At 46.0% G+C, this 61,287-nt stretch overlaps 12 protein-coding genes across 20 annotated transcripts; 4 read left to right on the top strand and 8 right to left on the bottom strand.

Annotated features, from left to right (window-relative positions):
* The first annotated feature begins 7,190 nt into the window (after window positions 1-7,190).
* Window positions 7,191-9,099, top strand: LOC108157561 (insulin-like growth factor-binding protein complex acid labile subunit). Its single transcript, XM_017289677.2, has 2 exons — window positions 7,191-8,900; window positions 8,983-9,099. Exons 1-2 carry the CDS (start codon window positions 7,206-7,208, stop codon window positions 8,998-9,000), a joined length of 1,713 nt encoding a protein of 570 aa, XP_017145166.1. The 5' UTR covers window positions 7,191-7,205; the 3' UTR covers window positions 9,001-9,099.
* A 9,549-nt stretch (window positions 9,100-18,648) lies between these two features.
* LOC108153945 lies at window positions 18,649-23,135 on the top strand. Its single transcript, XM_033388172.1, has 4 exons — window positions 18,649-18,723; window positions 22,092-22,301; window positions 22,359-22,552; window positions 22,604-23,135. Exons 1-4 carry the CDS (start codon window positions 18,649-18,651, stop codon window positions 22,608-22,610), a joined length of 486 nt encoding a protein of 161 aa, XP_033244063.1. The 3' UTR covers window positions 22,611-23,135.
* Window positions 23,136-23,148: 13 nt separating this feature from the next.
* LOC108156204 lies at window positions 23,149-24,951 on the bottom strand. The gene is made up of 3 exons (XM_017287539.2): window positions 24,767-24,951; window positions 24,075-24,711; window positions 23,149-24,021 (listed from the first exon to the last, which is right to left on the bottom strand). The coding sequence occupies exons 1-3, from the start codon at window positions 24,940-24,942 to the stop codon at window positions 23,338-23,340; spliced, it is 1,497 nt and encodes a 498-aa protein (XP_017143028.1). The 5' UTR covers window positions 24,943-24,951; the 3' UTR covers window positions 23,149-23,337.
* A 92-nt stretch (window positions 24,952-25,043) lies between these two features.
* On the top strand, window positions 25,044-28,427 carry LOC108156203 (DNA polymerase iota). Of its 2 annotated transcripts, none has more exons than XM_017287536.2 (3): window positions 25,044-25,133; window positions 25,693-26,661; window positions 26,727-28,427. In XM_017287536.2, exons 2-3 carry the CDS (start codon window positions 25,705-25,707, stop codon window positions 28,038-28,040), a joined length of 2,271 nt encoding a protein of 756 aa, XP_017143025.1. In that variant the 5' UTR covers window positions 25,044-25,133; window positions 25,693-25,704; the 3' UTR covers window positions 28,041-28,427. The 2 variants fall into 2 exon arrangements, with proteins under 2 accessions (XP_017143025.1, XP_033244633.1); XM_033388742.1 differs by lacking the exon at window positions 25,044-25,133 and adding an exon at window positions 25,324-25,531.
* A 258-nt stretch (window positions 28,428-28,685) lies between these two features.
* LOC108156205 (transcriptional adapter 2B) lies at window positions 28,686-31,306 on the bottom strand. 3 transcript variants are annotated; one of them, XM_017287541.2, is made up of 4 exons: window positions 31,098-31,306; window positions 29,971-30,846; window positions 29,573-29,640; window positions 28,686-29,496 (listed from the first exon to the last, which is right to left on the bottom strand). In XM_017287541.2, the coding sequence occupies exons 1-4, from the start codon at window positions 31,209-31,211 to the stop codon at window positions 28,845-28,847; spliced, it is 1,710 nt and encodes a 569-aa protein (XP_017143030.1). In that variant the 5' UTR covers window positions 31,212-31,306; the 3' UTR covers window positions 28,686-28,844. The 3 variants fall into 3 exon arrangements, with proteins under 3 accessions (XP_017143030.1, XP_017143029.1, XP_017143031.1); XM_017287540.2 differs by having other exon boundaries at window positions 29,573-29,652; window positions 31,098-31,305; XM_017287542.2 differs by having other exon boundaries at window positions 29,295-29,496; window positions 29,573-29,722.
* Window positions 31,307-32,988: 1,682 nt separating this feature from the next.
* Window positions 32,989-36,004, bottom strand: LOC108156947 (CUE domain-containing protein 2). Of its 2 annotated transcripts, none has more exons than XM_017288711.2 (5): window positions 35,962-36,004; window positions 35,382-35,907; window positions 35,077-35,320; window positions 34,847-35,013; window positions 32,989-34,792 (listed from the first exon to the last, which is right to left on the bottom strand). In XM_017288711.2, exons 2-5 carry the CDS (start codon window positions 35,693-35,695, stop codon window positions 34,606-34,608), a joined length of 912 nt encoding a protein of 303 aa, XP_017144200.1. In that variant the 5' UTR covers window positions 35,696-35,907; window positions 35,962-36,004; the 3' UTR covers window positions 32,989-34,605. The 2 variants fall into 2 exon arrangements, with proteins under 2 accessions (XP_017144200.1, XP_017144201.1); XM_017288712.2 differs by lacking the exon at window positions 35,962-36,004 and having other exon boundaries at window positions 35,382-35,707; window positions 35,805-35,955.
* A 1,292-nt stretch (window positions 36,005-37,296) lies between these two features.
* Window positions 37,297-38,417, bottom strand: LOC108156082 (pro-corazonin). The gene is made up of 3 exons (XM_017287370.2): window positions 38,041-38,417; window positions 37,758-37,976; window positions 37,297-37,699 (listed from the first exon to the last, which is right to left on the bottom strand). Exons 2-3 carry the CDS (start codon window positions 37,970-37,972, stop codon window positions 37,429-37,431), a joined length of 486 nt encoding a protein of 161 aa, XP_017142859.1. The 5' UTR covers window positions 37,973-37,976; window positions 38,041-38,417; the 3' UTR covers window positions 37,297-37,428.
* Window positions 38,418-38,515: 98 nt separating this feature from the next.
* LOC108156080 lies at window positions 38,516-42,103 on the bottom strand. The gene is made up of 7 exons (XM_017287368.2): window positions 41,155-42,103; window positions 40,170-40,283; window positions 39,866-40,114; window positions 39,184-39,803; window positions 39,000-39,117; window positions 38,788-38,944; window positions 38,516-38,712 (listed from the first exon to the last, which is right to left on the bottom strand). The coding sequence occupies exons 1-7, from the start codon at window positions 41,573-41,575 to the stop codon at window positions 38,595-38,597; spliced, it is 1,797 nt and encodes a 598-aa protein (XP_017142857.1). The 5' UTR covers window positions 41,576-42,103; the 3' UTR covers window positions 38,516-38,594.
* Window positions 42,104-42,109: 6 nt separating this feature from the next.
* Window positions 42,110-42,748, bottom strand: LOC108156083 (DNA-directed RNA polymerase II subunit RPB9). The gene is made up of 2 exons (XM_017287371.2): window positions 42,641-42,748; window positions 42,110-42,579 (listed from the first exon to the last, which is right to left on the bottom strand). The coding sequence occupies exons 1-2, from the start codon at window positions 42,648-42,650 to the stop codon at window positions 42,185-42,187; spliced, it is 405 nt and encodes a 134-aa protein (XP_017142860.1). The 5' UTR covers window positions 42,651-42,748; the 3' UTR covers window positions 42,110-42,184.
* Window positions 42,749-42,802: 54 nt separating this feature from the next.
* On the top strand, window positions 42,803-46,813 carry LOC108156079 (protein suppressor of hairy wing). 2 transcript variants are annotated; one of them, XM_017287366.2, is made up of 7 exons: window positions 42,803-42,884; window positions 43,507-44,367; window positions 44,430-44,857; window positions 44,919-45,051; window positions 45,111-45,301; window positions 45,360-45,484; window positions 45,544-46,813. In XM_017287366.2, the coding sequence occupies exons 2-7, from the start codon at window positions 43,531-43,533 to the stop codon at window positions 46,515-46,517; spliced, it is 2,688 nt and encodes an 895-aa protein (XP_017142855.1). In that variant the 5' UTR covers window positions 42,803-42,884; window positions 43,507-43,530; the 3' UTR covers window positions 46,518-46,813. The 2 variants fall into 2 exon arrangements, with proteins under 2 accessions (XP_017142855.1, XP_017142854.1); XM_017287365.2 differs by having other exon boundaries at window positions 42,825-43,161.
* Window positions 46,805-49,323, bottom strand: LOC108156081 (TRAF3-interacting protein 1). Its single transcript, XM_033388246.1, has 3 exons — window positions 48,789-49,323; window positions 48,606-48,723; window positions 46,805-48,544 (listed from the first exon to the last, which is right to left on the bottom strand). Exons 1-3 carry the CDS (start codon window positions 48,924-48,926, stop codon window positions 46,830-46,832), a joined length of 1,971 nt encoding a protein of 656 aa, XP_033244137.1. The 5' UTR covers window positions 48,927-49,323; the 3' UTR covers window positions 46,805-46,829.
* A 652-nt stretch (window positions 49,324-49,975) lies between these two features.
* Window positions 49,976-60,587, bottom strand: LOC108156904. Of its 4 annotated transcripts, XM_017288649.2 has the most exons (5): window positions 60,403-60,587; window positions 59,435-59,534; window positions 52,359-52,556; window positions 50,974-51,554; window positions 49,976-50,899 (listed from the first exon to the last, which is right to left on the bottom strand). In XM_017288649.2, the coding sequence occupies exons 2-5, from the start codon at window positions 59,480-59,482 to the stop codon at window positions 50,650-50,652; spliced, it is 1,077 nt and encodes a 358-aa protein (XP_017144138.1). In that variant the 5' UTR covers window positions 59,483-59,534; window positions 60,403-60,587; the 3' UTR covers window positions 49,976-50,649. The 4 variants fall into 4 exon arrangements, with proteins under 4 accessions (XP_017144138.1, XP_017144139.1, XP_017144140.1 ...); XM_017288650.2 differs by lacking the exons at window positions 59,435-59,534; window positions 60,403-60,587 and adding an exon at window positions 52,989-53,098; XM_017288651.1 differs by lacking the exons at window positions 59,435-59,534; window positions 60,403-60,587 and adding an exon at window positions 52,734-53,091.
* Window positions 60,588-61,287: the final 700 nt, after the last annotated feature.

Below are 61,287 nucleotides of genomic sequence, written 5' to 3' on the forward strand. Positions count from 1 at the left end.
ATCTTCTCAGCGATAAATGAGAGGCCCATAAAGACGGCATCCGAGCGACGATCTACAGCGAATTAGTCGGGCCAGGGGACAGCGGGAATATCTGGACAGCATCTCTAACAAATTAAGTGGACAACAATAAATCAAATGGCTGACGACGACGAAATTCGAATGAAAAATCAATAAGCAGAAAAATCTATGCGTGGCGAGGGGACGGGGACGAGGACGGGTACGGGTACGGGTACGGGTACGGGTACGGAGACCCCCTAAATCTGAAACCGAATTCCGTATTGGATTGGAATCGGAATGGGGATCGAAAATCTGTGGCCAGGCAAGCTGCGTGTTTAACAACAAACAATTAAGATGGCGTCCAATCGATAAGGTCCGGGCCCAGAGACAGCCCCACAGACAGCCACAGTCGTCGCAGAGTCACAGACCCAAATCATCAGCCAAACAGTTAGCAGAAGTTGTGGCCAATGGGGCTGATGAAACAAATGGGCCATAATGAAATAATTATGACTGCGCTGTGGGCCCAGGCACAGGCACAGGCACAGGCACAGGCATGGCCTATGATAGACCTAGCTGCTGTCCGAGGACAGGCTCCCAAAAACGCATTCAAACTAGCCCTGATTGAGGCTGGGGAACAATGCCCGGCACTTTATCGATCAGTGGATCGAAACGTTGGGCGACTCGTCGCGATGCCAAAAGGATGTGTGGCACGGACTGGCCCTGGCATTGGTTTGCTTATCGCTGCCTTGGCATCTGCCAGGGCCCGTTGCCAGTAGTTGATGGACTTTGATTGCCGCTTTTGGCCATGCGTGATATTTATTTGTTATTTGACACAAAACACTGATTGCTGACTGATGGCACAGTGGTGCTGTAGAGGTTTGGATTTGATGAAATTGGGTGACAACTGGGAGACTCTAAAGAAACAGAAGGGACACATTCAAGGGTACTCCTTAAGAGTACTGCAACCTCCTTTATTGTCATTTGATTGTTCTTCCATCATTTGTTAGAAAACCATCAGCTTGCAACTGACGTAAATTTCTATTTCATCGCCCTGCCACCACAGTGCCAAGGCTGCGACTGTTGGACCCATCCTTTGGCATGTGTCTCGGGCACAATTGAGTGACCAACATGAAAAACGAAGCCCAGACCAGACCAGTCCAAGCCAAACCAAGCAGAGCCAGTCCCGAACCAACCATGCCATGCCATGCCAGGCCAGGCCAACCACTGGAAACATTTTTAATTTCGCTGGCATTGTGAGCCACCAGAACCACAAAAAAAGAAGTGAGCAGCAAAATTGTAAACATTTTTGCGCGCCAGCATCAAGATAACCCGGCAACAACTGGAGGAGAGAAAAAGCAGAGCCACAAGAGCCAGTCCAGCCAACAATGGACTCCCTCCTGAGGACTATTTGGGCAGCGAGAAATTAGACACGTGATGGACCGATGGTGGCCACAAAACCCAGGTTGATAACCTAAACTCCACTTTTTGTTTCCACGTTTTTTGTGCGGTGCAAAAGAAAGGGACTTGGCTGTGGTGAGATTAGGTTGAATCGAGTCAATCAGCTGCTCCTGCTCCTGCTCCTGATGCTGCTGCCTGATTCTGCCTGATCATTTGAATAGGTGCGAACAAGCGATCCAAATGCTGCGATAAGATCCAAAGAAACTGAAATACAACCAGAAGCAGGAAGTGGGAAGTTGGAAGTGGGAAACGAGAACCGAACCACAGAAACCGAAGGCCAAATTATGAATAGGCATAGGGGTCCAGGTCCGGGTCCATCCGCTAGATTGCTCTCTTCCCGCTCTCTGGTCGACTCCAATTAAATTGAATTTTGAAACAGGCCCGAGCCGATGCTACTGCGATAAATTAAGCAAACATTTTGTCGCTCGTTTGTGGGTTTGTTTCCTTTTTGGTTATTATTTTGTGTCCGCAGCCAAGACAAACAAGTCCAATGAATGGCCGGTGGCAGAGCAGGCGAGCAATGAAGGCAAATACAAGAATCGTTGATTATCTAAATTAGATAAGGCATTAGATAAACACACACACACACATGAGCACACTTTAGGATTTACAGTGAGAGAAAAATGCATCAACTATGGAATCTTGCAGTAGAACAAGTTTCAGACATTCAAGTATTTTCCTCTTTCTTCCAGTTGCAAGATTATGTACCCAAGATCCAGGGGTTTATTCTCCAACAGCTCACAATTCATTCTTTAATTTATTTTCATTAGTACCAAATAATTTCTCGCAGTGCAGCTCACAGTCCTGCGGCTCCGCTTCGCTTCACCTGCCTTTGCCCCCGTCCAAATAAATTTCTAACGCGCTCTACAAGTCTATTTGTGCGTAAACAAATATTTATTGGAAAGGTAACACTTGTGCAGCAACAGCCGCAGGGGTACAGGGGGTTAGAACTAGGTGTTGTGTTTTTTTGGGTGCAAAGCCTCACTCAAACTGTTTCCCAATTGACCAATAAAACGTTTGATGATGTGTGTCCCACTGGGGGAGGGGGTTTCTGGCACCAGCAAACCATGTAGCAATTATTTCTGGCTGGTTAGGTGTGCTGGAGTGATGGAGGGAGAGACAGTGGGCCCTGTCAGTGTCACTGTATCAATGGAATACCAACTGCTGATGAAACATATTCGAATAGAATCATCCTTCATGTGGAATCTTCACTGTCCAAATGCACATTATTCCAGTCGTAATTGTAAAATTTCTCTGCTCACCACCTCCATCGCTGTTGACCCTACTCCTCTTTCTCTGTTGGCTTTTTGTTAGCTGATGATGACTTGCAGAACTGTTGCCATTTTGGCCTAACAACTTTGTAATTTTTTGTTTACACGCTTAAATTGTAGCGTAATTGCTTTGGGAAGTGACAATTGTTGGGCATCTGTAGAAGGGTCTGTCTCTGTATCCGTGTGTGTGTCTTGTTGCGTTTGTCAATTGCCCGGCGCTGTGAAAGCGGACACATGCTCCAATCCATGGAATGCCATGGAAGCGCCTTGCGGGCCCAAACAAAAGATTCGGACGCACTTGGCCCTGTCAACGGCAGGGCCACGGAGATGAAAGCCGATGCTAACTGGCAGATAAGCACGGCGACTGCGTCGTAATTCGTGTAATTATATTCTCAATTACCAAAACCCAAGCAGGCCGTTGATGCTGTGGCTCTGATTAGAGCGGACGAAAGCGTTTTCAGATTTACTTTTTTACTTTTTATTCTCCCGATGATGTTTTGACAAGGGCTGCATAGTTGTGGTCGAGGAGTCTGGCTCTCGGCACCCACCATCTCTGGGAAGCTCAAATGTTGGGCAAAATCAAAAGCAGGCCACAAGCAAATATAGCAATGAAAGAGAGATAGCTCCTAAATGCTGCTCATTCGTGCAGCCGAACAAACAAGCCTCTGAATGGCTATGGGCTGGGCTGGAGAGGAGAGGAGAGGAAGACATATGCAAATGGCAGTCCAGGGCACATCCTGCGGTCCTGAGCCCCAGCCCGGACCAACTTAAGTGGTTTCTGCTCGGCAGCGATGTGATGCCTACGACGATATGATATGATTATGTTAAATGCTCGTTTTGTTTGCTCACTCACTCACACACAGAAGGAGGGAGACAGATAGAGACAGAGTGAGAGTCAGAGTGAGATAGAGATAGAGTGAGGGCAGGGAATTGGTCATTGGGCAGCTGCTACCCGTCTCTTCTGTGGCTGTAGCTGCTGCTGCTGCTGCTTCTGTCGTTGTCGTCGTCATGCTCTCTTAACTGATTTTCCAGTCTATGGACAGAAAGGAGCAGCTCTCAGTTAGCTTACTGCTGCATTCAGTTCAGTTTCAAGTTGACGATTTCATAATTCAATTTACAAGATAAGAGAGTCCGAGCCCGAACCAGAACCCGAACCAGGGACCGACCCATCCCTGCCAGCCAACCAACCAAACAAACGGTCACCGTTTTTGGGGCGTGTTGTCAAAAGAAGTCAGCCAGCAAAAGCCACAACAACAGCAAAAAAAAACCTTTTAATTAATTATGCATCAGCGATTGTGTTTAAATAAAAAGAGAAGCTCGGTCAAATCTTTTCGATTGTGTGCAGATCCGCAGCTGCCGGGGACAGTGCGCACGTTACGCATACGCCAGGATGAACACGATGTTAAAGATGATGCCGATAGGATTATGAGATAATTTGCGAGTATTTACAAAACTATTGTTTGCTCTGATGGCTTATCGTATGATTTCTGATTTTAATTGTTTGCCTCTCATCTGGGGTTTGAATTATGTACTATTATTATATCTAGATATGCACTTATTCTATCTTTTTCTAGCTATCAAATAAAGAATAGATTTTATTTGATTTCCCACAAGCAATCGCTGGGAGCCTTTCGACATTATGAAGAGCTGAGCGAATATTTCATATTCCAAAATTTAGTTTTACTTTTTCTACCTAGATACGTACTTATATATATCTTTCTATCTACCCATTCGATCTTAAACACTTATTTCTCAAGCATACCCTTTAAAATTCGATGTATTTCTTTTCTGGCGCTCTGGCATTTGTTCTCTGAACCAATCGCTTTAAGAATGGGTCTTCAATCAGCGCATTTGTCAATGGGTCGTCAGGAATGTCAGCAGCAGCATGACTTCTGACACGATCACCACACAACGGAAAGAGACAGAGATATACAGAGTGAGAGAGAGAGATGGAGATGGAGAGGTAACACATATGCCCACATTGGTTTTTGACGGCGACGAGGGCTGTGGATGGGGCGCAAGTTAGAAGCCATCATAATTTAAACATGAGTGTTGGCTGCCACTGCGCACTGGGCTAACAATAATGCGGATGCGGTTGTGGTTGTGGTTGAAGAGGATCCAGGCTCGGTTCGAACTCTCGCTCTTCCCGCAGAGAGTAAGAGAGGCAAAGGGTCGTCCATTTGCTGGCGTTATCAGCAACAGCGATGGCAGATTAATCGGCCCTGATAAGCCTGAAACCCTGTGAGTGCCGTGCCGTGCCGTGCCGTGCCTGGCTGTGGATGTGGATGTGGACATGATGACGAGCATGATGACGAGTGAGGATGATCGACCAGAAGAATGGAGTGCTGATGATGACGGTAGCGCTGCGTTAGGGTTCCCTGTCTGTGCCCTGTCCCTGCCCTGTCCCGTGGCTCCGGATCTCCTCAACAATACCCAAACATACCCTGGCAAGAAACAAACCAAAAACATATTTTTGAGTGCCTTGGCCTCACTTTCCTATGCTTTTGTTGTCCGAGCGAGCATGCTCTGAGGTTATCCCTTCCTTGGCATTTTCGGCGGACTTTGGTGGAAAGGTGTGCCTGGGCTATGCGAAATATGCGTGGCGTTGCTGTCGATGATCGGATCGGGGCGATCTTCATTCTGCCATTGCCCAAAGTGGTTTAGATTAAAGGGTTTGCGAGTAGTTCTGTCTTGTGTTATTCTTTTTTGGGGCGTTATTTGCTCAGCGAGACGTGCGACTGCTTTAGCTTTGGCTTTGGCTTTCGCTTCGACTGGGACTTGGAGTTTTGGTCAGTGAACGGAGGAAGATCGATCTGGGGCCGATCGGTCGGTGCACCTCATTGACCTCTCCATCGCTTTGGCTGTGGCTCTGGCTCTGGCTCTACCTCTACATCTTCGTTCTTTCATTTTGGTTTGTTGTTGCTTTAGTTGAACATCTGTCGATCTTGTTTGGCGATAATTTGAATTGAGTTTTCTCTCTGTTTGCGATCCTCCACACATGTATCTGTCCAAGTCCCCAGTCCCCAGTCCCAGTCCAAGTCCCCAGTCCCCAGTCCCAGTGCTGTGCTGGGGCGATGGGGCGTGTCTGGGAGGGTGTGCGATTGTGTGTGGTGTTATGTTAATAATAGAGCTCATCCTCATCAACTGATGCGGGCTGTCGCAGCCACCATAATGAGACCAGATCTAGGCAAAGTGCAGAGCTTTCTCACTGCCAACAAAAACAAAAAAGAAATCCCCCAGAACGTGTCAACTGTTTGAGAGGGGGAGAGGTGGGGATAGGTACGAGTAACAATCCCCCTTCATCCCAGCCAATCCGTTGAGCACGTTCAAGTCGTTTTCTCGCAATTAACGCGAAATTCTACGAATTGTTTAATTAGAACTCCAGTTTCAGTTTTCAGGTTCCATCTTCAGGTTCAGCTCTCGGCAACCTCTGCACGTTTGCTGTCCGTTGTGGCTGTGGTTGTGGCTGGGACTGCATAATCTTTTTTGTAAACATGAAACTCGCGCCATTATATCGAAGCTACGTTGCTTCAGCTACATCCAGAAAGCCAGCCATCCAGCCAGCCAGCCAGCTTGGGAATGGAGTGGAGAATGGTATGGGAGATCTTGAGAGAGACCTTTACATGTTCTGTGGTGATGCTGCCGCTGCTGCAACGATTTTAAATTTAAAATCTGTGAATTTGAAGCAGTTTATCGAGACTGCAGCGACTCCTTCTCGGCCTCAGTCCCATTCCCTGCACCCAGCTCCAGCTCCAGCTCCAGCTCCAACCACAGGGCAGGCACTCATCCTTCTGCTTAGGTGTTTGCCTCGGCTCGTTCTGGTTGTTGTGCCTGATTTGGCCGGGCGATTAAATCATTAAATATTCCGATTGTGTAGCGTTATAATGAAATGTTTTTAACGCTTGTCTGATTTGAAATTATGCAGGGAATTAAAGGATCTCTCTCTCTCTCTCTCCCTCTCTGCCAAGGAAATCCTTTTTATGTGGAACTTGTTGGAAGGTTGTCTCTGATAAGCAAAGATGTTCCAGGCATTTGATATATTTGCACGAAGGAGAGAAAACTTTAGAGAGTGGAGACCCATATAACCTTTTACTCTGGTCATTATCAGTGTCAAAATATTGACAAAACGTTGAGAATATAGAAAATATGTACATGGAAGTCATCTTTCTGTGGCTCCTTGCTGATTCCACCCTTACGAACTTTTGCTAAACAAATATTGAAAGACTATGGGACTAACTGTTGGGTAAGCCTAGGGTCCAGCCTAGAATCATGTTGCTGATCGCAATGTTGAGTCTGACATTGACTTAACGTCGGCCACATGTTGAGGAAGCTCTACTTTGTTGCTGTGCGCTGTTATCAGCATAGAACAGCTTCCCAGGGGCCTTTCAAGCACACGCTTTGTTATTATCAGTACTGAAACGGCTTTCCGCTCTGCCCACTTCTCCCGCTCCCCCTCTCCCTTCGGCTGACAAGCCGCAGATGCAGTCAGAGCTGATGCTCGAATTCAGTGCACAAAGCGAGTCTTTCAGAATCGGACGGGACATGCATCTACATCTGTGCCCATGTCTCCTACTGGTGCTCCTCAGTCCAGCAACGGGGGAGGCCCTCTCCATAAACTACGCCACCGGATACGTTAACCTAAGCGCCACCTGCCCGGATTCCTACTGCAGCCTCGAGAATCTGTCCGTGGCCTTCTCGGCCGATCGGGCTGTAAAGCTGAAGGAGCTGCACCTGAGCTACTGCAGCCGATACTCGGTGCCCTTTCAGATGCTGAATCTCACTCCCAACCTGAGCAGCCTGGTCATCCGCAACTGCAGCATCTACTACATCAGTAAGGAGATCCTGAAACCGGTGGGCAATCTCAGTGCCCTGCAGATGCAGCGCACCAATCTGTGGGTGCTGCGCGACGAGCAGTTCGGCGCGGTTCCCCGCCTGGAGATACTGGAGCTGGGCCACAACACCATTCACACGGTGCATGTGAGGGCCTTCAAGGGACTCGCACGCCTGCGGCTGCTCGGGCTGCAGGCCAATGGGATCGGACAGCTATTGGAGGGTACCTTCGATCCGCTCGTGGAGCTGCTGCACCTGGACCTCAGTGGGAATGAGATCGAGACCCTGCCGGGCACCATCTTTGGCCAGAACTCGAAGCTGCGGACGCTGATGCTCAATGGTAATCGGCTGACTGTGCTTACACCCCAGACTCTGGGGCACCTCGCCGACCTGCGACTGCTCGATCTGAGCCACTGCGGACAGTTGTCGGAGCTGCATCTGCATAGTGCCCACACGGTGTTCTTGGAGGCGAGCGGAGTGACCAGTCTTGTCATTGAAGGCAGCGTTATCAGACTCTTGGCGGACAACAACGAGCTGACGCATCTCAGCATTGGCGATAAGAGCTCCGTCCTCCATCTGAACCTACATGGCAATCTTCTGGATGGCAACGATACCGACACTCTGCTTCGGGGCATGTGGAATCTGGATAGCCTGGATCTGTCGAAGAACCTCATCGAGGCCCTGCCCCAGCCCGGCGGCACTGAAGACGCCAACGAGCTCTTTCTCCTGCCCAGTCTCCGGTACCTGAATCTGGCCTACAATCGGGTGGGCCGTCTGCCCGTGGCCTCGCCGCTGCTCTCCCCTCGGCTGAACCACCTGGACCTGTCCCACAATCACATGCTGGCCGTGCAAGTCGAGAGCTTCGCGGGACTGCTGAATCTGGAGAGCTTGTACCTCGAGGGCAACCGGCTGAACGATTTGGACTACGAGCTCCTACACAGACAGCACGAAGGACTCAAGGAGCTGGGTCTCAACGACAACGAGTGGGGCGCGATCTTCTTCCGCAAAATGGCCACCTACATGACCGATCGGGGTGTATATCTGCCGCCGAGAGGACAGCACACTACTCCGTTCAACAACACCCAGCTCGACGGCGACTGGCCCACGGTCACGGGCCAGGTCCTCGCCCAAAACCGGGACCAGGCTGGAGTGGCAGGTATTCATCCGTATTGGACGCTCCGCGATATCTTGGCCATGGTCACCCTGGTGGTGGTGATGCTCATTCTCCTGCTGCATCTCTACCGCATCCTGGAGGAGGAGGGCTGCTTCAGGCGATACCGAAGGTGGCGCAGGCCCGAACGTACCGCCAGCGGCGTGGGGCGCCTTAACGAGCAGGACTCTGAAGTATGAGGCAGGCAAATACAGTTGGTGGTACGGCTTTTAGTATGCTCATTTTCTCCTTTCTCCCGTCCGTTTCTTCAATCAGCAAAGCTCGAGTGAATAGTTGGCGAGGATCTGAGCTGTGCAGCATGCCACATGTTGCCTTGCCGCTGTTTCTGTCCTGTTCCTCTGGCCAAATAAACGTCAATTTGATGTCAATTTAGCGCTAGTGTTTTCTCTCTTTGGCCGGCTAGCGTGTTGCACTCGGAAAGTCGTTGCTGCTGACTAACTAGTTTGCTGGTCTTGGATGCTACCCTGTACTTACGGCGGATGGAACGAGTTCAGCTAACAGCTGGGGGGATGGGATCATGGAATAATGTGAAACAGTTTTGTAAACGTCCCCCCCATAGACAACTCCTTCTCGTATACCATTGGATTATACATACATCATTTGGCTGTACTTAGAATTAAGAGGAATCTAATCTATTTATACATATATACTGAATAAAGTTCGTGCACCTCAAAGCGATTTATCAAAATGGCACACAACGAGTTTAACATTATCTGTGCTCAAAAAAAGATTAGCTGACTTTCAATTAATCAATCTAGCAATCATTTCCTCCACCTTTGAGATAATGTTTTCGAAACAAGGCCATATAAATATGTACATACATTGTATTAATACTAAAGCTGGCGCCATGGAATTTCTTGTTCTCCTTGAATACGCTTACAGGGTAAACACAAGTCGCATTCATGCATCCTTCTTAATAGCTCTGGAGCTTGTATATATTTTGCATATGAAATCTTAGCGACAAGAGGACTGGAACAACATCTTCCACTTGCCAGAACCAGGCCCAGACCTGGCCCAGAGCAGTCCCGAGCAGAGCAGACCGAACCGGACCGGACCGGACCAGGCAAACAAGATACATTTACAAGATTCGAACAAAATACGAATTTAAGTTCAAAATAATTGCACGGCATGCACAGGAGGACATGTGGACTTGGGCTAGTAGAGGAGCAGCTCCTGCTGCTGGGCTCGAGTTAAGAGTTTGTTAGGTGGGTTACACGGCAAGGGGACAGGGAAAGGGGATATACTCGTAGGAACCAGCTGAACAACGATTTTTCCGCCTTCGTTTCATGGCACTTCATGGCATGTGTAGCTCTCTGGGCTCTGCTCCTCCCGTGGGCCCGGCGATTTTGGCGCTTGCATTTGCGTAGACGTCTCGTAGTACTGCTACACCCGACTTGCACCGCCCCCGCTCCCGCCCCCGCATCCTACCCTACCTCTGACTCCCTCACCCCGAAGACCTATCAACATGTTTTGGGTGGAAATTTAGCCCGTGTTTATGTTTGGGGGTCCGTCCTCGGAAGATTTTGATAGTGCATCGCAATTTCTGAGAAATTGTATTTTGATTTATTTATAATGTTGCAGGGACATGCACATGCATCACACACAATGGCAGCAGCAGCGACGTTTTATGGCCTGGCCCATAGATTACCCATTGTTCTTGTTGCTGGCTGCTGTTTGTTGTTGTTGCCACTGCTGGGTATGCGAATCAAATCATTTTGATTAAATTAGAAATATGCAAATGATGTGCAGCTCATTAATTATGCGACAGCAGAGGATTTGGTCAAGGCGATAAGCCCAACGCAGTTGTGGGAAGAGAGAGAGAGAGGAGCCTACAGAGTGTGCCAGAGACAGAGAAAGAGAGAGGCGCAGCGATGAGATACATAATCGATTGAGTGCGTTTCTGCCTGGCGATTAAAAACGCGCGCAAAACGCTTGGCAATTAAATAACTTCACACCGCGCGCTGAATGGGCGTGTCGGTGTGGACGCCCACCCCCGCCCCAGGATTCGCATTTGAAATGTGAAGCGCACGCGGCTTTTCTGTGAAAAATATTTCAACGATTTGTAAAAAAAATCGAAAGGCAATAAATGCAGTTTTTTGTGCCCCCTAGACTACCCTGTAGCGAGGAGAGGGAGTGGATCGAGTGTGCTGGGATTGGAATGGATATGGCACCGATAGTCGATAGTCGCTACTATCACCGATAAGATTACTGATCGTTTGGGAGTATCTGGTAATTGAAGCAAATACATACAAAAATTCGTTGGTCGCCTTTCGATATTTTGCTCATATCGTCGCAAGCAACCCAGGCGAGTGAGCCGGGGGTTGACACGAGCTTAGCAGATCTTTGGATACTGTCAGATACTATCTCCCATCATGCCACACAGTATCAACTAGTTGATCTCTGAGCAGTTTTTGTGTCATTTCTGATTACAATTGCCACAGAGCATATCGCAAAGGACCCCTGAGAAGGCAATCCAAACCGTGCCAAAGCCAAACCAATCCAAGACCAGGTCTGACCACAACAATTTACCAATCGTTCACGCGTCCCAGAAGAGGCCGCCGGTTCGTATTGCCGTTGCGTGTGTACGAGTGTATGGTATATGGTATATATCGGCCTGCCCTGCCCCGCGCCGCATCACTCCCCCACTCGGGCGGTTTGCACTCCGATTTCTCCCACTTTTTTTCGGGGTGGGCGTTGCCGCGGAGGCTGTGCAAAGTGTAAATTTATGATCATGCGATTTTTATCGAATGTGAATGTGAAAAAGAGTACAACGTTTTTTGCACTTTATAAACCACGACAACAGCAACAAAAGCGAAGGGGTTCCCTTCCAACGGGGCCAGAACGGACGGGGCCGTCGGCTGAACGCATTATTATTAATACTCGCACGCCGTCTGTCATGTTTTGTATTTAGTCAATTTTTATATGTGGTTTTATTGAACGTTTTTTTAGCACTTTATGCGGGGAAAACGATGCCCAGACCCAGACCCAGACCCACACCCCTTTATCGCTCTCGGTTTTGGTTCTGGTTCTGGCTTAGACCGGGGCTATGGCTATGGCTGTGGGTTGGTTCTTCCTTTTTGGCATTGCCGATCCATAAATCATGCGCCTTTTGGGGGTCGGCGTTTATCAAATTTTCGCACACTTGGCTTTCGAGCTTCGGGTTCGTTCTCCAGCTGCCTGATGGTTGCCTGCCTGGAAAATGAGATTTTCCAAGCGCTTTGCAAGACACGCCCCACCCGGCTGGGCAAAGACAAAGGTGCAGGGAAACGCGCCAGACCCGCTGGCGTTTCCCAACCTTTGAGCAGACACGACAATGACACGGCCCGACCTGACAGTCAGTCAGTCATTCAGTTAGTCATTTAGTCAGTTGGCTCACACGTGGCCAACAGAGAGGCTGGCGTTCGGGGGGGCTAGAGCAACATTAATGCGATTATTTTGTGCACTTTTGGCAAAGTTAATAAATATTACTTCCAAGCCAGTGAATGGCATACGTCGTGAAGCACTAAAGACGCTTTAATGGTTCGGGGCCGCTCATAACGTGGAGAGACAATGACAAACCCAAAACCCAAACCAAAACCAATAATTTTTCATTCCTACCCCACCCCGTACTCCACTGTACTACCTCAGAGTCCTCTCCATTCATATTTCACACCAGGCTCAGGCGCAAATTTGTAGCACTAATCCGGGAAACTGGGAATTCGGGAATCTCTGTGGAGCGCAGTTCCTTCAGTGGCTCATTAACAACCCCCACCATTCTCAAGGAGCAGCGGGTGAACAGGATCAGGAGCTGGCTGCGTGATGCCGTTAATCGCATTATTTACAGCAAACAGGATCAGCGGGTTGACTCCGCTCAGAAGTCAAAACCCTCCCACGGGGATATCCGTGACATATGTAAAGTGTAAGCCCGTCCAAGGACGCGTCCATGTCCATTCCATCCATTCCATTCCATCCATCCGTCCGTTCATCCGCTCAGCCCACTGGGTCCGTTCTCGAAGAGGGTGCTAAAGCGGCGGCGCGTGGCAGCGTGCGGTTCGTGTAATGAATATCCGCTTAGCCTTAGCCTTGGCCGGTGTGCCTCCTCCTGCCCCACGATGGATGCTGCAACGGGTGGTGGAAACTGCAACTTGTGCTGCTGTGCCGCTCTGGTGGGGTGCTGGCTGTTGGGTGGTGGGTGTGGCCGTTGTGACGGGCGTGTGCGTATGGGAAATTGCCTCAGTGACTGCCACAATATGCCCATCCAAAAGCATTTTCCTCCTTTGACAGCACAAAATACAGTATAAATGAGCAATCAATGGACGGATGGATGGGTGGATGGGACAGTGTGAGAAATCAGGCATAAAAAATTAAAGAAAGAGGTGGATGTCACCCCACATAAGCGAATAGTAACCTGATCTGATTTAATCTGATTTGAAGACAAAATCAGAGATTAGAGTGGAGGAATGATAGAACTGAACAAGTATTCCCACACACTTTTTTGTTGGAAATCGGTCACTTATCGAATAGTACACTTATGTATGTATAAGGAATATGAATATTCTCAATTGAAAGTAAGACTCTAAACATTTTTCCAACAGGAATATATACTCTTAAATATATACCTCCTTTCCCATTATTTCTTTTGGCAGAAATTGGAGACCCCTAGGGAACATTGCCACATAAATTTAAATATAGTTTCGATATATGTTCAAATATCAGTTGGCACGAACGTGGATTATGGTTAAGGAATTTTAGCACAAAATAAACGAGATCAAAACCAAGATCATTTCATCCAAATCGTTCAAAATAAATAGATCTTGCATCTATTCCCCAAATAAGAAATCTGTTGGTGAGAAAATCAAAATAACTATTCTAAAGTACCAGCTATACATTATTCATTTAACCTTGACAATCATAACTTCATAAATCTCTATCATATTCCCAGCTCCCTCCATTATTTCTCTCCACCAAAAAACATCAACCCTTAATCCTCGGATCATAAACCCTTGGCAAGGATATCAGCCGGGTCTGGCTTCTTTCCACTACTGTGAGAAGTCGAAGCGAAGCACTAAAAAAAAGGTCAACGGTTCCACGGCCCGAAGTCAAGTCATTTCGATCAATTGGAAAGAACTTTTCACGGGTTTTTACTGGGAAATGCCATTAAAAGAAAATGTAAGCAGTGAAAAATCTCAGCGCCCGGCAATTAACGCAGGCATTAAGCCGATGGGGAGGGGGAGAGAAAGTAGGGGGTAGGCGGGAGAGAACCACTCCAGGGGAGTAATTAGTTCCTTCTCACATTGAGATAAATGCTCTGTCCACCGCCATATTCCACCGATAAGTGACCTTAGTCTTATGGGTGTTTAAAGCCTTTTTCGTTGATTTTTATTTGATTGTCTCGTTTCTCTGGTTGGCGCCCATTAAGTGGACCCAGGACCAATGATTTTTATAGGTCTTCAATAAAAAAAAAGTCAAGAAGCAACCAATATCAGAGGAAAATTCTGGTGGAAAACCTCTTTTATGAGCCACTAATGAACAGGCTGACAGAGAGCAGTGGGGGGATGCCAGAGGATGGGTAGGGATACCACCGACCTGGCACAGATTAACATATTAAACGAAATCGATAGCGATGGTGATAGTGATAACGATAAGGATAAGGACAACGCTGCCAGTTAAAGGATATTGCGGCACAGAAGACGCACGTGATGCGCTAATTTTTTGTTCTGCTCTGGCTCTGCCTTGACACTTGCCCGCAGCCTTGCCCGCGCTCAAGGAGAGGGTCAGAAGGGGGTTGTCGTCGGCGCGTGTGGTCCGCCGGATATGTCAGAAGTGTCGTCGTTGATGGCACGTGACTGGCTTTAAAAAAAGAACCTCCCCCTCCGCAGGCATACGAACGAGAAGGAGAAACAAAGCCCTGGCGGGTGGTCCATTGTCCTTGGTAATGGGATTGAGAACTTGGCCGGGGGACTCCCCCGCTGCAACTGTAACCTGAGCACCGTCAAACAATGAGTTTTCATTTGCTTTCCCGAACGCGATTTCGAATAAGTGGAGCAGTTAGTCGACACATAAACGGGATCATCAGAAACCGGACATCGAGCCCAGGCCCAGTCCCAGTCCCATGCCCAATCCCAATCCCATGCGACGTGAGCCAATCAAGTGTAATGCGAGCTGCAGATTGACAAGTCTCGATTAAGTCACTTCACATTAGCACTCATGATATCTAAATATATCTTTGGTGTCTAGTCCCACCGGTGACATATCGGACTTGTAGCATCAGCTCGACTTTACATAACACTATTTTCCCACATTTACATTGTAAATATCTCTTATCATATCGTTAACACTTTGGCGTTAATCGAATCGAAGGTAAACCTCAACGGTAGAGGCATTTCAAAGGGTTTCCGATTTCTTCTGATTATATTTAATTTAATTTGGAGCGTTTTAAAGCCGTGGGACAAATTTAATGGTTTGCTAGAGGTTTTTGAGATTTTACTACCTTTAAACAACTAATAAGAGTCTTAAAATATAATATAATTTCCATCCCATACTTTGTTAACTCCTCCACTTTTAGAAAAATTTTCATCGTGTTTGTCTTTTAACACTTCTTTATATTTAGTAGGAAAGATTTACTTAAAAGTTAAATTATATTTTTTAAATTTGATGATTGAAAATACATCAAAAAATACACATTAAATTTACAAGAAATACCAAGATTGATCCTTAAATTGAGCGCAGATACAGATCTAAAATTTAACTACAATTATTCTTTACTGTTAGAATTGGTCGGAATAAAAAACAAGGTTCTGCAAAATTGAATTTATTAAAATTGCTGTGACCAATACATGTATTGGTATATGTATTATATAGTTCCAGATAAAATTTGATTAATTAGGTTAAATTGGTCTTCGTCTTTCCCAATTGCTTCCCCAATAAAAGAACAAATATTTATAGCAGTAAATTATTGTACAATATCTGGGCATTTTCCAAAGGTCGAACGGGACAGTCGTACACATTGAAAATGGTAAAAAGGTCAAAATAAGATGGAATTTCAAAATAATTTTTCTATTACAAAGTTGCTTTTGCTTAGCGCTATATTTGCTGCTAAGATCGATTCAGGGCAACTATTCCTATTCGAGATTTTTGAAAAACCAAGGAATTCGCAGGGGACAAAAATATAAGTGGTTTTCGCCGGGATTAATTCAAACAAAGTTTTCAGCAAAAGTTGAGACAATATATTAACGTGAATTCCGGATAATTTTTGTGCATTGATATTCCTTTAAAATGGTTATAATTTCACTCAAATATGTTTAGTTTTCATTTTAAATTTAATATAATCCTTTGTCGAATGGGACATGTCGCACGGAACAGATATTTCTTGGCTTAAAAAATGTTAAAAATGTTAACCAATATTGAGCCAATTTAGTGGGATTTTTTAAGATAGTTGAATATGTTAGAGAAAATTTAAGGAACATTTTTTATCAAGAATTATCTTCCTGATAGGAGAAGACAAAAAAAAAGCAAAACATGTCCATAAAAATACCAAAATATACCGTTAAGTGAACTTTTGCTTATTATAAAATTTTTTCAGATCAAAAGTAAATTAGCTGAAAAAATGTTTAAAAAAAAAAACGGTGAAAATAATTTGAAAATCTACTTTTATTGACTTTTAATTTTTTGGGCTCGGTTGACCTTTCGCGTGAAATGCCCATCTGTAGAATGTCAATTTGAAAGGCTTGAAAACTTTAATTATTCTCAAAAAGTACCACAAAGAGTGAATTTGAATATGAAATAACTTCCGTATACTTGCGTTCCATTTGTATATGAACTATCTTCAAAGTTCGAAACCATGTGCTTAGGGCCTTTAAAAGTTGCAATAAAAATTACAAATTATTTTTGGCTGCAATAAATATATAATTTGAGTGCAATGTAAAAGTGATTAACGATTAATGGCAGCTGCAGGGGCGTTGTTTTTCCTTCTCTTTTTTCGTTGTATGTGTGTATATCGTGTACATATAATTTCTGCTTATCCCAGCCTCCTTGGAAATGCAAAATATGCAACTGCCAGAAGAAACCGTAGCAACAAAAATAACAACTGCCAGCTCATAATGGCCACAAGTGGAGGTTGTAGTGGTTTCTGTTTGGAACTGAAGCAAAAAGGCGCAACCTGATTGGATCTCTCCACTTGCAGCGGCAGCAGCAGCAGCAGCAGCAGGAGGAACAGCAACTGCCACAAACCGAGCCAGAGCCAGAGCTGGAGTTGGAGCCAGAGACTGGAGCCATGCCCCATTGGGCCAGAGAGAGAGAGAGAGAGAGAGAGAGAGAGAGAGAGAAGCGAACTGATGCAGATGCAACGTGATGCTTGTTGGTAATAAAATTGGTGCTTAAACGAATCCACTCACAGCCATTTAGCAATATCAGACATGGCTGTAAAATTAACAGAGCAACACAGCGATGCGGCCAGAGCGTGGCGCGGCAATCCACCGTGGAGCCGCATCCAGGGAACGGCCTCCAGTGCCATCCGTGCAATTATTTCCTCTCCTTGCAGTTGCAGTTGTTGTCGTTGCCCAGCGTTAATGATGCAGGGGGAGCAGTGGAGGCAAGTTGGGTTGAGAGGTTGTAAAATGGCAGACTGGTTCTGTTGCCGCTCGAAAGTTGCGGCCAGCAACCAGCCATTGCGTCTGCAACCTCCAGCAACCAGCATCCAAGAGGCCCCAAAACACTTAGCAACACCCACTTTTCCGATCACGACCAGCACTGAACGGTGTACTGCCAGTACGAGTGTGCAATGCTCTTCAGGCCAGACTTCGACTCCGACTCCAGACCCAAGCACAGTGTCTGGAGATCGTTCGGAAAGTATAGCCAGAATAAACAAGATGATCAATTCAATAAGAGGCTGCTTATGTGGAGTAGAATATGACTGTTTCTTCTGCTTCAGAGATATGGATATGGACAGTCGATACTGATTGAATGAAGACGTGGACATTTCGGAAAAATCATGGGTACTACAATTTCTCGAAACTCATTTCTCTGCCAAAATGAATTACATATTTTAAGATACTACTATCACAGAACACTGTCCAAAGTTTCGGTTGAGGCTGAAGAAGTGCCCACAAATTTCTGATTAAAGACGAATAAAGTTTTTGTATTGAGATTTTGGAAATTCTGACAAGCGGAGCGGGGAGCAGCTGAACCTGTAGCTGGCAACTGGCCACATGATCGATTGTTGCACGATCGCATTAATTTATTAATTTAATGGCAAAAACGTTATGGCCAGGAGGGAACGAGAGAGGAGCATCCTACCCAGAGGCGCACACACACGGGGCGTTTCTAACAATTTTATGCCAGATGAGCGCCTAAATGATCGCGATCGTAAAGTTACCTGTCGAGCCCCCGCCTTCCCGCCCTGCCTGCCCATGCCCAAGTCCCGATTCCCATGCCTAAGCCCAAGCCCAAGCCCATCTCCAACTGGATCCCCATCCACATCCATACACAGTGGTACAGCATCCATCCAGCGGGCGAGCAACGTGCGTCCACTTAAGCCGCGGACAATCTTCATTATGGCCACTGCAGGGCACACACAGCTGCAGCAGCTCTCCCTCCGACCCCGAACCACCGACCCGACTCCGACGCGGACTCCAACTCCAACTCCAGCGCCGATTGGGGAGATATGTATGGTCATACCTCTAGCTCTGATCCTGCCTGATGGCTCCCACATCCAGTCCCCGCTCTGTAGCGATCCGCTCCGGTGTGGTTCGCCAGCTGAGGTGTTTATTAAGGTGTAATGCAATTTTTCATATTTCATTTCTCTTTGTGCCATTCGTTTTCCTGGCATCTCCTTTTCCCCTGAGGATTTGGCGTGGGCGGAGCAACTGGAAAATTGCAATAATATTGCCCGTGTATCTTTCTTTCTTTGCTTCTTTTGGCCAAAACAGCAACAAATAAAAATGGATGCACAATGCAGGCCAGCAGCAGCAGCAGCAGCAATGGTCGAGGGAGAGCAAAAAGTGTGGCAGCATGTTTGAGGTTTTCGCTTTTCCGACATAAATAATGGCCATAAATTGAGCATGGCCGGAGCTAAAAATTCAGTATTTATAGCCAAATGATAAAAATAAGATTTATTAACATTCTGCAGCCCCCTCAGCACACACACACACACACACACCCCCTCTGCAACCCCACAAAAAAAGCTTGGCAGGGAGACCTGGACCTGGACCGGGACCGGAGCCAACGTGGCGCGTGAACATCCGTTTCGTTTCGCCGTGTGGATGATCCTGCATTCTGTGTGTGTCTGTATTTGTGTGAGTGTGTGTGCGGGGGCGACTCCTCCATACCCTCGTTCCACCTAAGGAGCCTCCTGTGTGCAATTCAGAGGAAAAATTAACGCTTGGTTGGAGCATGAGGAAGGAAGCCACAAACAGAGAGAGAGAAGAGGAAAGGGAAGCTGGGAAATCCAGGCAACTAATTAGCTTTTAGCCTCATTGCAAATTCACAAGAAGCCAGCTGAGAAAGAGAAAGAAGAGCTCGAGGTGGTGGCGGAGACGAATGAGAAGTGCCATACATATATACTATAAGTGTCGCCCTGGCAGCTGGAGCTCATTAGCAGCCACTGAAACGCAGAGGAGAAATGCATTTTCTTTTTTTCTCACTGTAAGCCAGCCAAGGGAAGATATTAGTGGCATTCCAGCAAGTGTTTTTGTGGATCGTCACAACTGCTCCACAAAAAAACATGCAATAGGTAATTACGAGTACATTGTTGCTCATCACCTCATCAGAAATACCACTATTAAATATGAGGAAAAGAAAGAGAACTTTCAATATGTCCAACGATTTCCCAGGCCAAATTTTGGCGTTTGGCAATTAGTGGAACGCACCGCCTGCAGCGAGCTGCGGCTACAAACGAGGCGGCTATAAGCCAGGCTCAGCTTGCCCCAGATGTGAGTGGTGTGTGTGTGTGCTCCAATAACGACAAAACTCAAGCAGAAGGAACCACAAGAGCAGCCTGAGCTGAAGACGCACACGCAGGCTGATTTTAATCAAATTCACAGCATTGTTTGCCTGTCAAGCAGCCAGCGGGGCGATTATCACAGCCGCAGGACGAGGACGAGGACGACGACCAGGCCAAGTAGGAGGAGTGGACGACAAGGTAAAGGTCTGTCTGGTAAATTCCAAGCGCATTTCATACGACACCACAGGCAATACTTGCCACAACAACAGCCATAAAGCTACGCTGCTCTGCTCTGCTCCACATTCTGGGGCCGAGCCATGGACGCGCGTGACCACAACTCAGCCAGCGACGCACACACAAAAACACCCCAGCACCAGCACCAGCACCATCTACATCCCCACCCACTCAGCTCGGACAAGACTGGCCCCAAAAAAGCACTGCGCGCCTTTATCATGTACAAGAATATACCAATATAAAACTCATGAATATCATTAAAAAGCGCGGCAGCTCACTCGTAAAATTATTTTAATAACAATAAATGCGATGGCATGCAATGTTGATGGGGAAAATATTCCCAAATGCTAATTGAACAGCAGAATTCAAATATCCAACGGCTACACATTTTCGGGTCAACACTGACGTCACGGAAGCCCAAAAACGAGCAACTTACGGTATTTTGTTAATAGCACCGTATTTTTCGGTATACTATTATGCTATCAAGGAACTGGCACCACCACCGATAAGCTGTCACGACTTATCGAAGCACTGCCATCTCAATTGGCTTTGTGGGGCAAAACATCGATGAAACATCGATTTCCATATATTTATTTTATATGTACTAAGTAAAAAAAACTTTGTACATTTTGTAAACACTGAAACATAAATTTTACGAATTATTAAAACCTTTTTTACACTATGTTTAGTTATTGAGTTTTTGGTTTTTAGTTATGTTTGTTTTCCTAATGTTTTATCCTTGTTTTGCCTATTGCTGAGGAAAAAGGAGCAAATTTAAATCCTCCCAGTTGTAAGATATGAATATTAGTTTATAAGATTTGAATATTAGTTTAAGATTTACTCATCGATAGTATTATAAGAAATACCAATGTACTCGATAAATCGATACTTGTCCTCGACAAGTATCGATATGCCAACACACATTCATTCGAATACGCCGATCAAGAAAGAAGAACATATAATAAAACCGTGCTATTAAAAGTTTACACAGTTAATACTTTAAACTAATTTCATCATTAGATCAAACATATTCATAAAAGTGTAAATGGCCGAGAAGATTCTTCCATTCCATTTCATTAATTCCATTTAATGAAATCTAAAAACATCGATGTTTGAGAAAAAAACATCGATGATTCACATTCAAACAATTTCTATTTGGCGCTCAAGTTTGGTGGGACTTTTTTGGGATTTTCTCTGGGATTTTTCCTCGCCCCAATGTCCTTTTTCCCATCAACAATATCCCTTACATTCCATACTCACTTACGTTTTCTTACGTGCTGGCCAGATTCATGTGCCGTGAAATCGAGCAGCATTGTTCCGCAACATTGCGCGGATCGAGCAACATTTTGCATACCCTGGGGAAATGGATGTTATAGAATTGAGAAAATGTTTGTCATCTAATGCACCAATAAAGGCCAAAACTAGTCAGTTTCTGTTATAAAGGTATTTCAACGATATTTTGAAGGTAGTGGTCTTCTTACAGAAACCAAGAATGGGTATCGGGATCGAGATATATCTACAAGACCCTCATCATATGCATTAATATGTCCAAAACAAAACAATCTGAGATCATTTCTATATTAATTGCGTTTTTAAACAGCTTGGAAAAACAGTTTCTTCATACATATATATTGTCGAAATAGGGTATAGCTGAGCCCAAACTCCGGTTGGCGTGACATTTCATACTCCCTTACGTTACATTCCATACTCACTTACGTTGCCACTGTTTTTTGTTGACCTTTTTAGCTTAAACCTTGTTTTCTACATTATACAATAAAAGAGAGTACTTAAAAGTAGTCAATCAGGTAGAAAATTGATTCATTATTCGGATAAAACTATGTGGGCAGAACTAAAGGTTTTAGTTAGGCAGCATTATTTAACGGAATAAAGAAATTGAGCAATTGGAACGATTTTTCTCTTACGTTTTATTACGTTTCATTTGTTTGACCATTTTCGCTAAAACCTTTTTTTACGCAAAATCCAATAAAAGCAGGTACTTAGAATAAGCCAGTTAAGTAGAAAATTGATTCATCAATCGTATAAAACTATGTGGGCATGGCTAAATGTTCAATATAGCTAGTAATATTCGACGGAATAAAGAATTGAGCAATTGGAACGGTACTCGTTTGTCTATGCTACTGTTGTATGAGAAAAAGTGCCTTGTGCGTCTGCCTACAGTGGCTTCAAATGACAGTAAGTCCTGATTGCACAGGGCACTCCCCAAAAACAACCGCTGTTCCACGGCTATTCCGTGTGCTTTCCACATTCTTCGCATTTACAGTTAAAGTCGAGCCACAGAGTCTGCAGTTGCGAAGCCGAAAAGACCGGCGGCGCCCTTTGCCGCAGCTTTGGCCCACTACTCCACCCTACCTCAGCCCCCAGACCACCCCGGAGGTGCTCTACACGGACTGTTCATCAACAAGTAAGTGGCACAAGAGCAAATCGGGCAAAACATTTTAAACCATTAATCCGACCACAGAGCAGACAATCGCTGAAACTGGCCTGGAAACTGGGACCCACACTGGCTACCGGCAGCACCATCAGCCGATCAGTCAATGTGGTGCCTGGTGACATCACGCAGATGTCGCCAAGGACGTGCCCTGCATCCCCCCAGCTACGACAGACTGCCCGAATGTGCCGCTGTCGGTGTCCGGCAACAATATCCGTGCCCAGGTGAAGCTCTCTCTCCTATTCAGCTGTGTTCTAAAACGTTGCCTCTTTTAGCTTTTAGCTCTTTAGCTAAGACGTAAGCAGCATCACCTATCTGGTTTTGGACGAAGCGGATCGTATGCTGGACATGGGCTTCGATCCACAGATCCGCAAGGTCCTGATGGACATTCGTCCCGATCGCCAGACCATCATGACGTCTGCCACCTGGCCGCCTGGTGTGCGCCGAACCTAATAAGCCATAGTCATCCTTCCACCAGAGTCACCGATATGTTCGAGAAGAAACCTGCTTTCTGCTGTTGCTCCTTCAGGTCGCTGGCTAACATAGATTTGTTTTCTACCGGCTGTGTGCAGCAGCTCCCCATTCGACGAGGATACTACTAAATACTAATACCTCTTCTCTAAAACTTAAAGAGCGCCATTCCTAAGGCGACACCTCGCACTTCCATTGATTGGTAATAGACTGGCTGATGGAGTCCAGCGAAATGCGACCCTGCTAGAGGCCTATGCTTCTCTATAGTAAAGCTACCAATTATTTTTCTCAAGAAATAACAAAATTAATAAGCTTTATATAATCATCAATGGCATGCCATTAATAAAATTAAAAGAAGCATAATTTCTTAAAATAGTTTGAACATTTCTATCGGCATGAAAAAATCATCCAAGTAGGCTTTTTCACGGGGCACAAAAAATCATTTCAACATAAATATTAGTTTACGAACAAATTTTTAAAATTTTTGTGGCATTGAGAAAGCCTTTAGAAGACCCTTCAATGTAATATGACGAGTATCCTACTCATCAGAGGAGAATTCCTCGTCCTCGACGGAGGACAGGGGGCCCTCCCATGCTGATGTGCCCTTGGAACGTAGTGATGTGGCAGCGAATGAGTCTTTGATGCTGCTTGCCAAAGTGGTGGTTGATGTGTTCTTCGACAATAGCGAAATCTGGGAAGATTTGGTGCTATGGAGATCTAGTTCTGCGAGCGACAGATCTCCGACGCCATGCTCCGGTTCATCCACACAGCGAATGCAGTCGTCGATATTGGTTTTCTTATTTTGCAGCAAAAACATGTAGGTTATAAACTCATCCCACGACACAAAGGACATATTCGGTATGGTCGCGCATACAGGGCGATGGTACTCGCAGCGCGTATCGATCATCCAACGGCGAGGGCGAAGAAGCTGCATTCGGGTCATTGCAAGCCTGTCGCTCAAACAGTCCGGTTCCATTAAAGTTTTTGTCAAAACGCTGCTGTAGAACATGGCATCCGCTAGGATCTTCTTGAAGTCGGGTAGCTTTATAAACACATCCAGTACATCTCCGAACGGACCGATCAGCGTGCGATCTGTCAACATGAACTTCTTTAGCATGAGTATGGGCATGAACCCATAGCGGACGCTCTTGAGGACTTTGCCAACGCTGCCACGATGCTTGGGCCACTTGTATTTCAGCCAGCACAAACCAGCATAAAAGACCTAATTGGATATACAAATCAGAACAGATTCAGATTCTGAGCTGAGGGACTCACTTCCATTTCGGAGTTGACTGCCAAGCGATCCGACTTCAGGAAAAGCGACACTTGAATCTCACTGAGCCCCAGGAACTGAGGAGAGGAAAATATGACCACCGTCGACTTGGTAATGCGATTGACCAACAATCCATGCAACTCCTCGATCTCATGCATCTTGCGCGACTTGCAGAGCATCTCGAATGCATCGTATTCAATCAGATTCTTTTTCTTCAGTAGCTTCCACATCTGTTCGAGCAATTCGGGAATGGCCAGGAATCGGGCAGCTCTAAAAACTGAAAGGTCAAAGCTTTGCAAGACACTGGACTCCCCATGCATCCAGCGGTATATTTTGTCGAAGGCACGAGATGCCAGCTCTGGGGTCTCGAAGTACAGGCATCCCTTTTGCATTTTCTCTATCAAACGTTTCGAAAAAAGCGAAAGAACCACGTCGTGGCACAGGAAGCGCACCCCGTCCACGTTCACAATGGTAGAACGACTGCTTTCTATGTGATTCATAGCCACCTCCATCAAGCGATCTTTGTTCTTTAGTCGAATAAATTTTTTACAAATTTGTTCATTCGACTTTTCCACCTCGGCGGTGTGTTTTTTGAATGCTTCCAACTGCTCTGTGATTCTGGTATTGCCAGGGTCAGGGCTGTGAGGAAAAAGCACGATTTAAAACGAGTACTGGTCAAAAGTTTTGCACTTACGCGGTAACTCTGTGTGGTTTAACTTCCCAGTCCTTTACATGCTTTTTCTGTGACATGTTTTCTTTGTATTCTTTAAGAATGATCCCGGCTTTTGTAAAATAGAGCAGCAAGACGTATGCTATATGTTTAATTTCTGATGAAAATGATTTGAATGTTTTATTGAACAAAAATTTCATGGGTAAAACGTCATAGAGATGGGAGATCAGCGACTACAAAACATCGATGTGTCCCATCGCAACGACATCGATATACCATATTATACGGTCACACTGGTTGTTTAAATTTTTCGATATCATCTCAAAAATCAGTGTGACCGTTTCCCGTACTCGTTTTTGTTGTTTGATGGCTGCAGTTTTTAGATTTAATGGTAAATTTATAATAATTTAACCTGATAAATGCGTGATACTTAGGTGTGTAGACGACTACACAGTCGGCCGATAATAGAATGTCAATTAAGTGTAGCGTAAGTGGTGGGTCCCAGCGAGACACATCCTATCCGCGTCCGGAGAAATTCTGGTGTTTTCTCGACTATTAACTAATGCGTCATCGTAGCAACAACAGAAAAATGTGCAATATTGTTGTTAAACTATGTGTTTAAACGGCAGACGCTCACGAGATCAGAAGTTTTTCGTGTTTCGGGTTGCTTGTTTGATTAGAAAGTCGGCTTTGCCTCTGCCGATGAAAGAGCGCGGGGAGCGAGGGGCGCACGCAACAGTGGAAGATTTCACGTCAAGGCGAACGACACCGCCCCGCACCACACCCCTGGTCCCAGTCCATGGCAAGCAGCAGCTGTTGTACGAGAGACTGACTGCTGCTCTCTCTTGTGGCTTGCTTTGTTTTGATGCCAAGCATTTTCAATGAAAAATCCTCGACTTGCATCATTCACTATTTCACCATACACATATTTTGCCCTCCTTCCATTGCAGCCGCTTTGAATCATGGATTTCACCAGAGTGCTGGCCAAGAGCGAGGCGCATCAGCGCACCATTGTGCATCTCGACATGGACTATTTCTACGCCCAGGTGGAGGAGATACGGGACCCCACGTTGCGCACGAAAGCCTTGGGCATCCAGCAGAAGAATATATTGGTCACCTGCAATTATGTGGCGCGAGCTCGAGGCGTGAACAAGCTCATGCTCATCACAGAGGCTCTGCGCCTGTGCCCGGATCTGGTCTTGGTCAATGGCGAGGACCTGGTGCCATACCGTCTAATGTCGCAGAAAATCTTCGATTTGCTTCTCAACTACACACCCATGGTGGAAAAGCTCGGATTCGATGAGAACTTCATGGATGTGTCGGCCCTGGTGGACCTTCGGCAAGCCCATGCAGCCGAGGCGCAACAAAAGCCGCCAGTTGGACACACTTATCCGGACGATGGCACCCCGTTGACTACCTGCTCCTGTGGCTGTGCCCAGCGCCTGGCGATTGGCACCCGCATTGCTCAGGAAATACGGGAGGAGCTGAAGCTGCGGCTGGGAATAACCTGTTGCGCCGGAATCGCCTACAACAAGCTATTGGCCAAACTGGTGGGAAGCAGCCACAAGCCCAACCAGCAGACTGTCCTGGTCTCAACATATGCGGAGCAGTTCATGCGGGAGCTGTACGATATAAAGCGCGTGACGGGTATCGGCCAGAAAACGCAATGCCTCCTCTTGGAGGCCGGTATGTCTACGGTGGAGCAGCTGCAACAATGTGACATGGTCGTTATGCGAAAGAAGTTCGGCTTCGAGACAGCCACCAAGCTGAGGGACTTGGCATTTGGTCGCGACTCGAGCACGGTCCGTCCCACCGGCAAGCCGAAGACCATAGGCATGGAGGACGCCTGCAAGCCCATATCAGTGTGCACAGATGTGGAGGAGCGGTTTCGCATGCTGCTCATAAGGCTCATCGAGCAGGTACGTTGATAAAATATACATTTAAGAGAAACATGTACTGATTGTCTCTATTGCCATTTGCACAGGTTGCAGAAGATGGACGTATCCCCGTTGCCATCAAAGTTGTGCTGAGGAAATTTGACCCGCAGAAGAAAAGCAGTCACCGCGAGACCAAGCAGGCAAGCATCTTGCCCTCCCTATTTAAGACCTCTATGTGTGCGGGCGAGATGGGTGTCAGCAAAGTGCAGTTGGCGGATGGGGCTCAGGATAAGCTCCTCAAGATCGTAATGCGGCTGTTCGAACGCATCGTGGACCTAAGCAAGCCGTTCAATATCACCTTAATTGGATTGGCCTTCTCCAAGTTCCAAGAGCGAAAGGTTGGCTCCTCGTCCATAGCCAATTTTCTCATCAAGAAGGCAGATCTGGAGGTGCAGTCAATAACTTCATTGACCAACACGAGTCTCACAAGTCCAACGGCAGAGAGTCCGACCTCCGATGAGTCGGCATTCCGCTCCTCGCCGACCACCTTCAAGCCGAGTGATCAATTCTATAGGCGACGTGCCACCACAGCCTCGCCAATCCCCATGCTGCTGGACAACGGCTCCGAGTCGGCGGCCACCAATTCGGACGTTAGTGATTTCTCCGAAACCGAAATAGAGCCATCGCCAAAGAAGAGCCGCCTCGGTCGCATGCTGGTCTCGAAGCGCAGTCGTTTGGCGGTGGACGTGATGGACACCGCTGCCGATGTGGCGTCGCCGAGCAAACTCCGTGTCTGTGATCTACGTCTCAACTCTCGCGACAGCGAAAAGGATTATCCCATGAGTCCCATTGCCAGCACCACCACCCCATCCACGTCGGCAGGCGGGTGCTCTGTAGGTGCTCCGCGATTCCGGACAATCCAGCCGCCCAACACGCTACTAAATCGGATCGATGGCAGTCTTCGCTTCATGCCTACGCGCACTGCCCGTCGGATTAGCTCGAACGCTAGCTCGACAGCCTCGTCGCCACTGCCCTCGCCCATGGATGATTCCATGAGCGCTCCCTGCACGCCGACCACAGCACCCGATGCGCCCAACAATAATAGCTGCACAGCAAGTGAGACCAGCTCCACAGACGGCGTCCACGCCAATGATGTTCTAACGGAGATCGCCTGCCCAGCTGGAGTCGATGCTGAAGTTTTCAAGGAACTTCCTGTGGAACTGCAAAACGAGCTGATTGCGTCCTGGCGCAGTTCTCTGGTGGCAGCGGTGGAGCACACAGCGGCGGCTAGCACAACAGCGAATAGTCCGGCCACAGCCAGAGCGGGTGGAGGTGGCGGTGCACCAGCTACGGCCAGCGCTGGTGCCGGGAGTCGACCCGAGAAGAACACGCTGTATCGCTATTTTTTGAGGAATAAGTAATGCAGTGCATCGGCATCACATCGTTTCTAGTTTAAGAAAGCCTCTCTAAATATCAGTTTAAATATATTTTATTTTTGTAGGTATACGGTTACATATTGTTATTTGATGGGGTGCTAAATTGGACGAGCTTATGCTAGGATATATCATCATCCTCATTCAGTAAGATACAAATATGAATACTCAGCGTAACAAACTTGTTGCTCGAGACTTACACTAACGATTTGGCGGACTCTACATTAAAAAAACATAAGCACGGACAGAAAATCCGCAAAAAAAAACATGTATCCTAGTATGGGCAGTCCGTTGGCAGCTGAGAGCTTTGCGATTATACATAGAAATTCATTGTTGCACATTTGCAATACATTTATTTCATTATTTTCAATTTCATTATCTTTATACAATGTTTAATTGGTTGGGTGTGGCCTACTTACGCATAGATAATACAAAAGATCTGAACCTTGATCGGGCGCTTACACTAGAGACGACACCATCTCTCACACGAAGTAACAAACTTTTAGCTTATTGGAGGGGGGGGGGGGGGGGGGGGGGGGGGGGGGACACACACACAAAAGTGTCCTGAAGTGTCTGAGCCTGACTTGATACAAGTGAGATATATTTTGTTGTATTTTTTAGTTTCACCTCGAAATGATGGCAACACAAGTTGGAACAGTCGAAAATTGTTGTCTTTTTTATAATTACTTCAAAATAAAAGTTAAGTCCCTAAGTCAGCAAATGTGTTAAGCGTTTTACTTACCATTCGATTCTAGGGCGGGGGCGGTGACGGTGGCGGTTCAAAAGGGGCTTTCAATGGCTCAGCCAGCCGCATTTGATAAAGAACTTGCGCACCGATATTTCCATGGGGCTGCCCAACGATGGCGCTCCACTCAGACAGACGGTTTTCAGGGAGAGGTAGGTGGTGGGTGTTATATTTAGTTTCTTGCACAAATCCTGCTCGTTGTGGGTTAGCAGATTGCTGCCCAGCGGCTGGGGCAGGTGTTTAAGCTCTTCCAGTTGTGAACGTAACTTAAAGCTCATGCTGGGCACCGCCTGCTCCTCGGATGTACTATGGCTTCCGCTGCTGCCGACGACCTCGTTTGGATGCAGTAGCTGGTTGTTTTTTGACAGTGGTGGATGCTGCTGCTGCTGCTGAAGTTGTGGGCTTCCCTTCGCTGATGTCGTTGGCAGATTCGCCTGCGCTGCCATCGTCGTAGCCGTGGAAATCGCTCCCGTCGTCGCTGTTATGCCCGATTCCAATGATGTCCCCGTCCCCGTCACCGTCCCCATCCCCGCCCCTGTTGTTGTTGTCGGCAGCGTCGTAGCTGCCGACGATACCCGACAGTTATCCAAGTAGTTTCTGCTGTGCGATAATCCGTCGGAGCAGGTCGGGTCGACGGTGTGGTGCGTGTTTCTTGGTGCGATTGAACTTGAGCTTGCCTCGGCGCCGCTTGACATTTCGCTAATAAGGTGGGGAGGAGCATGCACAGCGTTATAGAAAGTGAAATTCCAATTTTCAATCTTAGCCAAATACTTACGCCTTTCTGAGATTCGGTTGTGGGGAGAGCAAGGAAGAGCTTGGCGGCCGAAGATTTCCATTGGAGGGCTGCGTGAGGTCCTGTGGTTAAACATTGTCTTATACAACCATTCAAACGCTCGCTGTTTGGTGCGTTGATAATACAGAGGAGCTGAATATCGTGAGAACAAGACGGGAAAGCGATTGTAAGTTTGGTACAAGAATGAACAAAGTAGCACACACGATATTCAACTCGTCATGCATTTTCATTGGACGAGCGCACACAACCAGGGAATTAAATTGTAGCAATAGCAGCCTGCATTCAATATCTACTAAGACTATATACATAAATGTGGCTGCAACTGATTGCAATTGCATTCCCTGCCGAGTTGTATGCCCGTTTAGCGAGCTCGTACTTACAGTCTTGCCATGACCATAGGGTCCTGTGGATCGGTGCGATGCCATTGCCGCGTGCTGCTCGAAGTGAACACATTCTTCGATTTTGGTCAGACCGTTGTAGCGATAGCGATACAGCTCCGACTGCCGGATCCGCAGCTCCTTCTCGCGCTCCAGGGAGGCCAGCAGACGCTCGTACTCGTTGCAAGTGTAGAACTGGGCGTAGACGCGAAACCGATCCCGAAACTCCTTCTGCTCCTTGGTGAGGCCTTGGTGCAAGGCATAGTTGCGGTTGCGGAAGAAATTTGAGACCAGCTGGTAGTCGCGCACCATTCGCTTGCGGCGGGCCCGTTCGCGGAGGCGTCGCGTGTAAATGTCTACGTGAGCCAGCTTCAGCATAACGTCCACCTCCGTGTCCTCTGAACTGAGCGTAATGTTCGAGATCAGCTGCTCGGCTGTGGGATCGTACTCGCGCTCAAAGCTGTCCCTGTTGGGCATGTAGCCCAGCTGCGCCGCCTCGTCGGCGTTGATCTCCAGAGGTGGCAGATTGGCCATGGCATTGGCGCCCAGCGAACCACCATCATCATCACCAGTGTGGTCGATGAGACGCGGTCGCTGCGACTGGGCCGGCGTCCAGGTGGCACGGCCAATTGTGCCATTGACGAATTTATTCACATACTCCTCTTTGGCGTCTTCCGCCGACTTGGTCTCAATGTGTTTGCTGATGTCCTCCCAGTTGCCGAAGCCGTACTGCTCGATGGCGTCCAGCAGACGAATCTCCTCGCGGGCTGTCCACGCTCCCTTGCCACGGAACACACTTAGTATGGAGGTGCCCGTGTCCATGAACTGGTAGGCATGATTGTTCTGATGGGCTCCGATCTCTGCCCCGGACGCGAAGCACTACAACAAAATTTAAACGTAAATACCTGCTGCGCACTCAGTAAACAGCTGTTCCCAAACAACATTGTGAAATCGCCGGCTATATACATATATATTATATGCATATGTATGAATGAATGTCCAGTGAACTTTAGCATGAGTCAGTGCTAACAGTTCCAGAGCGTTGCTAACAGGGGCATCTCTATAGTACGTGTACTGAACTGTACACTGTATGTATGCATGTATGTACATATGTGTGCTATGTTACTTACTTGCAGGCATAAATCGAAGTTTTCACACTCTGCACAATGCACCCGAATGCCCTGGATGTCGTCCTGGCAGTTGGTGCAGTTATATTTAGTAAACAGGTCCGCAATCGTGGTCATTATGGCCTTAAAGTGGACTTTTCCACATAAATGTTTGTGCGAAAAAACTAGACAGCCGCCATCTTGACAGTGTTAAATTTCTTGGTTAGTTTGACTTACATGGCAACTACACGTACACGGTAACTACACGCTTGCTACATGATGGGAGAAAAAAGAGGGTATGGAACACAAGCAAAACGGCCAAGAAAACTCAACGCAAGGAAAAAGGCACCAAAAAGTTGATTTTGTTTTCAAGATTACGCTCACACGCGAGGTGAGGCTCGTACGAATCTTGCAATTCGCCTTGTCTGTTTTTGCCCGTTTTCCATACCCATTTCTATTTGACATTCAAAATTGCGACTCATTTGTTCGTTGCGGAATAGAGCAGCAGTGTGACCGTCTGACACTCAGAAATATACCGACTCATTTTCAAAATACACCGAATTGAAACGGTTTCATCCTATCTATGAGATAAAGATCATGTTCATGGCACATTTTTTGATTCTTGTGTCCCGCTTTCTTATCCGATTAGATCTGGAAAACCCCCTTGTGCAATTGCCGAGCTCTATGCCAAATCTTAGACTTGTTACGCCGGTGTTTTGCAGGCTGTGTACTGGTACTGTTCCATGTTAAGCCCAGCTTAAACTATTCAACTATCCATTGATTCTTCATGCTTCCCCCCGATCTGGAAAAAATCGTTTAGAATTCCTCTCCATAAGAAAGGTAATAAGTCTGCTGCAAAGAACTATAGAGGTATATATATCTAAGCTATCCGATATTCCTAAAATGTTTGGGAAGACTTTAACTCCGCACCTGCATCTCTCCAAATCACTTATATTTCCAACTCAGCATGGATTTATAAGGTGGAGATTAACAAACACCAATTTATTGGAGTTAACCTCCTTCATTATCAAGGGCTTTTAAGGCAATCTATATGGATGGATCTAGATGGATTTCTGGCTACGTTTTGTTCCAGGTCTCAAAGAGTACTCTTCAAAAGCTCCCTCTCCTCACCAGTGAAGGTTAATTCTGGAGTACGACATGGCAGCAATCTATGCCCCTTGCTTTTTACAATCTTTACTTATTTTATGATTATGATTATAATACCCTCTATGGTCTTATCGTTCTCTGTCCATTATCAGAAATCATATCCCTTGGTTTTGATTCGGTTTAATATTACTAGGTAGGTAGGACAGTCAGCTCTGAAGACATATATTTATCCCACTGATGATTCAATTTCCTACAAGATTGGCTAATTTTAATTTCCTTCCTTCCTTTAATTTGATTGTGTCTAAAATAAGGTTTGAACATAAAAAGTACGAACATAAAACGTAAGTGAGTATGGAATGTAACGTTATTTATTACATGTTGCTGGTATTTGAAAACTTGTTTCTTGTCAACTGGTTTATGGACATTTGTATATCCTATTTCGTTAATTTAATAGTAAAATACTATTTTCCAATAAACCATTTTCTGCATTCATTGTAGCCTGGGATGACAAACACTTCCTCAATTCTATAATATCCATAGTTGCAAGATCTGTGGATAACATTTTGCAACTCCCTAGATGCTTCGATGGGGGAACTGTTATTTGAATTAAAAAACGTTTCGTTTACAGCATCGAGTATGTATGCTTTAAATATTGATAGTTGTTTATTTATTAATTTCAAAAGTTTAATTCGAGTGTTTTGCCTTTTCTTTAAGTTGATTTTTTACGCTAATATCACAAAAATAATATATAAAATTAAAAATATATATGAGAAATCGTTAATATCATATTAAACCGAAACCAGTGATATAATAAATACATTTGCGATTTATGTATGTAAATATAGACATAAATATGTTAAAAACCGATGGTGTAGGACTTATAGATAAAATAAGGTTCAAAACGCTAAAGGTGCTTCAAATGCAAATTGTTGTATAAAAATAAAACGGTGGTCAAGGATCATAGAACTTAGACTAAAATTTTTTGTGTCAAACAAAACATTGAAAACTGACAAAATCTTTTGAACAATATCTTGATGCTTACATCTAACATGAAATGAATTTGGCGCGGGATTAGTACAAGCCTGGACACAATTACCGAGATATTGTAGTGAGGGTTACAATGTTCGGGGAAAGGGTTTGGGAGAGGCTAAAGGCTACGCTATATAAATAGTTGATTAATCGATTATTTTATAATTATGTATTGTATGCTTGAATATGCTTCGGTTATGGTTAAATATTGCTGTCTTGTTCCGAGCAGTAGCCGATTTCTTATATGGGAGGAGAGAGGACTGGACTAGTTTGTGGCTTTGGTATGTTGCTAATGTTGCTAGTTTGCTTAGACCAAGGGAAAAACAAAACAAGTTACACAATAAAAAACAATAAACAAATCTTAAAAAGATATGGCAAGGTTTTTGTGCAGCTGCGTTTTTGAAACACGCACACGGCCAACAAAACTCAATTCTTCAATTTGAGTACCTAAAAATCTCTAAATAAGTCTATTTGAGCTCCAAATTCGGGTTGGGTGTCGCACCTGCTACATAGTGTGTGTGTGTGTGTGTGTGTTGGGTAGGACAATACTGTTTAAGAACATTCAGGGTTCGAGATTCGCTAACGGGCGGTAGACTGCACCTCACAATTTTCACAGATAAGTTTTCAATTCGAATTTGCTTGCATAAGGAACTAAGGAGCACAACCCTTCACATCGCAGGCGCGACACTAGTCGTCATAAGCGATCGCGTACGCGATCACAGCGACCGGCAACTGGCCTTCTTTCTGGGCCGCCTGCTCGTCAGCTCTCGCTGGCCAGTAATGAAACTCATAAGCAAGCGACCACGGCCGGGCTCTGAAAATATACATAGGGGAGTCCTAAAGCATAACTATTAACTAATTTGGTATGTAAAGTCTTTCTGTCTTTGTCTACAACTTGATGAAGAGGATGGATGTTATTCTGTGGCGGCCACTGGCCGAAGCCAACTAGCAACAATAACATCAAAATACCAGCCGATAACTCAAACTCAGTGCTCACGTACTCACATAGATGTGGGTACCGGGACAGGGACCGGGACTCGGTGGCTTTACGTTTGCTCGGTTGTTCGTCTTTATCATATTCTCGATCCTTCTCTTGTTGTGCTGCGAGGGATAAGGAAGCGTCTAAACGTTGGCTAAGTTGGGCAAGTGATGCTGGGGTAGAGGCCTGGACTAATCGGCCGAGCTTGGCATTGGCATTGGCATTAGCATGTGTATAGGAATGGGCGTTTATTCGGGTCATTCCAATATGCAGCTGTGTGCATAAACTGTGCTCGAAATCGGAATCGGTGTCGCTGTTTTGTTTAAAGATCAGTGTCGTGGGTGCGGATAAATTACTTGGATGTGGATTAATTTGCTTCTTGATAAAATACTTGAAGAGAGTTTTGTTCATCTTTAGTTACGGTTGAATCTGCTTCTTGGGTTTTTTTAACTCAGCATCTTCGTCACGCTTGATCTCGGTGTAGCGTTCGCCCTTCAACGAGACAATCTTGTTGTCCCGATAGCGAACTAACTTTCGCGGCTCCATCTTGGGCACCACCGGCTTGTATTCGCGCTGAGTGGCGTTCTTGTCCACGTACGAGTACCTGAACGAGCACACGTATAAATTGGCTCAGATTTACCCACCGAATTGTACTCACCTGGCGATGATGCGATTCTTCAGCTCATTATCATCGACGACAACGTTCTTCTTGATGATCATACTGTGCGACTTATCGGTCAGGCTCTGATTGGTCTCCTGGCGATGCAATAGAATCTGAGTGGCACTGTCTATATCGCCCTTGGAAATGGCAATGCAATGCTTGATCTAAATACAAATACGGGTTGTTATGGCCTCACTTCGCCTCAGTATTAACAACCCAAAACTGACCTCAACATAGGCTGCGTCGGGAAACATTTCCTGCAGAGCCTCGGCCTCATCAAAAAAGTAGTCGCAATTGGAGCTGGAGCTATCAGTGGAGCCTCCATCGCTGGTCTCGGACAAGTGCTGAGAACGCTTGCCGTGGCTGCCGCCGCTGCTGCTGTTGTTGGACGAGAGCTCGTCCTTCTCCGAAATGGATGAGTTGCGAGCCCGCAGCCTGGACTCCGGTATAATATTCGATAGGCTCAATAAGCTGCAGAATAGTCACATAATAAAATCCACACAGGCTAACAGTCGGAGGGGGGAGAACTCACTTGAGCGACAAGTCGACCGCGTCATGGTTGCCTTGGTTTTTCTCCATCTCTGTCAACTCGTTGGCCAGCTTATAGATCCAATCGCATATGACGCCTTGGTCGATGGTCGGGAACTCCTCGAAATAGGCACCCATCATCTCCACAAAGCCCTCCACATCGAAGCAGGGATCCTGCGAGGCCTCCTCCAATATGGAGATTATATAGGAGAGCACGATCTCATCCACAACTCGGAAATCGGCACCAGGTATATGGCCACTGATGAACTCCACCAGGCTGTGCTTCACCATCTCGTGCTGCTTCTCCAGATTGGTCATGGTTTTGCGTTTCTAGAAAAATCTGTGTATCGGCGATTTGTTCGTTTCGGTTGTCTGTCGGGGTGTCCGCAGGAACGAAAGGCTTCCCCCTCACTTTTCCTTAGTATACCTTAATAATGCTTGCGCGAAACTTCCAAACTCAATACAACTAGAGTCCCTCAATCTTTACAGACTGTCGACTTGGGCTCGGAACACGAAATTTCACCACAGCTCTGAACGAAAATTCGATTTAAATAAATGGTTTCTTTGCTGCGCCTTCTTCTTACCAATCAATAATAGCTGGAAATCAGTGTGACCCTAGGGTGTGCGGATTAGTAGCAGTGTGACTGATCCTCAGGAATATACCATCTCATTTTTAAAATATACCGTAAGTATATATCAAGTTCCATCATACATATTCCTCGTTTTTGATATTCCGAATATTACTAGCTAGATAGAACGCTCAACCCTGCTCACATCATTTTATCCGATTAATGAACCAATTTTCTACTTGACTGGCTTGTTTAAAATATTCTTTTTTATTAGATTGTGCCTAGAAAAAAGGTTTTAGCAAAAAGGTCAAGCAAATAAACCGTAAGTCACTACTCGTCCCTATAGCTCAATTTGTATATTCCGTTGAATAATGCTGGCTAACTAAGACTCTCAGCTCTGCCCACATAATTTTTTGCCATTGACGAATACATTTTATTCAGTGATAACCACTTTTAAGTAATCCTTTCATTTTATTTTGACAAAAACAAGGCTTAAACAAAAAATTTGAACAAAAAACCAGTCGCAATGTTGTCACTTCAATGTTGCTGGTACTTGCAGACTTGTTGCTTATCAATCGGAGTACCTGCAAAGGTATAAGCTATTTCGTTAATATAAAATATATGTCTTAGACGATACTCACTCTTGGTCTCCATAAGAGACCAAAATAACGTTGTGATAGCTTTAAAACAGAATCTGACTAGTTTCTGCATATAATGGAGCCTAAGATGACAAAAATTTCCTTAATTCTATAATATCCTTTTCCTTAGGGTATGCAGAATTTTGCCCATGTTGCAGGACATGTAGCTCGTTTTCTCGGCACAAAAGTCTGGCCCATACAAATTGATTGCTGCAGCATCAAGTTTTAAAATGCATTTTTATCGTTTTGTAGAATATTTTTGATGGTTTTTATTGGCCGAAAGCAAAAACATTTCAGTTGACCTGTGGAAAAGGGCACCCAAACCACATAAAAATAGGTCTACTGCCAATAACTGCGTCATTTTCACCCTTAGCGACTGTCCGAATGTCTCCAGCTTTCGGCTTTTAAAGGGACCCAGCCTGAATTATATACCATCCAAGGTCCAATTTTCGCCGAACAACATTCTGAATCTGCTTCAGCTCCTGAATATCAACATCACGTACATTTCCAGTTAGGTTGACCTTTTCAATAGTTGGGAAATGCAGCTGCAATCATCACCATACGTCGTTATAATCGAGTTGTTGTTTAAAATAACCAACAACTATGGTTCAAAATACCCTTTTCTGGTATAAACTCTAAAAATGAGTCTCCATTGGATCTTTTATCCTGTCTCGTCCATGATCATACAATACTTTGCATAAGATAGAATTAATTCTGCTACTTAAAGATTTCTTTTATTGACCTTGTGCCAACAAATATAACATTGTTTTTTTTTACATTTTTGTAGCATTTTCTTGCTAGTTCCACAAAAGTTTTAAAATACCATAACACTTCGAAAACTGAGCTAGTGTTTTCCAAACACGCTCGGCTCCCCTGAGCCCGCACCCGTCGGTCCGGATCCGGCCACCGCAGCAGAGATTTCCTCAAGAAGTTCATTCGATGAGTGATGACGATTTTGAATGGGAGTCGGATATAAAACATTTTCGTTGTTGTTATTGGCTCGGTTGCGGGAGCTGACACTGTCGCTAGACTCCGGTTCGGGTCGATTCGCATTGAAGTCCACCACGGAGCCATAGACCCGACTCAGTAGCGATCGCTGCAGCTGCGCCAGGCAGCTGAAAATATTCCCAAAACTTTAGCAGAAGCTCTGTACTAACGAAGAGGAATACTCACCGCTCCAGCCTGCGTTCACTGCTCCAGTCCTGAACGTCATACAGATCTGAGAAACCCAAATCGCTGGCTCGATTGAAATGTCCATGGCTCAGAAGAGACGGTGGAGTAAGTGCTCGCTTGCCATTGGTCCAGCCGCGGGAGTACTGAAACGTCTGACCCATGCAGGCCATGGACAATGTGAAGAGGAACAGAGGCAGTAGCAGGAGACGCATCATGTTTCTGGAAAATACATATATTTTTGATATTAAACCATTTTTTTCAATGGTAAGTTTGCTATTCTTACCGTTTCAAACTACACACGACGAGGCCTGAGCAACGTCTGAGCTTCTGAGGGTCCTGCCAGGGCTTTTATATTGATGCCATCAAAGAGCAGAGCAGATTACTTCCAAGGATGTGCTGGTAATTTGTGCTCCGCTGCCTTCCCGCCATACACCCGCTCTCACTTATGCAGATTAACTGGGATTATTAGCACCCAATTGTTTTAAGGCTGTGGTTAACACCCACATAAAGTGGGGGCCCCCAACCCACAACCCACGCCCAGTACGCTCCAGCTGGCTGCTCAAACTGAATGCATTTGCTGATTGAAAAACTACCACTTGTTGAAAGGCTCTCACACACACGCCTCTGCCGTGCCAGAAGATAAACTAAAATTGCTCCCCCGAAAAGCAATTTGTGGCCACTGCCGGAGGGGGCTGGATTGAAGCAGGCTCGGGAAGACCTTTGGCTGCTCTGTTATCAGGGAATTTGATTTGCGGGGATTTACCAAAATAAACATCTTTATAAATATACAAAAATAGAAAAAATATACACATGCAACACGGATGGGTTTTAATTGATTCAAAGACTAGTTATCTCGCTGTCGGGAGCGTGGCTACCATTTGCACCATTTCTCTCCAGCTCCACGGCGTTCTTTGCCTGGTCGGCCTTTCGACGTCGCAGAATGAAGTAGCACAAGCTAAGAGAATAAATAAATGTATATTTATCCATATTTAAGGTTGAGCTCAGAAAAAAAATATATGTATGTACATACACAAAGACCAATACATTTGGGATGTAGAAGATTTCGCCAAATAGAAAAATTGCCCCTGGGAAGGAGTCGACGGTTCTCTTGTAGATCTCGCTAAAGATGGGCGGAAAGATGAACTGGGCGATGGGTTCGCTGATCCCAAAGATGGAATACATTTTACCTAGCCAAAAGAAAGGAATTAATATTCAATTTGGGCAAGACTTTCATCAACTTACTTAGCTCATCGCCATCCACGATGCTGGAACCAATTGTCTTGATGGCAATCACTCGAAGACTGACGAACATGTCCACCACGCCAGCCACGTAGAAGGAGGCAGTAGAACTGGCAAAGGCCTGGAATGCAAGTGGGAATCATAAATAGACAGGATTATCAATATTTTGAGCACAGTAAAAACTCACAAACAACACACGGGAGCACACAATGGAGAGGGCCGAGAGCATACCAATCATTGAGTCCGAAACCTTGAGCAGTTTACTCAGGATTGCTGTGCCAATGAATGTGCCCACCAGGGCAGCACCGCTCGAGAGAGTCAGATATATGCTGAAATCGTTACCGTTCCAGGAGAGTTTTTTCAGGGTGAACCGATACCAGTAGTCGTTCTCGCCCGAGGTGGGTCCCACCGTCAGGAAGTAGGCCCACAGGAGGAGTACGAGCAGCAGGCGTCCATTGTTGGGGCGCTTAATCAACGGAAACTTGAGGCAGTCCACCACCAGCGTGGGATCAAAGAGTTCCTTCAGGAAGGAACGCCGTGGTGGAACCACCTCCACCTTCGGTTCCATCTGCGGTGTTAGCTGGAAGTTGACGTTCTTGTTCACATGATGCTCCTCCAAGTTGGTCGATTCATAGGCCATGTTGTCCGTGCCCTGCTTGGGTGGCAGCGTGGTCGGCAATGGTGGTGGTTCGTTCGGGCTTGATCCGTTGGCGGCCGTTGATTTTGGTGTGGTTTTTATTTCTTTGATAAAGAAGATGATATACAGAATGGCAATTATCTGGAACGCGATGGCCGACGCAAAGGATACTGAAAGCGGGGATAATAGTTAATTAATATTAAAAAATATTGTATCTCCCTTTGGTACTCACGTGTATAGCCAAGGGTCTGAAAGAGTAGCCCACTAATCGGTTGCCCTATGAAGGGTACACCCGTCACAAACATGGCAAAGATGCCGAACCGAAACACACGATCTTCTTCGGGTGTGGCTATGGTGATATAACTGTAGATCGCCATTAAACAGAAGGTAAGTCCACCGAATAGAGCCGGTACAATAGCCTCACAGTATGCTCCAAATTCCATTGGCAGCGAGTCAAAGAATATCGCAGAGATAAACTGGCCTATTGATAAACGAAGGTATATACAAAGCTCTTATTATAGTTTGGATATACTTACATCCAAAGCCTAACGCCTCACCAATGATGGGCAATATCATGCATGGCTTACGCTTGTTGTAACGATCCGCCCAGCCTCCAGCGAAGAGCAGAACAATCAGGGGGAAGATAGCAGCTGGGATAATAAAAATGCTCAAGTTTACATACTAATTTAGACGCTACGATATCTTAATTTAATCATAATAATCAACACCTCTCGTAGTCTGAACTTAATCATGTTTCAAGATAACAACAATCTAAACCTCATTTAAGATGTCAGAGCTAAGAGAGCTATCTTTGGGACTTTGTTTGATCGTGAGATATCGCAACGCATAGCAAGTAATGCTGAGTAATATACTCAAAAATGCTTCCATGTAATTCGCTTGTAGTACATGATATGATCAGAAATATCAATTAGTATTTCAAGACCGTCTCTACTACCTCCCGCTACTGCTGATGCAATGCATTTTATTGGAATTGATGTTTCTTTAATTTAGATACAAAAATGTTAACTCCTCGCAGAAAACCGGAATCCCGAGTTAAGCTCTATGTAAATGACATATTTGGATGTGTCTGTATGGCAATATTTAGAAAATAAAATGTTTGTAGACATCCATGGCAATGGCAGTGAACCCACGAAGTTGTAAAGAACAGGTTTGAAAATCTGTACGATAGTCGCTGGGCTTTAAATTAATCACTCCAATGATATAATGGGGAGAAAACGCATGAGGGAATCAATTAAAGACGGTAATTAGATGTTGGGATAACCGCTAATTTCCGACGATATCCATCAAATTGTAGAAGCGAATCTTCTTTGCACAAAAGAATCGACCTATCCGAGCCCCAGGGGGTAGGTAGGCGAGATTTAATATGCAGAGGCAAAGAATTTCTGGAAACTGGAAACTTGAAATTTCGGCAATGCTAATGACAAACGCCAAAACGTGTATGTATATAATGAACGAATTGTGTTATGAGAAATGTACGGGTTATAAATATACAAATCACACCTATCGGGGCACGTTTGCCCGACACATCGGCGGCTAGGATTTGCGCCTCAAGTTCCGCCTTGCAGACGGTATAGTTGAAGCCTGGTGCACCGATGGCCAGTCCGATCAGATCGGCAGTGGCCCCCGTGGTAGTGTTCTCAAACGTAAAGTCGTCGCACTCGATGCCCAGCTCCGATTTGTCCAGCATGGTATCGCAGACGATCTTGTTGTAGCCGAGATTCACTCGACATGCCTTATCCAGTGGGAAATTCTGCATAGCCACGGAATTGAAGACGGAGGCCATAAAGTAGAAGAAAAAGAACGGCTCGATGACCAGATATTTGCGATACTGCCAAAGCTTCTGGAAGTAGTTGAGCTTGGGCTCCTCCACGGCAGGAGGAGACGCCTCCGCCGAGTCCCCGGATGACCTTTGTTTTGCCATTTTAAAGCGTGCCGAATAATGAATTCCCAATTCGAGTTATATTCGTTGGCGTATTCTTAGCACATTTCTGCGATTTAATCAACACGTCGCGCCAAGTTCTAAACACAAACTAAACTTAACGACGGGTCCGGACCGGACCAGGTCCGAGCAGCAGCAGCAGCAGCAGCCGCTTGATACGCACAAGAAACTTGTTCAATCATTTCTTCTTTTGGGTTTTGTGTTTGTCAGCTTCGATTAGAGCAGAACAATGATAAATATGAAGAATTGTCATTTCGAACGAAGCGCTGTGGAATTTGCATGCTCTCCCTCTCTCGCACAACGTTACCTAAAAGAGCAGCAGCAATTAATTTGTTGTTTTTTTTTTTCACTTCTGCTGCTGTTGCTGCTGGCTCTGATATTGTTGTTGCAATGACCAGCAATCAAGTATTGAGCGCCTGCCTGAGAGGTTATTGCGGCGGCCTGGAGAATCTCAATGCCAATGCTGGCGCGCGTCTAGACCGGCACAGCGTCTAATAGAGTTTACAGAATACTACGTACATGTTATAGAAGTGTTATTTATATTTGTAAGTGTTTGCTATCGACTACAATTAGAGGGCGCATCAGCTGTGTCTACTCTGTCCAGCGGTGAGTGCAGTTTTGGTTGGTGCACACGTAGTACAGTCGCATCTCCTCCTCGGCACGTCGGGTCTGGGCCTGGAAGAAGACCGCCTCACGATGCGAGCACTTCGGGCAGGCATGGTCTTCGGTGCGCGGCAGAGTGGGATCTGAGATGACGTCGGGCACGATGTGGGTCAGTTCGTCGATCTCGTGCATAATTTTGTTCACGTATATGCAATTGGAGTCCGCCTCCTGCTTGTAGTCACAATTGCGGCAAGCATACAGCAGGATTTTGTTCTCCTTGTCCTCCTTGGGGTACAGCATGTTGTTGCACTCCTGGCAGAACCGAATGCCCACGAAACCGGGGCCCTCGGTGTGCGACGCGTCGAACGCAGTGGTCATTAGGTCTACGTGAGTGGCACGCTCAGTAATTTGCACTTTTCTATATTATCTTTTAATAATATTTACCTGATTTCATGAAAATGCCGACTAGTGCTGGTACTCGTAAAATGATTATCCGACACAGCCCCGATAGTCGACAGTGCTGCCAGACCAGCGGGTAATGACGTGCAACCCTGATTCTTTGAGCAAAAAGTAAACAGTGCGTCGTTTTCGTCAGAACGGCAGCGCCGATTGTGATCAGCGATAGACGATAGAAGTAACCTGTGCAACACAGCGCTTGTCGTGCTGGAATTTTGAAGCACAGCGTTAGGTATTATTATTATTATTATTTTGTGGTGTCAATGTTAAAAACGCAGCATATGTATTCATTCGGTTGTGAGCTATATCTCGGGAAGTGGCGCAGTCACAGTGCAGTCAAGTGGCATAGTTTTGCATTGTGAAATTGTGGCGAGCACGATCGCTGCCCCTACTTTCTTTCGTCGAGGACAGGACAGATACAGTTATTGCGAGACACCGCCTGCAAGGAACTTTCGGCCCGCATCATATCCCTCGGTGCTGCCCGGCAGAGTAGAAAACAATATTGAAAAGTATGCAACAAATTTCAATATGTATTAGAATTGTTTTCAACCCCTTAAATATATATTTTTCGTACAAAGACGCGTAAAAGAGCGAGGAGCGAAACTTGTTGCGTCTGCTGTGCGTCAGCACTAGTGTGCTCTCGCTCGCTCTCTCCCACTCTCACGCTCTCCAGTGCTCGATTGAGGGGCCGCCATTTTTCTTCGTGAGCTGCTTATAGGCGTTGCTGACGCTGGCAAAAAAAGACAAATTATGTAGATTAAATCGCGTGCCCAAAAGTAGGCTAGTCATGGATCGGCGGGTCCTTGATGTATTTTTCAACACGTTCTTCTAATAGATCGATCATCTTCCTATAGATACACCCAGAAAGGCCAGCCAGCATGAGCGCCGCAAAGGAGGGAAGAAAGACAGATGGCGGCTCCGAAAGGAGCAGCCGGGCCAGCACAACCGTACTGAAAATAATTGGTATGGACAAACTATGCTTGCCAAAAGTCAAGGGCCCGACAACGCGCATGAAGCTTCTCAACGACGTCGCCGCCTCTGCCAAGCCGGAGAAACGTGGTAGCCTTGGTGGCGCTCGCATTAAAATTCTCAACGAGGAGGCATTGTGCACCCCGAAAGCCGACAAACGCAGCCCCCAAAAGACAGTCAGTCCATCGGGCTCTGTCAAGATATTAAACGAGAAGCGAATGGCCCCATCCACGGCTACGGCTGTGGAGACGACAAAGATCAAGACGTCCCCAACCAAACAGAAGAAGAAAATGGATCATTATGTGCTGCAGGCCGTAAAGGCCGAGAACAGCAAAGTAGACACCACATCTAGTGTTTCCGAGGAGGACGAGAGCATTGCCTTCATCCTAGCCGACGACGAAGAGGCGGAACCTGTGGCTGGTCGAGCCAATGACGAGGAGATTGTGGTTTCAAGTGCAGATGAGGACAATGAGGACGACGAGGAGGGCGATACTTCGGTGGAACGCACTAGTAGCGGCCAGGGGGCGATCAAGGAAATGGTCGAACATGTTTGCGGCAAGTGCTACAAGACGTTCCGTCGCGTGAAGAGTCTGAAGAAGCACTTGGAATTCTGTCGCTACGACAGTGGCTATCATCTGCGCAAGGCGGAAATGCTCAAGAACCTGGAGAAGATTGAAAAGGATGCTGTGGTGATGGAGAAAAAGGACATTTGCTTCTGCTGCAGCGAGAGCTACGACACCTTTCATGTGAGTGCTTGCCCGTTACATATGTGATTCAATCAATAATTATAATAATCGTCTTCCCTCAGTTGGGCCACATCAATTGCCCCGATTGTCCAAAGTCATTCAAGACGCAGACCAGCTATGAGCGTCACATCTTCATCACGCACTCGGAGTTCAGCACCTATCCCTGTTCCATTTGCAATGCCAATTTGCGCAGCGCCGCCTTGCTGACGCTTCACGAGGAGCAGCACAAGTCGCGCGGCAAACCGTTTGCGTGTAAGATCTGCGGCAAGGACTTTACCCGTTCGTATCACCTGAAGCGCCACCAGAAGTACTCGTCCTGCTCGGCCAATGAGAACGATACCATGAGCTGTAAGGTGTGCGATCGTGTTTTCTATCGCCTCGACAATCTGCGCTCGCATCTGAAGCAACATTTGGGCACACAAGTGGTGAAAAAAGCAGAGTATATGTGCCACACCTGCAAGAACTGCTTCTACAGCCTGTCCACGCTGAAGTATGTAGAGTCCACCCAATATTCCAATACTTCTATTCCACTAATTGTCATAATCTTGCAGCATACACATACGCACCCACACTGGGGAGAAGCCTTTCGATTGCGATTTGTGTGACAAGAAGTTCTCGGCCTTGGTGGCTCTCAAGAAGCATCGACGCTACCACACCGGCGAGAAGCCCTACAGCTGCACAGTGGTAAGTGCCAGAAAGTTCATCGTTCCTTTAGCATTCTTTCATTTCCATTTGTTTTACAGTGCAATCAAGCCTTTGCCGTCAAGGAGGTGCTCAATCGCCACATGAAGCGACACACCGGAGAGCGTCCGCACAAGTGCAACGAGTGCGGCAAGAGTTTCATCCAGGCCACCCAGCTGCGCACCCATTCCAAAACCCATATACGTCCCTACACCTGCGATTTGTGTGATGAAAAGTTTAAGACAGAGAAACAGTTAGTAAACCCAGTAATCGGAGTATGAAACCACTATTAATTATGCCTTTCAAACCAGATTCGAGCGCCATGTTAAGGAGCACACACGACAGAAGCGCACCTCTTTCGCTTGCACTGAATGCAAACGTACCTTCCGCACCCCGGCCTTGCTCAAGGAGCACATGGATGCCGGCGATCATTCGCGTAAGCTATTGAACATCTGTCAAATAATTGTCCCATTTACCCTCTCCTTTGACTTTCAGCCAACCCGCAACGCGCCAAGCGCTCAACCACCAAGGTTATCGAGCGTACAGACTGCGCCATTTGTGACAAGAACTTCGACAGCACCGAGACTTTGCGCAAGCATATCCGCTCCGTCCACGAATGCGATCCGGATGACATCTTTGGCGTCGAACCGCCAGCAGCAAAGCGCAGCAAGAAGTCCAAAAAGTCTGATGACGCAGACGAAGATACAGAGACCGTGGACCTTAATACATCGGCGGGTTCGCTGATTTCCAGCCAAACAGACGGGAATGGCGTTGTGGTCAGGGAGTTTCTGGTGGACGATGGCACTGCCCAGACCATCTTGCTGGAGAACGCAACGTACACCATTCTGCCCCTGGATGGGGGCAACAGCAGCGGCACTGAACAGGCGCCCGGAACTGGGAACAATGTCAAGCCGGAGGCCAACAAAAGTGAGTCGAAGAAATCGGCGGCTACCCCGGTTGTCAAGAAGGAGCAGCGAAAATCCCTGGCGGCCAGCTTGGCCGCAGCTATTGCGGACAACATGGAGGAGCCGACAAGTGACGATGACTTCAGCGGCGACGTACTCACCGAATCCGACCTGAAGCTCAAGGAGAATGTGGGCAAACTGATAGACATGCTGGTCGATCCGCACGTCCTCAAGAAGTACGGCTGGCCCAACACCTCCGAGGAGACAATGCTATGCAAGGTGATCGAGAACTGTGGCCACGATCTGAGCAAGGATGAGGAGAACTACACCGAGCTGGAATACGGCGATCGTATGCGCGAATATTGCAAGCTTCTCTTCACTGTGGTCATCCACAACGAATCCATTCGGTCCCTGCTCAACAATTTCCCCATCGACGATGTCATCGAGTATGTCCTGGGCGACGAGGACCAGGACGAGGAAGAGGAGGATGGCAAGCAAAAAGACAGTGATGCTGCGTCCGACCACAAGTCGGAAACCGCAGAGACCCCAGCTGATAAGGAATAGGGAGCATGAAAAACCTGAATTTTAGATAAAGTTACACTTTTTGTTTCGGTTTCGGTTCAAACACCAAGTGACCTTAGAAATGAATGCATCCGATCCACCTGTTTATTTGTTAGGTGCATCCTAAACGACTTATACACAAAAGAAAAAACACCCTTGATGACACAAATGATGAAGATATTTTAGTTATTTTGATATTATATTTACACATAACACATATTACTAAACTATATCCATGCGGGACATCCTATCGAACTATTTTTGATAGAAACATATTAAACACAATTATTAACGATGTACTTTCTTGCTTCTTCTTCATTGTTCCATCAGCATCTTGAGGATGCGCGCATTGTTTTGGAGAATCTTGTGGCGACTCTCGTCGATGAGCTCCTCGTACTCCACAATACTGGCATCGATCTGCATTAGTTGATCCTTCATGGGCTCTGTGGCAGAGGCAGTGAGGCTCCTCTCGCGCTTCAGCTCTGTGGCTGCCTGTGCGTAGGTGTCGCGCCACATCGTCAGCTCTAGCTGCATGGCATCAATGTCCTCGGGTATGAAGTCCATCAGCTTGCCGAGAGGATTAACCGCCTTGGTTAGGCTCTGTATGAGATCCCGCAGATCGTTCACCTGCCTTGCTGAACTCTGACGGGTGCCCTGATTGGGCTGAGTGACTGGCTGCTCCGCCTCGGCACTCTGTTGCACGAGCTCCTTTTGCGTTTCCAGGATCTGCTGCACCAACCGACCCTGTGCATCGAGCTGACCCTCCAGCAGCGGCTCCTCTGCAGCGCCCTTCTCAATGTCGTGCGCGTTGGCGTCTTCGATGATCACCAGATTCTCCCCGTCATCGTCCAGGTCCCCGAAAGTCTCCAGCTTCACGTTGATGCCGGACATCTTAAGCTGATCGTTGGGCTGCAGCACAATCTCCACATTGCGACGCCGCGGGGCGCCGGGACGAGCGGAGGCTGGCCGAGCACTTGGCGGCCGCAACGAAGTGCGTGGCCGCTGATTGGTCTCCTTGGAGTTCTCTCGTGTGAGGGGAGCCGCCACTGTCCTGCCATCCTGGTTGTTGTTGGAGCCAACAGGCAGTTGGCTCGGCTCTGGCTGCTGCTGTTGCGTCTTGACCTCATTCGAGGCTGGCTGTTCTGGTTCTGCTTGGACCTGCCTCTGACTGGCACTCGAGCGTCGGCTTTTGCTGGATGATTTGCGACTCTCTGATTCAGTTGGGGGCGCTGTCAGATTGGTTTCCGTAGCAGGCTCAGCTACCGCTTCCTTGGATACTTTTGGAGATGAGGAGGGCGATGATTTCTTGGGAGCAACTTCAGGGGATGCCTTTTTGGGTGCAACTTCAGGGGATGCCTTTTTGGGTGCAACTTCAGGGGATCCTTTTTTGGGTGGAACTTCAGGGGATCCTTTTTTGGGTACAGATTCAGGTGACGATTTCTTAGGTACAACATCAGGTGATGCTTTCATGGGTACAGCCTCTGGGGATGCTTTTTTGGATACAGCTTCGGGGGATGATTTCTTGGCGATCGCTACGGGCACGGGGGACATCGTATCGCTCTCGGTTGAACCCTGCCCCTTGGCCTTCGCCTTCTGCTTCACTGGTGATGGGCTCTTCTGCTTGGAACCCTGCCGACTGGGCTTGGGGTCACCAACTGTCGCTTTGGTCTTCTTCTGAATTGGTTTTTCCTTTTCCGTTGGCGTAACACCGGATGCCAGGGCCTGGGTGGCCTTGCGCAGCTTCTGCTCTTGTGGCGAGACGCGCTTTTCCTTGACTCGCTTTGTCTCCTCTTCCTTGCCAGCAGGTGAGGTTTGCTTGCTGGAGGGTTTGGGCTCCTTTTTGGGCTTTTCCTTGGCCGGTTTGCTGGTGGCAGTGGCAGCCACCAACACCTGATCGACAGCCGTCTGCCAGTCCAAGCTCTGCTCAGCCACACTGGCCATAGCCTGGAGCAGCTCGTTGGTTAGCTCGGGCTCTTGCCCAGCCACTATCTTGGAGGTGCGCACCTTGAGGTCCTTTTTCGTTGTTAGTTCTGTGGATGAGACGTGAATCAGTCAATAGCTTTGAGGGCACTCCTTTTCCCCATGACTCACTGATCGCATCGATCATCTTCTGCAGGAATCGTATCTTGGCCTCGCGGTCTCCTATGTTTTCGAACTGTTGCTCCTCCGTCGTGTACAAGCCCTCAAAGTTGCCCGTCTGCTTGATGAACTGCAAAGAAAAGAAGTCTTGAGGCTGAAGAAGTAAGGGGACTGGAAGGCTGGGTATCCACTTACCGAATTGAACACGTCCATTAGAAAGCGAAAGGGTGGCTTCTTCAGCAGCTTCTCCGTGAGTGGGGGCTTCTTAATATACTTACCCAAGGTCGTTTGGGTGGTCTTGATAATGGCATCCAGTTCTTGATCGGACGACATCTTCTGTGCGTTTATTTCTTTCTATTACAAAATTCCAAATGTTTTTCCCGACTGCTGTTTGTTGGGCCACGGTCACGGTTGTCCTGACAACCAGTTAACCCATGAACCGAGGAGTCATGCGCATGCTCCTGGAAATTCCTTTGGTGAATAGAAACTCTAATGGGATCCTGGATCGTTAAGGCCAGGGACCGTAGGGATTATTTAGTTATAGTCGAGCAGAGCAAAAAAGAGACGGCAATGCAATTATTGGCTGGCTGTCAAATGCTCTTGCTTGATGGGATGCTGGATATAAAAGGACGCCGATGGCAACGAAACGAGGCAGTGTGTTAGCGATCATGGTAAGAAGCAGTCCGGAAAGGAGTCTTTGAAGAGAGACAACGGTGAGGTCGCAGAGACGAAGGACTGAAGCCTCTAGGATGAAGTCAAGGGCTGGCCTGCTCAAGGGATCCGCCGGCAGCGGCGATTCGCCAGTAGCGGATAAAGCGGAAAGGGAGGCAGGAAGAACCACTCACTGGAGGACAAGGCGGAAAAAGGTGATCGGTAAGAGATTGAGAAGAGGCCGAAAATTGAGAGGCTTTGAGGTAAGGGTAGGAGCCACGATGTTCAGGCTGATAGCGGGTCTGTTCACGTAAGGTCTCAGCGGATCTGAGATATCAGATTCATTAGTCGTAGTGGTAGTGGAACTGACAGCGGATGCGTTGGAAGGTGTGGAAGACTAGCTCATCGCTCTGGAAAACAGAAGAGCATCAGAAGGCCATCGGTCAATTTATTTCTGAATTTCACTATATTCCCGATATTAGAAATAAGAGTTATAAAATAATTAATGCAAAAAAACATTGGTAATAAAACTTTATCATGTTCCAGCATATTGTGGACCACGAGGCGGCTCTAGTTGAATTCTAGTTGTGATTAAAACTTTTGGTTTTGTTCCAGCACAATTCTCACTTTATTACGATACTTTATAAAATGTTCTCTCTCTCTGTCTCATACACAACGCGACTTGGCTCAGATATGAATGGGTTTCGTAGAGGATTGCACACAGATTGGTATAGATTTTGCAGTTGCGGTTTTTAATACTCTTTCGAAAGCTAACGAATAAATTACATTTACACAGTAGTTATTATGTGGTTATAGCTGGGTAGCCAATTTCTCGATCAGCGTAGCCAAAACGGAGCAGCAGACAGACTATATACAATTAACATTAATAATTCTCATAACTAAAATTATACACAGTGCGATATTAAAGCTAAAGTCGTACACAAAAGAAAATAAACATAATTGGGTAGGAGCAGGAGGGGTGGTAGGGGTATGGGGCATGGGGTATAGACAGAAGGGGGCAGGTCAGACCTTGCAAGCAAATTGGCGGCAATTACGAAGGGCTGACACAATATAAGATCAAAATACAACATGGACAACAAAAGGGCCTTGTCATCGCACTACAGGTTTGTATAGCGCAGCGCTTACGATTAGTTATAGTTATGCTTTATCGTAGTATATATATAGTAATAGGTATACGGTATAAGGTATTAGGTATAGAGTAGGGTAAGGTATGTGTACTGCTTGTCGATATAGATAACATTCATATATAGTACGTATATTACATTTAGAGTACGCTGCATTCCGTGCGCGGCAATTAAAAACAATTTGTAAAATTAACTCTCAGTTGAATTTAGGCCAGTCTCAATCCCAGCGACTGCTGCTGCTGCTGCTGCAGCTGCAGCTGCTACAACTCAAAGAAGTCATCCTGCTGCTTCTCGAGACGCTTCAGCGAGTTTTGAACGCGACGCGTTTGGGTTGTGTTCAACAGCTGCGCCGTGTCCGAGTTCCCGCTGCCCGTCGAACTGTGTCGCTGGTACTGGGGCGGACGTTCATTGTTGTTCTTGTAGGAGTTGTTTAGCGGATTGCGGCGCTGTGGAAACACATCAGCACTGGCGCTGATGCAGATATCTGCATCACTCTGACTGCTGACCAGACTGCAAGGGAGAAACGAAACCAAAGGAATCAGTATGGAATTCAAAATGGAAAGGTCTATAATCTGTTGGCTTACTCCTTGGAACGCTCGACATATTTGCGCGACTCGGAAATGGTGTTGTCGATCTTATTGAGGAAGTCGTTCATGCACTTGCGGTTCTCCTCCTCGGGCGTCATGGCCGCCACCGAGTCCAGGGACTTGCTCTGCTTGCTGCCGCACGCACTGTGATTGTGCATCATGGCCGGATCCTCGTCGCTGGCCTGCACCAGCAGCTCGCCAGCAATCGAGTATGGACGTTGCGGTTGCTGCTGTGTGCTAGAGCGCACGCTCGCTGCGGAGCCGCTTGTGTTGCAGCTGCTGCTGCTGCCTCCATTGCTGCTACTGCCACTGCTGCCGCTGCTGCCACTGCTACTGCTGCTGCTGTTCATGAAGTTGTTGGCTTGCACCAGGTTATTGGCATTCTGCTGCGCCTCGCGCTGCACATTTACATCGGGTGTGCCCGGAGGTGTGGCCAGGACATCAAACGCAGCAATTGAATCGGCGCCGCCCACCTGCGGATAGTAGGGCGAGTTCTTTTCGACGGGCACCAGCAGGAATTGACGCAAGAACAGGCTGTCCGAGGCAAAGAGCCGGTTAGCGCGGCGTATTTGTTCCGTCTGAAACACGATAGATATGTGGACATATTAGTATCACTCAATCCACTCAATTATTGGCAATTGCATCAACGACAGCTGATTGATTGATTGATCGATCGATCGGCGGTACGCTTGATGGATGCCTACTGCTAATCGTATGGATTCGCTGTCTTGTCTGTCCGCCTGCATATACGGACAATGGTGTCAAGTCAAGTCAAGCCGAGTCCACTGGCTCTTTGGGGGCTGTACAACAATTATTATGATGGCTCTAATCATTAGAGATGCTCTGGGCCTCAGTACTAGCTAAATATTGGCCCAGTTGCTGGCTAAACAGCTCAGTTCCCATTGTGGACATAAATCATATGCAGCAATCTGTCAAGTCGAGAATTTTTAAAACATTTGGCTGCAGTATGCCCAGCGATAACGCGGCTGATAAATATCTAGACACCTGCCAGTCCCTTTCCTCGTGTCTGTCTGACTTTCTGTCCTGTTTTGTTTGCCCAGTCGCTAGACGACTTATCACATCTCCCACATATGCTGCTCCTACAGGTGTGCAGGTGTGCTGGCGTGCTGGCGTGGGGGGTGTTGTTCGCTCGTAAATTAGACGGACCGAACAATGGCACGGCACTGAGTGAAGGAAGGGACCCACTCGCAGACATTGAGTGGGTTGCTGTTGCCGTGGCTGGGCTCGTGTGGAGTTGCTGGGGCAACATTGCGATTATTAAATCAATAAAAATCTAATTTCATGGAGTTGCCATTTAAAATTTAAAGGTCTTGCGTGAACACAACGGCATGTGGGTCATCCCTTGGCTCGGAAGAACTTACCGTGCAGCCATATTTCAGAGCTATACCCTGCAGTGTGTCCGTCTTCTCAACGATGTGCCGTATTAGGGTCTCGTTGTTCCGCATGCTGTTGCAGCAGGTGCTGCCGTAGCGCTTGAGGGTGCGCGAGGAGTCGCGTATTGATTGCTTCTCGTTGAACATGAATTCCGTGTCATCCATATCGGGCACGATCTCTTGAAACTGCAAGAATAGACATAGGCATAACGTTGTTTAGAAAGTTGCATTTATTTTCGATTCTCATGTGATGTCATGGCCACAACGTAACACCCAACCCACACCCCCACACACACTCTTACATCGACTAGTATGTGATTTGGAGTGCCACCGATTTCCGCCTTAATTAATTTGTGCACTCACCCGAGGGCGCTCCTAGGCGCCTATGCAACACCCCGTACGGTGTCAAGCGGTAACTGTTACTCCAGCCCCACACTGCCGAACGAACCCACACAGCTGCAGTCCCCTCCCCCGTCCAGAGACCACCTCCAAAGCAACTTTTCAAATACGAACCACAGAAGCCCAACGCCTTTTACTTTTCACTGGCCTCCCTCTCTCCGCTGGCAGCACTTTCAATTTTGCAAATTCGCGACGTTATTTACCCAGCTAGATACATACGTATGACGAAAGCACACGCGTCGTCTCTTTGTGCCGTCCCATATATAGTAATTTTTTGTAATTTTGCTGTGATTTTCTGTTTTCTGTTTACTACGTGTTTACACTTACAGCCAGTGTGACCCTCCAAATACACCGTAAATATAGCGATGAGAAAAACGAACTTAGCCCACTAAACCCCCCTGCATTTAAACAGGTGAGCCCCGGAAAACAATTCGGTTTGTAAGTTATTCTTGGGCCTTACCCTTACCCTTTTTCTTTACTAACTAAAAGACAAGGATATCTATCAGCTGAACTGCGCTAAAGTCCCTCAAGTTTCACCATTTTCGTGGAGTGTTTTTTAACAATGGTCTACAATGGGTTAATCCTTCTCTGCCCATGACTAGCAAACATTTTCCTCGATTTTGATCTTCGGTCGAATATTACTGGCTAGCTAGAACCCTCAACCCTAAACACATAATTTTATCCGATAGGTGCATCAATTTCCTACAAGATGTGCTAATTTTAAGGCCTCTCTTTCGTTTAAACAAAAGAGGACAATAAAAAACAATTGCACATCGAAGCGTAATGACGGTGCTGCCACATGTCAGCAATGATGGCGCGCTTTTGAATTGGCAGTGGTCTGTGCGCGCGCGTTGTTATTGTTGCCTTTGTCTCAACAACAGACTTTGTTGCTAATTGTCTTTGGCTGTGGTTGCTTTGGGTAACTTTTTCACGTGATCCGCCGCCGTCTACGTAAACATCTTTTAATGTATTGTATATATTTAGTCAGGTTCGAACCTGTTTGAACAAAGCAAGTCGGCCAACAACAGAGCACAGCTGCTGATGGTGCTGCTGCTACTGCCGTTGAGCCTGCTGCTGCAGCAAATATTGAAATTAGTGGACGACGTGCCGGCGATTGTTAATTAACATGTGACTGTATTTATAACTGATATCTGAGCCCCAGCGTATGCGCAATATTTGTGCATTATTGCAGCTGCAATGGCCTGGCCCAGACCGGCTGTGGGCAATTACTTCCTTGGGCAACTATTTGCATTACGATTTGCCAGCGGGAGCTGGAGCCTGCTGGCTGTTAAGGTCAACAGCAACAAGTTGTGCTTAGCTCTGATCAAATGTTTCTTGTCTGCAGCTCTCTGTTTGTGCTCATACTCTTATTTATGTTTGGCAAATATTTTGCTGATAAGCTTTACCGATAACACCCGCTCACACACTCTCAGCTCTGCCTGCCCCCTATATGATTGTATCTCGACGATCTAATACAAAAGAGGCGCGAAATTAAACGAATAGAAAACGGTCATTGACATGCTTTGACATGCTATGCCACTCGTTCTAACAGGTGGGGGAAGGGGCCAGGGGGGCAAGGGGACTCCCCCGGTGAAAGCACTCTTCAAATTTGCAATTCCAGGCACAATAAACCATACACACCTGAGTAACAATCACAACACGAGCACACGTCTGCCTCTACCTCTGTTTCGAGGGGATATCTTTTATTATTTTTTGCGTTTATTGATGCAAAAATTAATGTTAAATGGCACTTTTGGCACATTGGCTCTAAAAGAAGCCGCCTGTAAATCTCCGCCCAGACAGTGCGATCTGGGATGCTAAAATTAAAACATCAGACATGCTTCGGTGGCTCCTCTGTGCATCTGAGTCACTCGTGGGGGGGAACAAACCATTGTCCAAGAATGAATTTAGAGAAGGTCACTTCACTCCCTGATCGGAGCCATAAATTAGCCACAGACTGTGTCAGAGCAACTAAATTGTGAGCTCATAAATTTAATGATATCGCTTCTAATCTATTTCAATTTGTTGCTTTTCAACGAGTAGCTGCTCGCGCAGCTGGCTCAAATTTATGGAATTGTGCAAGCGCACAAAAATTATAACCGAAGGTTAAACTTAAGTAACCAAACGAATAGACAGTCAGACAGAGAGACAGTCAGCCAGCTGCCACTATCTTTAGTATTAATTAAAACTTCCAAATAGGGAAATTGCAAATTGATAAACACAGCAACAGAACAGAACAGTACAAATCAGAGACAGCCAAAAACAATTTGTACTACGTGACTGAGAAATAAGAAGCTCCAAATATCTATTCAGATATTGCGTATATCTGGGAGGCATTCCCCGCGACACTATCTGGAGCATTGGTTAATGGCGGAAAATACTGGTAAAGAGAATTCTTTGTAGACACGATACGCCGGGAGACTCGTGATTTCTTGCGAATTTCGTGTCACTTGTTAATAAATATTGACCTTAAGATAGATGTGGCTCTTGCAGATGATTCAGACACTGCTAACACTCCCATTATATGTTGGGTCGTGACTGTTCTGCAGATAGTGATTTCCTATCAATGTGTAAACACTGCCTACCCATCATCACTCTTGTTTGAGGCTACCAATCCTTGTCACAAATACCGCGAAAAGCACATCCTTTCATGTCACTCAACCGCCCGCCCGCCCGGCAACGCACTCATTTGCTTATCAGGGAATTAGCTGGAAAGTCCCTAAAGAATTTCTACTTTGTAATACCCCCGGGGTCTGGGGTCTTAAAGTGTCCGCGTCAAGTGTTCCGAGTCTTAAGGGGTCTTTTCATTCAAGTTTATTTATATTTCTTGATAAATTTAATGGATGGGCTGCGCTCTTCTTCGTTCAGTCGTTGCCTGGTAAATGACTGAAGTTGTTGCCTGATTTTGTGGCTAGCTAAGGTGTCTAGCCGCCTGTTGACTCCCCCTTGACCAAGGCCAAGTGCAGTGAATACAGTCTGTCATTCAGTTACAACAATTATTGATTGTATTTCCCATAATATCTAAGATTTTTGTTGTTTGCCCTACGTGCACTTTACTACGTATACGGGTGTGTATTTATCAACGTGACATTTTATGATATTCAAAAAATAAAGAGCTGATACTAAAGAAATGCATAAGAATGCTGTCCATGAGTGGGGTTGCACCCTTTAATCAGTTGGGGTAGAAATTTGAATAACTTTAACTCAGTTTTTGGACCCTCAGGGTTTCCATATTTCATGATCGCAAATATACCCGACTAATAGGTATGCAATAAGACTCTACACGTGTACTTTTTCCTTCTGGGGTACAAAGCTATTAAAATTGAATACAGAAAGAGTCTTTCTTTAGGAATTCCCAAGATAAAAGAGTCCCGTCCCAGTCCAGATACTCATTATTAAGTGATCCACATAGATGCTGTCATCAGTGGGAACTTCCGCACAGGCAGTAATGAGGCTTCTCTTCCGTCATGTACTCGTTTGCACCAGAAACAACCGCCGGTGTATTATGGACTCTCTTTTTCTGTCTTGTGTGGCTAATAAGCCCGGGGTTTTATAAAGTTTCCGTGAGTTTTTGTGGTTTTTGCGGTAGATACGACACAGATTTGTCATACAAAATATTCCCCAGAGAGCACACGACTAGTCTAGTACGAATTAATGTCGGGTACAAGAACCCTTGGACTGAGACGGAGACTGAGACTATAGAGACTGTCGCGTTTTTAAGTTTTTGTTGTTTTGTTCCTTAACGACTCTCTGCACTTGAGCGAATGATTGATTGTTCGCTTGGTTTCATAATAGTACATATGTATGTATGTGATTGTCATTAAAACATCTGGGAAGCCATCAAGTGACTATCAATATGATTTATTCAACCATTAATTATATATATTTGAGTTCTTTATGTTCTTGTTTTTGCGCTCGTATTGCTTTTATTAAATGGAAGACCGCCGCCAGTCCGTCCAGAGTCAGAGTATTTTCCGAGTGACAAGTGATCGGCAGATAAGATTGTAGCCATTGTTCAAAGTATCGCCCGAACCATAGGACCATAGGAGAGTGCGAGAGAGTACAACGGGTGCAGCCTTCCTTTTTTATTTTATGATCAATTTATGGTATAATACAAGATATACTACATACAATACATGTATGTGCCGGAAAATAACCTACAAACAAAGGCTTTTTTTGTGGGAAACAAAAGACTTGAAGTATCAGCCTATACTATATAATAACGCGCTATCGGTTTTCGTCTAAGAGTCAAGGCTAATGCCGTTCGATATCTCTAGAAAATACTACAAAATATCGTCTGATTCTGTTCATTCCCACACAAAATGCTGACTTATCATTTGTTACTCCCATTTTGTTTTTTTTCTTTCGAATCACAATCAAAACAATTCGAGCCATATCAGCCATAGATTTCTTAGAGCTCAATTCGAACCGGTTGTGCGGACAAAAGATAAACTTTATATATAGAAAATCCGTAATCCGTAATCAGAAATAACCCCCAAGGAAAAATATATTAAAATAATACCCCGAAAAAAATAAACAAAGATAGAACCCAAAACCAGTCTTTGAGCTGCAAAGACATTGCAATGTGAAGTAGAAACTTGATGATAATTATCCAATCCAAGAGATGGCAGCTTCGAAGATCTGATGATCGGTTGACTCACAATTTTGGCATTCCCCAAGATGCGGCAGCGGTTTATGGGGGTCTTTGGGGGGCTTTCACGCGTCTCAAAGTAGGTTTTTTTCAATTCCTGGCTGGTAATTTGTAAATTTTATGTGGAACGGCCTTGGAAACTTTTGAAAGTACACATGATACACATTTCTCTTTCGACATAACTTTGAATAAGTGCGGTTTTTGGGATAGATTCAATATTGAATATTATGGAAATCGAACTACGAAAATGTCCATCCCAGAAACACCTAGACTAAGGTTGGTTATCCGAATAAATCGAGTACTTACTTATTCGAAACAGAAACCAAGTCAGAATTAGAGTTGCCAAATGGTAAGATATTCCCCAAAACCAAGGTTTGTGACCCAATTTTGAAACGATACATATAAAAGTATGCTTCAACTTGAAGTCAACCCGCAGCATGGCCCGAAACAATTACCAAATCAGGGGGGAGGTTGGAGTTTCGACTGTCGGGTGTGGGTGAACACAGTCAACTGATTAGTGAAGGCCAGATACGGGCCACAAACTTATTCAAATGCAATTCAAAAAGTGTGTCAGTATGGCGCTATCGCTGAAGGACAGACCTGGGCTCTGCTCTGGATTGTGCGGATGGGTGCACACTGCACTGGTGCAGTGTGACCCCAAAACACAACCAATGCAAGATGGCGTCGTTGTGTGCGAAAGAGATGCTAACAAAACCAGACACCGCGGTGGGTGTGGGGGGGCCGGCCATTGAACTCCAACGATAAGAAGGAGAGCCACGATCCGCCAAGGTTAAGGATATTTTTAGACAGCAAAAGGAATGCAGCGCAGAATTAACTTTATACCCAGCAAAACCCCGCGTATGTGCAATGTGCATTTGGCCCAATTAGAGGCGGCTGCAGTCCAGCGTGTAAAATGCATTTTGTGTTCGGTTTAATGCTGTTTCTCCATTCCGCACAAACTCATTTGCAATTCAGTCGGAGAGCCGCCGCATAAGTTGTTTGCGGCTGCGGCTGCGACTGCGACTGCGACTGCCACTGCTTTTGGCCAGATGTGACTGTGGGGCTTACTCATCGCATTGGTTCGTTGGCCACGATCTTAGCCCACTTTGGTGGCATTCGCACTCGCTCCACAGACAGCAACAAAACCGAAAAAGATGAAAGAAATGCCAGGTTGGGCACCCAAGGCAAAAGATACTCCTGAGGGTACGAGTATCTGCTATAAAACCGATCCTCGCGTGTCGTGTAGGGTACACAAGAGTAACATTCAACCAATGCTGTGTTTTTCCTTGGGTAATGCGAGAGCATTTCGACATGATCGTATTTCAGAGAATAATTTATTATTTTTTTGTTTGGCTATTGCCGTGTGGCTTTTGGCTTGGTCTTTCTTAAATGCGGCTAAGCACTTTGGCTTCACCGCCACCGAACCCAGTCCGTCCGTTGCCTACTCCTACCTTCCCCTCCTCTTCGATTCTGTCTGCTGCCGATCTTGGAGTGGTGTTGGTTATATACAAGTATTCTGTGTGTGTGTGTGTTGTGTGCATTCATATCGACTTTGGCTTCACTCCAAGAGCTAACGACCGCTTATAGCCTTTCATATTCTGCCTCTCTGGCCCGCAGAAATGTTGCAAAAAATATTAATGACAAGAAAAAAGCAAACACAGAAATCGATTTCATTTTTTTTCAAGAAAGCCAACAAAGTCGGAGAAAAGAAGCCCGTTAGGCGTGAATTTGAGTATCTTTTACTTTGTTCAATCTGAAACCGAACCGAAGAACGAAACTGTATCCGATTGGACTTGGAACAGTTACAAGGAATACACTCTATAGTACAGTTTCGTTGAGTAAGCTGCTTGGATCAACAAGCAGTTCTGAGAAGGCTGTACTTCTCTCAAGCAGTGCACATTTTACAAGAGTTTCTTAGAGGTTTCGAAAATCTTTTGTTGCTAAAATCGAGAGCCACCCTAACCTTACACAAAATCCTCGAGCACTCTCCCTTCTTCCTGCTTCTGTGACTCACCTGCGAATGCAGTTTCCAATCTTTGTAGGCCTTCACAATGTAATCCATTTCCGGTGTGTCTTTAAGGTGGTTTATTGATCTCAATCTTCTCTTTATACAACTGAAGAAGAACATAAAAAATACTTAGTATTTGTGGGGCACCTCACTCACATAAAATATATACGTATTATGTTTTTTATTCGCCTTCTTTATCAATTCTATTGTTCATTTACATATTTTTCTTACACAATTATGGAATTATTCCGTGATTATATATTTATTTCTTTTTTTTTTTTAGTTTTGTTGCAATCAAATTTCCGTTGTGCAATTTAAGAGCAATTGTTTTATCTGACTTTACTTTAGTTGCGGGGTTTTTTTTTTGCTCTTTAGTCAAGGCTGCTTTTGGTCTTGTCTTTCGTTTCGTTTTGGTTTTGTGTCTTTTTACACTTGTGCAAATCTCCAGAGTAGCCCCAGACTCGTGGGCGGTTGTCTGTGTGTGTGTGTGTGGTGGGAGGGGGTATGGTATATGTATTTGTTTTCCGTCTGCGACAAAACGACAGCATACGGCATTCGGCAACAACGTTTGTGTACCGCGTTTCGTGATCTTTTACCAGGTTCTGACTCTGTACTTTTTTATCTACAAAAAGTTCATTTATTTTACAGATTTTCTTTCCATGATTATTGTTTGTATTTTTCGCTGTGGCTGTGGCTGTTTGGGAAACAACGCCACCGTTTTGTTTGTCGCAGTGCAAATAAATACAGAAACGTAAGTATATAAATATACAATTAAAGCATTATATTGTTGTCTGGTGTCTGCGGGCGATCCGGGAACGGGACCCGACGCCGGGCCACGCTTGGCAACAACGGTCAACAGTTAACCGTAACTCAAACTAGAGCGGGTTTTTGCCCCGTTTTCTAATGTTTAGTTGCGTTTATTTCACTTAATTTTTTATTATATTATTTTTTTTGTATTTCTTTTCGACACTCACACAAACTTAGAACGACGACGGCGGCGACAACGCGAGCGGCAGCTCAGTTTTTCGCAGCGCACACGATTAGCCTAAACAGACACACTAACTAGAAAACACAGCCTTGAGGGGGGGGAAGGCGCTGCTGCTACTGCTGCTGCTGCTAGGGGCAATGCCAAATGCCAACCAACTTCAAACAGCTCTCGAAAACAACTGATTGGAGGCAAGCGCCAACGCCAACCCGGTGGAGACCGACAGCGGAGCGCGATCGTCAAAGCTGGCAGCTGGTCTCTCTCTCTCGCGCAGTAGCTGTCGCTCCCTCTCTCTCTTGTGCAAATAGATGGTTCCACCATTAAGCTTAAGTTTCATTCAAGAAGGAAATAAGCTCTCTCTCGCTTGGACTCTCTTTACTGCACTTTGTCGACTGCTCTCTGGCTGCTGCTCTCTCTCTCAGCTGCACTATGTTTTGGGTGAATGCTCTTAGTTAAGCCCAAGTTGCAATCCCAATCAGAGGGAATACATCGGATATACAAATGAGAGTATGGACAGATGGACATCTGGGCACGGCCGGCACTCGTACCCCACCTGATTGTGCCTAATTCAAGTGATAATAGTGATAGCAAACACACTGGAACTAGGCAGCAGTGCGGGCAGCGAGAGAGCGAGAGATAGAACGCATAGAAATGGTCTCTATAAACATGTGCTAATCACTTAAGCAGCTTTTGCCGCTCTCTCTCTCTTCCTCTCTCTCGCTCCGTGATTATTAAATGATAACTGGGAGATTGTTGCGATTGTTGAAACTGGAAGTTTTTCTTACTATTTGTTGGGGACAATGGCGCATTTATTCGTCATAGAATAGAATAGCCTAATTAGCATTCAAGATAATCGTACGCTCCGAAAAGGAAT

The sequence above is a fragment of the Drosophila miranda genome, chromosome 2, assembly GCF_003369915.1.
Source record: "Drosophila miranda strain MSH22 chromosome 2, D.miranda_PacBio2.1, whole genome shotgun sequence".
NCBI classification, from domain to species: domain Eukaryota; kingdom Metazoa; phylum Arthropoda; class Insecta; order Diptera; family Drosophilidae; genus Drosophila; species Drosophila miranda.

Coding starts and splice junctions, on each gene's coding strand:
- LOC108156904 (XM_017288649.2), bottom strand. CDS start 59,482: ATGGATTACATTGTGAAGGCCTACAAAGATTGGAAACTGCATTCGCAG. Junction 52,557..59,434: donor ATTGGAAACTGCATTCGCAG/GTGAGTCACAGA, acceptor CTATTCTTGCAG/TTTCAAGAGATCGTGCCCGA. Junction 51,555..52,358: donor CTCTGAAATATGGCTGCACG/GTAAGTTCTTCC, acceptor ATCGTGTTTCAG/ACGGAACAAATACGCCGCGC.
- LOC108156205 (XM_017287540.2), bottom strand. CDS start 31,211: ATGACCACGATTGCGGACCTGTTTACTAAATATAACTGCACCAACTGC. Junction 30,847..31,097: donor ACTTCGATTTATGCCTGCAA/GTAAGTAACATA, acceptor ATTTTGTTGTAG/TGCTTCGCGTCCGGGGCAGA. Junction 29,497..29,572: donor CAACCGAATCTCAGAAAGGC/GTAAGTATTTGG, acceptor CCACCTTATTAG/CGAAATGTCAAGCGGCGCCG.
- LOC108153945 (XM_033388172.1), top strand. CDS start 18,649: ATGCACAATGCAGGCCAGCAGCAGCAGCAGCAGCAATGGTCGAGGGAG. Junction 18,724..22,091: donor AGTGTGGCAGCATGTTTGAG/GTTTTCGCTTTT, acceptor CTGATTGCACAG/GGCACTCCCCAAAAACAACC. Junction 22,302..22,358: donor CACGGACTGTTCATCAACAA/GTAAGTGGCACA, acceptor ATCCGACCACAG/AGCAGACAATCGCTGAAACT.
- LOC108156080 (XM_017287368.2), bottom strand. CDS start 41,575: ATGGCAAAACAAAGGTCATCCGGGGACTCGGCGGAGGCGTCTCCTCCT. Junction 40,284..41,154: donor GGGCAAACGTGCCCCGATAG/GTGTGATTTGTA, acceptor TTATTATCCCAG/CTGCTATCTTCCCCCTGATT. Junction 40,115..40,169: donor TGAGGCGTTAGGCTTTGGAT/GTAAGTATATCC, acceptor GTTTATCAATAG/GCCAGTTTATCTCTGCGATA.
- LOC108156081 (XM_033388246.1), bottom strand. CDS start 48,926: ATGTCGTCCGATCAAGAACTGGATGCCATTATCAAGACCACCCAAACG. Junction 48,724..48,788: donor TAATGGACGTGTTCAATTCG/GTAAGTGGATAC, acceptor TTTTCTTTGCAG/TTCATCAAGCAGACGGGCAA. Junction 48,545..48,605: donor GAAGATGATCGATGCGATCA/GTGAGTCATGGG, acceptor TCTCATCCACAG/AACTAACAACGAAAAAGGAC.
- LOC108156079 (XM_017287366.2), top strand. CDS start 43,531: ATGAGCGCCGCAAAGGAGGGAAGAAAGACAGATGGCGGCTCCGAAAGG. Junction 45,302..45,359: donor AAGTTTAAGACAGAGAAACA/GTTAGTAAACCC, acceptor CTTTCAAACCAG/ATTCGAGCGCCATGTTAAGG. Junction 45,485..45,543: donor GGATGCCGGCGATCATTCGC/GTAAGCTATTGA, acceptor TTTGACTTTCAG/CCAACCCGCAACGCGCCAAG.
- LOC108156947 (XM_017288711.2), bottom strand. CDS start 35,695: ATGACCAATCTGGAGAAGCAGCACGAGATGGTGAAGCACAGCCTGGTG. Junction 35,321..35,381: donor GCGGTCGACTTGTCGCTCAA/GTGAGTTCTCCC, acceptor ACTATTCTGCAG/CTTATTGAGCCTATCGAATA. Junction 35,014..35,076: donor CCGACGCAGCCTATGTTGAG/GTCAGTTTTGGG, acceptor ATTTGTATTTAG/ATCAAGCATTGCATTGCCAT.
- LOC108157561 (XM_017289677.2), top strand. CDS start 7,206: ATGCAGTCAGAGCTGATGCTCGAATTCAGTGCACAAAGCGAGTCTTTC.
- LOC108156082 (XM_017287370.2), bottom strand. CDS start 37,972: ATGATGCGTCTCCTGCTACTGCCTCTGTTCCTCTTCACATTGTCCATG. Junction 37,700..37,757: donor AGTGAACGCAGGCTGGAGCG/GTGAGTATTCCT, acceptor GAATATTTTCAG/CTGCCTGGCGCAGCTGCAGC.
- LOC108156204 (XM_017287539.2), bottom strand. CDS start 24,942: ATGAAATTTTTGTTCAATAAAACATTCAAATCATTTTCATCAGAAATT. Junction 24,712..24,766: donor AAACCACACAGAGTTACCGC/GTAAGTGCAAAA, acceptor TTTTCCTCACAG/CCCTGACCCTGGCAATACCA. Junction 24,022..24,074: donor CAGTCAACTCCGAAATGGAA/GTGAGTCCCTCA, acceptor ATATCCAATTAG/GTCTTTTATGCTGGTTTGTG.
- LOC108156203 (XM_017287536.2), top strand. CDS start 25,705: ATGGATTTCACCAGAGTGCTGGCCAAGAGCGAGGCGCATCAGCGCACC. Junction 26,662..26,726: donor TCATAAGGCTCATCGAGCAG/GTACGTTGATAA, acceptor CCATTTGCACAG/GTTGCAGAAGATGGACGTAT.